General features: G+C 42.9%; 2 protein-coding genes and 1 pseudogene across 3 annotated transcripts in view; 2 read left to right on the top strand and 1 right to left on the bottom strand.

Annotated features, from left to right (window-relative positions):
* The window catches only part of LOC308548801 (Fc receptor-like protein 1), a 13,941-nt gene extending 7,908 nt beyond the window's left edge, over positions 1 to 6,033 (top strand). Inside the window, exons 5-11 of the mRNA XM_081120874.1 lie at positions 1 to 161; positions 502 to 615; positions 1,674 to 1,701; positions 2,710 to 2,792; positions 3,019 to 3,090; positions 3,644 to 3,675; positions 4,890 to 6,033. The exon at positions 1 to 161 is cut by the window's left edge and continues 118 nt beyond it. Of these exons, the coding sequence (XP_080977000.1) occupies positions 1 to 161; positions 502 to 615; positions 1,674 to 1,701; positions 2,710 to 2,792; positions 3,019 to 3,090; positions 3,644 to 3,675; positions 4,890 to 4,961 (562 nt within the window). The 3' untranslated portion in view covers positions 4,962 to 6,033. The remainder of the gene's footprint in view (positions 162 to 501; positions 616 to 1,673; positions 1,702 to 2,709; positions 2,793 to 3,018; positions 3,091 to 3,643; positions 3,676 to 4,889) is intronic.
* A 23,170-nt stretch (positions 6,034 to 29,203) lies between these two features.
* LOC308549379 (Fc receptor-like protein 2) lies at positions 29,204 to 38,388 on the top strand (the record flags this gene model as incomplete). The annotated part of the gene is made up of 7 exons (XM_081121912.1): positions 29,204 to 29,252; positions 30,257 to 30,277; positions 32,699 to 32,965; positions 33,197 to 33,478; positions 34,336 to 34,623; positions 35,033 to 35,311; positions 38,060 to 38,388. Exons 1-7 carry the CDS (start codon positions 29,222 to 29,224, stop codon positions 38,386 to 38,388), a joined length of 1,497 nt encoding a protein of 498 aa, XP_080978038.1. The 5' UTR covers positions 29,204 to 29,221.
* A 26,228-nt stretch (positions 38,389 to 64,616) lies between these two features.
* LOC308549378 (myb-related protein B pseudogene) overlaps positions 64,617 to 72,089 on the bottom strand; it is a 7,761-nt pseudogene continuing 288 nt past the window's right edge. Inside the window, exons 1-2 of the transcript in view lie at positions 70,461 to 72,089; positions 64,617 to 64,795 (exon numbers count right to left, since the gene is read on the bottom strand). The exon at positions 70,461 to 72,089 is cut by the window's right edge and continues 288 nt beyond it. The product of the transcript in view is annotated as a myb-related protein B pseudogene (transcript). The remainder of the gene's footprint in view (positions 64,796 to 70,460) is intronic.

The following is a 72,089-nucleotide window of genomic DNA, read 5'->3' as shown; positions in this document are numbered from 1 at the left end:
TTATCATGAGGATGTCACTCTGGGGAACAGCTCAGCCCCCTTCGGAGGAGGAGCATCCTTCAACCTCTCTTTGACCAAAGAACATTTTGGAAACTATTCCTGTGAAGCCAGCAATGGCCCGGGGGCCCAGCGCAGCGAAGTGCTGCTACTCAACATCACAGGTATGGCTCAGGCCGTGGAACGGTCCTGGTCGGTGTCTCTTTCTCAGCAGCCTGGGAGAGTTTCACTGACCACAGTGCTTTCGCTGCTGTGTTACCAAAGATGGGGTTTCAGCGGGTGGTGCTGTCCTGGGAGATGTATCTGAGGGGTATGGGAGGACATAATGACTGGGCGCATCTCTTTCTTTCATCATTGTGAAAAGCTGCAAGTCTCTAGATAAGTAAGTCTCACTATCCCCTGCCCCTGCGGAGAAGACCTTGGCCTCAGGGCACACTCGAGACGTCTGCTCTCCCAATTGAAGCCCTTCTCCTTGGCAGCTCATGCCCAGGTTTCTCTCCTCAGTGCCTACAGAGGACAGAAAGGAACTTCTTTCAGGAACCTTTGAGGTGCTGCTTGGCAGCCTTGTTCTCACCATTGTGGTCCTATTATTTTGCTGTTGGCGCAAGAGAAACACAGGTTAGTATTTATAGAGATTGGCATGTTGTTACTGTGACCTTTGTTTTCACTGAAATAGGCTACATTTGAGACACGGATACGATAAAGAATGAATATACACTGCGAGTCAGCTGCCTGTAGACCTGCTTACAATGGCCAGTTTGGAATGACACCCATGAAAGTGGTACAATGCCGTTAGTAAAGTTCTCTGTCCCCTTTATTACTAGTCGAAATCCAGCTGATATCTAGCGCTTCTGTGATTTAATTGTTATACAAAGATGTAACTCTATTTAGATAACTAATCAGCTACTGGATGAGAAATACAGTGAGCAGTTCCGGCTGTACTGACCATCTCCCAGCTAAAGCCAATGCATCAATTCTTATGCAGCTTAGATTAAAATCACACTCCCCCCACCCCGAAATGCTTGTCCACACAACCACACATTCTACTCATTGCTGGATCTCTTCCACTTTTTAGCTTAAATGTCATTTTTTCCCAAGAGGTTTCACCTGGCCACACAGCCTACAGTTCTCTTCTATTATTATTCATCAGAACAGCCTTATTTAGTTTCACACTTTATCACCATTGGTAATTAAATATTTATTTGTATGTTTAATCTTGGTGTCTTGCTCTCCATTGATCGAACTGGAGATGGGGCAAGAGAAGACAAATCGAGATTCTCATTTAAATTACAAGCCTCTTCTGCACCTTTGGGTGCCTCACCTCTACGACGTGGTTGTGGCAGTGCCTGCTCCTGCGGGATCCTGTCATGATAAAATTAGGTGATGTGGCTGTCAGATCAGAAGCAGAAAGTACAATAGGTGTGAAGGTTTGAGCTCAAGTCTTAGCTTTGGTATTTACTGCCATTGGGAAGCTTAATTAATTCTTCTAGACCTGAGTCTCTTCGTCTGCAAAATGAAGGGTCTGCCTGAATGACTGCAGGATGTCCTTCGGGCATACAGTGGCATCTTGTGACAGGCATACTGGCACGGAAAACAGTCCCCGCTAGAGCGCTACATGAAAAAACTGATGAAAAGAGGCCTCCATTGATGTGTATGCTCATGTGTTTGACTTTCAGGAGGACGTCCAGCCAGGGATCCACCCAGGTGAGGCCTCTGCTTTCCCCGTCTGTGCTGACTGTAGAAAAATACCTTTTATAAAGATTAAATTGTCCTCTCTCAAGAGCTTTTTCACATTTTTATTATATCCCAAACTCCCACTACACAGTTCTCTCGCTGATAACTTTGAATATTCATTTGCTATTCTTCTTCTTTTATATATTAACAAATTAATTTAAATCCTCTCATCATTCTTCCTAATGTGCCTCTTTCACTAAATCTCTAGAATAAGAAAGTTACATTATTTTGACCCATCTTCTGCATTCATTCAATAAATTAACCGGTATCTGAGGGTCTGTAAGTCATTCTATTGAGTGCTGAAGGCCTGAAACTATAAAAGTTTTGAGTCCTGAAGCATTGTAGAATAGTTAATATAAATACACATTTCTGTAACACAGGCCAGAGAGTAATAAACATGCTAAAATTTTTCATGATAAAGTTCTTTAGGAGTTTAGAAGAGGAAAAGATTTTTGAATGCTTTCATCTAGGGATATCAATATTTAATTGATATATTTTTATAGTGTGTTATTGTTTATGCCAACAATAAAAAAGAGTCACCTTCCCCCAAATCAGAGTAGCACTCTTTCCGTGGTACATGCAAACGCCAAGACAATCACCTTATTTTCTTTGCTCCAGACACTTGTTCTGCCTCGCAACACTTTTTCCAGCTGGAGTGAGTCACTGTTTCTTCATTCTGTATTTACTGAGCCCCTGTGATGTGAGTGGTGCTGTTCCGGGTGTGGGCAGCACTTCGGTGAGCCAGTCAGATAAGGACCTGGCGCTTGGGGAATTTGTACCCTAGTGATGCTCTGCAGTGCCTCACTCAGCCCGTGCACTGGGCTGGGGCCTCTGCCATACAGCGTGACTCCCCCAGAAATTGCTGTTCCACTTCGGACTCTTTCTAACAGGCTTCTCTCCCTCAGTGTCTGACCCATTACCCGGACGGCGATGTCCGGGCGCTGCGCAGATGGATAGCTTGTGTCTCTGTGTTTGCAGGAGCCCGCCCAGCCCTGTGCACCGAGAAGCCACATACCTGAACTCAACAGCCCCTGGGCAGCCGCAGCCCATATATGAAAACGGTGAGGTCCCCAAGCGACCTGCCCTGGGCCAAAGCAGGCAAAGCGAGCTGGGGAGGCAACGGGGCAACGCCTGCTGGTGGCACCTGACCCTGCTGTGCTCCCGCCAACCCTGCAAAGAGATGAGCTGTCTGTCTGTCTTCGTGGCTCTGTGGGCGGGATGTATGGAGCCACTTAAATGGCAGGAAGGAGGGACTGTGTCGCGATGCCTCTTTTGCTTCTCTTTCAGTGAATGTTGTGAGTGGAAATGAGGTTTATTCTTTGGTGTACTATATGCAACAGGAACGGCAAGCGGCAGCAGGTAAGTGCATTTTTCTCTGTTTTGTCTCCCCTGGAACCAAGAAATGGTTGTGTGCGGCAGTGTTCCTTCGTGACGTTGCTTCTGCCGTGAAGCCGGCTGTGAGCGTTGTGCCTGCCTGAGCGCTGGCTTCGGTCTGGAACCTGCCTGGGGAGCCTGAGGCTACCCTGGCCTCACGGTGGAGCGTGTGTCTCACTCGCGGTCAGGTGGAAGCGCTGGGGGTGGCTTCTGCCTGTTCTCTTTGACTAACCCTGTGGACTCCCTAGGACGCCCCGACACAGTTGCTACTGTCGTCCCATCTAGTACATGGTGGGCCCAGAACTGCCGAGAGGTGTAAATGCCAGGAGGGGCCTACCTATCCGGCCACCCCAGGCGGCTCTGTTTTCTCTGCATAATAAGGGAAGTGTATTTGTGAAAGGCAGAAAGTGAGACAAAAATATTAATAGAAATGAACCCATGGGCAACAGACGAGAGGAAGAAGCCTTTATGAAAATTTATTTAGTGGAAGACTTTAAGTGTAAGTGGAATCTCACAGCATGTACCCTTTTCTCCACAGGGGAGTCCCTGACGACACAGGCCGAGAGCAACGTGAGTTGGAATCCCTATTGTCCTTCCTCCTGCTCTTACTTCTCGGGTCTGGTTCTTGTACTTTTAAAATTATGGCCACTAAGGAAAAACAAAAGATCCCGTGCTCCATCTCCTCATTTGTCTCCCCACACAGTGGGGATACAAACACTTAGCTATAACAACAAAGTGTCGCTGTATAAGGAAATTCGCGAGGCTTGTGCATACATACATTAGCCATGGACATATGGACGATTTGGGACTAAACTGTAGTGTATACCCAGTCTAAAAATTATACTTAAAAATCTTTACACTGAAATAATGTTGAGCCATACACACATAAGGTTAACCAAACAACACAGAAATAGAAATTAATAAGCTAAACAGTGATGTTTGTAATTAAAAATAAGTAATTTCTAAACTTTGAACAATACATGACATTACTGATGATACGAAAATGCTTTCATAAAATGCAGAAATCTCAAGTCCTCATGTGAGCAACAGCAGGTGCTTTGCAATTTTGTTAAGTGTGGTGCGACAGTCAAATGTCTCAGGACAAAATTCAAGTCCTTGGTAAAATCCAGTGACATGCTAAATGCTAGTATTCTTTTTTTTTTTTTTTTTTAATTCTCACCCCAGGATATTTTTTTCATTGTTTTTTAGAGAGAGTGGGGGGGAGGGTGGAGAGAGAAAGAGAGAGAGAGAGAGAGAGAGAGAGAGAGACATCAATATGAGAGAGACATCGATTGGTTGCCTCCTGCCCTGACTGGGGCCAGGGATTAAGCCTGCAACTGAGGTTTGGGCCCTTGGCTGGAATCGAACCCAGGACCCTTCAGTCTACTACCTGACGCTCTAACCACTGAGCCAAACTGGCTAGGGCAAAATGCTAACATTCTTTAAAAAAATGACAGCCCATGGAACTGCCTAACAATGGCCCATAAGAACGAGAGAAGGCCTTGTATGTTTGGGTCAGTTTGCAGGCCAGCAGAGCCCCTCTGTTAGCCCACCGGTGAAGTGCATACATACCACCCACACAGCCATGAAGACAGGGTCAGGTCTGAAACGCAGGCCCTTTGAAAATGATGCCCTAGGGCCACAATCTTCCAATAACCTCCAATTCATGTGCTGCATGGCGAGCCATGATGGGAAGCGTTCGTGCTGATTGGAAAGGGAAACGGTGGGAAGCGTGTTCTACTTGTCTTCCCCGCTCCACCCTATCCTTGTGCTTTTGCTTCTAGGCCTTCTCAGACATCTATTCTGGAGTGAAAAAAGCAAGAGTTACAGACTCAGACTATGAAGATGCTATCTGAAGTTATGGAAGATTCTGCTTTTATAAACCATCAGTGACCCCACGCCTCAGAACCAGTAGGTTCTTCAGAGATCCTGGGGGTCAGCTTTCCAGATACTCATCCAGGTGCTTTCCTCCCTGAGACTGTTCTACAGCTACTGTGAAGCAGAGTTGGCTCGGCCCCAAAGAGACCGCCCAAGAGAACCAACATGATTGCAGGAGCAGGAAGGACTTTGTACCAGAACCTGATTCCCGCTGGTTCTTTTAAGCACAGGTCAAATTGTGCTCTAACTTCTTTTTCTAAGAGGAAACAGAACAGGATAAAAAAATACGTAGGACTCTGGGGTAGTGGGACAGTGACGTTCAGAGTGCACAAAACCGGTTTAGTGATTCTGCGGGACTGCTCCACGCAGAGAGCTGTGTCTATCATTTTGTTCAAGTGCTTTTTCTGCTCAGACGGTACTGAACTCCAGCCCTGCCACTTAATTAAGCATCCTGTTTCTCCATAAAATATGTGACTCATAACATTTGAAGTCACTGTTACCCAATTAGAATTAAAACAATGTTACATAAGACATTACTGCAGTTATACTCAATTTTAGCATATTTTTATGCACAGGCCAATCTGGATTTATAATGAGATATAATTGTGTCACCACATCCAATATTCTGCATTTGTTGCAGCCCCTAGAAGCTTTATGAATATAATTTTTTAATTCAGAAACGTTTTGAACACATGTGATAATATGGTTTGGAGTTTGTATTTTAATTTCAAATCAACCATTTGCTAATGCATAAATTAAAAGAGTTTGAAGCATAAAAGGTAAAATATTGAAGTCTTCCCTATGATTTAACACAAGTGGTGCCCATTGTTAAAAACTAAGCATTGTTAAAATCACAGCTCTGCAGGGATTTTTTCAATTTTTGTATAAACACTTATACATATTTGTAAATATAGAAATATTTAGAAATATACCTATTTAACAAAGTATCATGAAATATTTTTTAAAGTTGAAAATGCTACCATTTATTCCTTTAGACAAATATATCAATGTACAAGTATGATCAATATAAAAAATAAAATTATATGATAAACTCAGAAACAGCCTCTGATTCTGAATCTGTCAGTGTTCTTACAAGATGTCATCTTACCTATCTCTCTGAAATTAAGGGAAACTGCCTTATTTTCTTCTTTGTTGATCAAAATTTAGAGCTTCCTGTTCAGTGATGTTTTAACCAGTTTCACATACTTGTCGTTTTTTTATTTTCTGCAACCTTTTTTGATATATATATTTATTGCCATTTTATTGTTCATATTTTTCATCTTTCTTCTTCTTTTTAAAAATTTATCTTTATTGCCGAAAGTACTACCGATGTCTTCTTTTTTCTCCATTGGCCCCTTCTACCCTACACCCACCACCCCACCCCAGGCATTCACCACACTATTGTCTGTGTCCATGGGTCATGCAAACATGCATATAAGTTCTTTGGTTAGTCTCTTCCCACCCACGCACCCACCCACACCTTTCTTCTGAGATTCTTCAGTTTGTTCCATTCTTCTATGTCTCTGGATCTATCTTGTTCATCAGTTTATTTTGTTCATTAGATTCCACATATGAATGAGGTCATGTGATACTTGTCTTTCTCTGGCTTATTTCACTTAGCATAATTCTCTCCAGGTCCCTCCATGTTGTCTCCAAGGGTAAGAGATACTTATTTTTCACAGCTGCATAGTATTCCGTGGTGTAAATGTCCCACAGCTTTTTTATCCACTCATCTACTGATGGGCACTTGGGCTGTTTCCAAATCTTAGCTATTGTAAATAGTGCTACTATGAACATAGGGGTGCATATATCCTTTCTGATAGGCCTTTTGGGTTTCTTAGTATATATTCCTAGAAGTGGGATCACTAGGTCAAATGGTAGCTCCATTTTTAATTTTTTGAGGAACCTCCATACTGTTTTCCATAGTGGCTGCACCAGTCTGCATTCCACCAGCAGTGTACCAGGGCTCCCCTTTCCCCACACCCTCGCCAGCACAAGTTGTTTCTTGATTTGTTGATGGAGCCATTCTGACCAGTGTGAAGTGACACCTCATTGTTGTTTTAATTTGTCTCTCTCTGATGACTAGTGACCTTGAGCTTTTTCTCATATGTCTCTTGCCCATCTGTATGTCTTCTTTGAATAAGTGTCTGTTTAGGTCTTTTGCCCATTTTTTTTTTTTTTAATATATCTTTATTGATTTTAGAGAGAGGAAATGAGAGGGAGAGAGAGAAATAGAAACATCAATGATGAGAGAGTCATTGATCGGCTGCAGCCCGCAACCCGGGCATGTGCCCTGACTGGGAATTGAACCCTGATCGCCTGGATCCTAGGTTGATGCTCAACTGCTGAGCCACACCCTGCTGGGCTTTTTGCCCATTTTTTAATTGGATTTTTTGCTTTCCTTTTGTTCAGTTTTATGAATTCCTAATATATTTTGATTGGCAAATATGTTCTCCCATACAGTGGGCTCTCTTTCCATATTGTTGGGAGCTCGTTTGTAGATAACTAATTGCCTTTTTTGCTACCTTTAAGATACTCTCTTTGTATTTAACCTTTGTCATTGTAATTATGATGTGCTTTGGTGTGAGCTTCTTTGGGTTTATATTGTTTGGTACTCTCTGTGCTTCCCGAACTTTTGTGACTTTTTCTTTTTCTAGGTCAGTATTTCTTCAAACAGGTTGTCTAGCCATTGCTCACTTTCTTCTCCTTCTGTGACTTATATGACGTGGATGTTGTTAAATTTTATGTTCTTCCTACACTCCCTTAAACTATCCTCCTCTTTTTTATTATTTATTTTTATTTATTTAATATTTATTTATTTCTTCTATATTTTATTTTATTTTTTTCCATCACCATTTATCCCCTCTATACCCTCATCCATATCCAACCCCCCGTCCCCTGCAATCACCATACTGTTTTATGTGTCCATGAGTTTTTTCTCTCTCTTTTTTTCTTTTATGCTCAATCCTTCTACTTCAGAAAGGTATAAATTTATGTGAGTCTCAATGAGCAACCATATTGTGATATTGCAATGCATTTATTGTGAAATTAACATTCATACCAGTTTAAAGATTTTTCTAGACAGATGGAATATAAAAATAAATAGTTTTGAAAGTGATGTAGCTAACTCTGCTTCAGAGTGTTCATTTATATATGATAAAACTGAAGAAAATGAAAATGAACTTTAATTTTTAAAAAATATCAGTAAAACAAAATAATCATTATCAATCAAAATTGTAGTCCCTGAATAAAAGTTGGTCCCAAAGTTTATCTCAAAGTTATCAAATAATAAATATACTTAATTGAAAATGAGAGCCAGAGGAAATTATTTGGAGTTGTTACACAAAATTATTTCTCAGTAGTCCTTGGGTTGTGCATATATGCATATAAATTCTTTGGTTAATCTCTCCCCCTCCACTCACCCTCCCTCCTCCATCCCTCTGATATTTCTCAGTATGATCTATGCTTCTATGTCATTGAATCTATTCTGTTCATCAGTTTATTAAGTTCGTTAGATTCCACATATAAGTTAGATCATGTGATGTTTGTCTTTCTCTGCCTTATTGAAATGGCTTATTTCATTTAGCATAATATTCTCCAGGTCCATTCATACTGTCCCAAAGGGTACGAGCTCCTTTGTCTTTAGAGCTGCATAGTATTCCATGGTGTGAATGTCCCACAGCTTTTTTTATCTACTCATCTACTGATGGGCACTTGGGCTCTTTCCAGATCTTAGCTATTGTAAATTGTGCTGCTGTGAACATAGGGGTGCATATATTCTTTCTGATTAGTGTTTCAGGATTCTTAGGATATATTCCTAGAAGTGAGATCACTGGGTCAAAAGGTAGCTCCATTTTTAATTTTTTGAGGAACTTCCATACTGTTTTCTATTGTGGCTGCACCAGTCTGCATTCCACCAGCAGTGTACCAGGTTCCCCTTTCTCCACACCCTCGCCAGCACGTGTCATTTGTTGACTTGTTGATGGAGCCATTCTGACAGGTGTGAAGTGATACCTCATTGTGGTTTTAATTTGCATCTCTCTGATGATTAGCAACCTTGAGCATTTTCTCATATGTCTCTTGGACATCTGTATGTCCTCTTTGGAGAAATGTCTATTCAAGTCCTTTGCCCATTTCTTAATTGGGTTGTTTGTCTTCCTCTTGCTGAGTAGTATGAATTCTTTGTACACTTTGGAAATTAGCCCCTTATCAGATACATCCTTGGCAAATATGTTTTCCCAAACTGTGGTGTTCCTTTGTATTTTGAGGCTGTTTTCTTTTGCTGTGCAAAAGCTTTAGCTTGATGTAGTCCCATATGTTTATTTTTCCTTTTGTTTCTCTTGCCCTAGGGGATGTATCCATGAAAATTCTACTATGTGGGATGTTTATGACTTTACTGCCTATGTTTTCTTCCAGGATTTTTATAGTTTCATGACTTATGTTTAAGTCTTTTATCCCTGACTGGGAATCAAACCTCAATCTCCTGGATCCTAGGTCAATGCTCAAGTGCTGAGCCATGCCTACTGGGCTCTCTTGTTATTTATTTTGAGGCTGTTTCTTTGTCTCCCTATTTTGGCAGGCTCTTTGTGCTTGTTTCTATTTATTAAGTAGATCTTCTAGGACTCCCAGCCCTGATGGGTTAGCTTCTGTAGTGGGTATCTTGTGGGACCTGGTGGTGTAGACTCCTTGATCTTCTGAGCTGGGTGCCCTAGGAAGGTCCCTTCTATGTGTTATGTGGGCTCTACTATTGTGATTGGTTCTTGATTACTGTTGTACCATTTTTGGGTGGTCTTGGCCTTGAGCTGGCTGACTATAAGTCTCTACCCCTAGTACATCGTGGCAACTATTATCCAGGTGCTGGGAAAACAAAATAAGTCCAAACCAACCAACCAGAAACCCTTCCCCACACACACTAAAAACTAATAAGAACAAAAAACACCACCACCACCAACAAAAAGAGAATAGGAAAGAGAGAAGAGAAGGAAAGAAGAATACTATCATGTGAGACCAACAGAATTAGAACACAAAGAAGTGAAAGAGGAGAACGTGAAAGAAAAGAAGATGGAGAAAAGAAAAAATAAGAATCAATGAGAAGAAAAAATACATGAAATAATAATAGTAATCTTAAAAGGTAATAATAATAAATAAAATAATATATGCGATAAGGGAAAAATGAAAAATACATAAATAAATAAGTAAAAATTAAAACAGCAAAGAGAAAGAAAAAAGAGAGATAAATAAGGGATATAAGAGGAAAAAGAAGAAAAAAATGAAATATAAAAAAATAAAGAAAAAAGATACGTACAAAGTAATAATAAAGAATTAGAAAGAAAAAGAAAAAGAAAAAAAAGCTGAGTTTGCCTCCGCAGATTTCGGCACCTACTGTGTTCACCCCTTGGGTCTGCTATTGTGGTGCCCGCTGGATTTTGCTCTGATGCTGCCCATGACTGGCCCCTTGGTGTGCTGTTCACAGGCCTCCTGGTAGGTTCTCTGGTGGAATCGACGTCAGTTGCTGTCCCTGCCTGCATTTTTTGGCCACCAGTCTGATGCTGGGTAGGGCACAGCCCCAAACAGTCCAGTGGGCATAGCTTCTGAAGCCCAGAGACTGGGTCTGCCTCAGGCATGCCTCTTGAATGTCCCTGCTTCTACTTGCGTTTCCTTCCCCCGTGGATCTACACTCTGGGGGGGTATCCAGGACCTGGCCTGGGGGCGTTTAATAAGACTCACTTTGCTGGTGGTGCTTGTAATCTGTAGGAGTGGGGTGGGAAATTCCTCTCCTTCCCAGGGCTGGGGAGGAAACATTTTGTCTTGTTTGAGTTGACCTTTGATTTCACATGGGCCTAGATTGGCATGATAAAATGCTACATTAGGGATTTTCCCATACAAATGGTTGGGATTTTTTAAAAACTAGAGAGGGTGGTTTCCCAAGCAGCTGCAACTTGCTGACATGTCTCCATTTTCTCTCCCTGGTAGCAGAAGTTGGTCATAAATATCAGTTTACATTTTTTAACTTTGCTTTGGTATCTCTACTATTGAGGGGTGGCTCAGGACTTCAACACCCAATATTCCAAAATGGCCTCACCTTTCTGGGAAACATCTACATAATAGCTGGTTCTGAAACTTGTGTTCATATCTGTTACCTTACCTTGTTATCCTCAGTTCTGGAGAGAGAGAGAAATTCTTAGTGCAAGGGGCATATAAATGTTGAGAATTTAGAATAGTGCTATCGAAGTGACTCTGTTACAGTCACTGACTGCATCATGGCTCTCCCATATTTACTTTAGGCTAAAGATTAGACTTAGAATACAGCTAAGAGGAGATGTTTATCATGGCCAAATGTACCATGAATCTCCAGCTAATTTTTCACAGACTCGGTAGTCATTGTGACCCCACTTCAAAAGGGGAAAAAAAAGGAATATTTTGAAAATCTATGTCAGCATCAGTTACCTGGGTTGCATAGAGAATAGGAAACTATTGTAGGGAATGTACCAGTGGAAACTGGACAAATCCCAGAGAAAGTCTGCCACCTGAAGTATTGCTAGAGATACTGGGAAAGATTACATTTCCTCTCAAAGTTCTCAAGAGTATGAGAGGAGTTTTATTTCAAATTTAATTAAAGCTGTTTTCTGAAGCTCACAATTCCTCTGCTCCAGTAGGCATAATAGACCTTTAAAACAAGGCCTGCTATTGAGGGAAGTTAGTTATCACCTTTGTGACTCTTCCATTCTCCTGGCACGATCCTCCATACTGGGCACATGGAGAAAAGACAGGTGGATGTTCACAAAATTTCTCAGAGGTTTGCAAGATTTTTTAAAGTTTGAGAAGTCCTGCCCATGCTATCTCAGAATCTTTATCCCCTAGTATACATGTAGTTTCATAAGTTCCCTTTCTCTTTGTTCTTCTAAACCACTAGGTATTGTTCTATATGATACAAAGTTATTAGATGTCTATGTCAGTTGCCATTGCCTGTCTAGCCTCTCATTGCCTGAAAGGCTACAGAGAAGAGCTTTTCTATTTTTCAGGTCATGCTTTCTCTAAAAGCATATCAGTTCCTATCACTGACATCTCCTGTTCTTTTTGTTTTCGGTGAGGTTTTGCCCACCCAAGCTGGAAAGCTCCAAACTGAGAGAGATGGGACTTCTATAGAGAAAAGGATGCATGTGGAGCTGGAGAATGTTGGAAGAATCCATTTTTTTGCAGGTTAATAGATGCTCCAAACTCTCTTTTCACCAGATGTATTCCCTCTCCATAAAAGATAAAGGATGCTCTGGAGAATAGGAACTATGGCATCTCTGACATCTTCTAGGTTCTATTTTCTTTTGCTTGGATAATAAACTGGCAAAATACACCAGGCGTCTTCTCATGGCTTAAAATTCTAATGTAATTAACAAAGAGAAGAATCAATTTTTATCATCTACTAAAAAAGTTATATTCCTCAAAAATCTGATGTTTAAAAAAATATTTTTTATCTCTAAGATTGGGAATAAGACAAAAATGCCTGATCTCACAGCTATTATTCAACATAGTACTGGGAATCTTAGCCATAGCAATTAAGCAAGAAAAAAAAATAATAAGAGGAATCCAAATTGGGAATAAAAAAGGAAAATTGTTACTTATTTCAGATGACATGATTCTATACATAAAAAACTTTAAAGACTCCATCTAAAGATTATTAAAAAAATAATAGTACAGTAATATTATAGGATACAAAAGCAATGTGCAAGACTCTATCGTATTTTTATATACTAACAATAAAATATCAGAAAAAGAAATTAAAAAATTCAATTTACAATTGAAAAAAAAAAGAGAACAAATGCCTAGAAAACTTAACAAAGAAAGTGAAGTACCTATACTCTGAAAACTATAAGACACTGTTGAAAGAAATTTAAGTAGGCACAAAGAAATGGAAAGATATTTCATAGTCATGGATTGGAAGAATCAACATAGTTAAATAAGCATATAACTTAAAGCAATATACAGATGTAATGCAATCTTCATAAAAATCCCAAAGGCATTTTTAAAAGAAATAGAACAAAAAAATGATCAGATTTATATAGAACCACAAAAGACCCTGAATGGCCAAAGTAACCCTCAGAAAAAACAACAACAAAGCCAAAGGTATCACATTCTCTGACTTCAAAATATACTACAAAGCTGCAATAATCAAAGCAGAATGGCAGAGAAACAAGATAGGGGTGTAGGTAACAGCTGTACCTGCGGCCTCCCGCAACCACATCAAAATTACAACTAAAATACAGAACCACCATCACTCAGAACCTCCTGAAATCTGGCTGAACAGAAGCCCTACAACCAGGGAACTGAGGAAGCACCGAGACCGGTAGGAGGGGCGAAGACACGGGCGGATCGGGGCTGAATCCTGGAGACTTGGTCACAGCCCCACACCTGGTGCCGCAGTTGAAACCTGGGAGGAATAGCTCGGTGGTGGAGGTTTCCCAGAGGAATGAGGAGTCCCAGCCCCACATCAGGCCCCTAGCCCAGGGCTCCAGGGTTAGGAAGAGAAGTCCCACAGCTTCGGGCGGTGAAAACCAGCGGGGACTGTAGCTGAGGGTCACGGAGGGCGCGGGAGCCCCAGGCTTTCCTCTTAAAGGGCCCCCACATGGACTCACTCGGATCCCCTCCCTCTGAGCCCCAGCGCTGGGCAGCAGCTTGAAAAGACCTGGGACACTTGGGGAGGAACTAACCTGCCTGTAATCAGGGTGAGAGCTGGCAGAGGCCATTGCTCCTTAGGTGAGCCTTCCGCCCACACAGTCGGCAGGCAGATGCCTTATTTGAATCTCCAGCACCTGATTCACACCTTTGGCCCTGCCCCGTGATTCCCGGAGGCCCCGCCCCTCCCTACTTGCAGGATTATCCCAGCCATTTCCAGTGGCTTTTCTATGCACGTGGCCTCTTGAGCCTTATGCTTCGGATGCTTCTAAAATCTCTCAAACAAGCAGCAGCGGGCCCCATTACAGCTTGATAAGTGGCCCCAGGCCTGGCACTAGCGGCAGCCTGTATTGGTTCATAGCTTGGCCTCTCCTGGATGCCTCCAAACCCTGCACAAGTAGCAAACAACTACAGTTTGCTGTGTAACTCATGCTGGGTGGCCCTGGGCAAGGCACTGGCAGAGGCTGACTTTGCACCTCCAGGAGGTCCCAGAGTCAGTGCACCTGGTGGTCAGATTAGACCTCGCTGGATTACAACCCTACAACATCCACAAGTGACACACTCAAGGGGCGCACTTGCTGAACGCCAAAGCTCCACTGAAGAAAATCCTGCTCCATAGGGGTGTCTCCAGCCAGGCAGCTCTTTGGTTATAGTTGCAGCTGGTCCTCACAGCTGATTGGCCTGGGGGTCAATTCCTCCCAGTCATGCCAACAACAACCACAGCTCAACTACAACAGGACAGTGCACACAGCCCACACAGGGGAGCACCTAGAAGGCCCAGCTCAGGTGACTGGGGAGGCTGAGCCATTGGACCCTACAGGACACCTACTACACAAAACCACTCTACAAATTCCAGGAGACATAGAAGCTCTACCTAATACACAGAAGTAAACACCAGGAAGCAGCCAAAATATGGAGGTAAAGAAACATGTCACAAAAGAAAGAACAGAAGAAGTCTCTAGAGGAGGAACTAAATGAAATAGATCCAAGCAAGCTAACAGATACGGAGTTCAGAATTTTGGTTATAAGGATGCTCAAGGATATTAGTAAGACTATTGCAAAAACAAATGAGACCATCAATGACCTAATAAAGTACCAATTTGAAATGAAGGCTACATAACCGAAATGAAGAATAATTTACAGGGAATCAATAGTAGAGTGGAGGTTGCTGAGAATCAAACCAGCAATTTGGAACATGAGGAAACAAAAAACACCCAACCAGAAGAGCAAAAAGAAAAAAGAATCCAGAAATATGAAGATAGTGTAAGGAGTCTCTGGGACAACTTCAAGTGGCCCAACATTTATATTATTGGGGTGCCAGAAGGAAAAGAAAGAGACCAAGAAGTTGAAAACCTATTTGAAAAACTAATGATAGAAAACTTCCTCTACCTGGGGAAAGAAATAGACTTACAAGTCCAGGAAGCACAGAGGGTCCCAAACAAGAGGAACCCAAAGGGGCCCACAGCAAGACACATCATAATTAAAATGCCAAAGGTTAAAGACAAAGAGAGAATCTTAAAAGCAGCAGCAGGAAAGCAGTTTGTTACCTACAAGGGAGCACCCATACGACTGTCAGCTGATTTCTCAACAGAAACTTTGCAGGCCAGAAGGGAGCGGCAAGAAATATTCAAAGTGATGAAAAACAAGAACCTACAACCAAGATTACTCTACCCAGCAAAGCTATCATTTAGAATTGAAGGTCAGATAAAGAGCTTCTCAGACAAGGAAAAGCTAAAGGAGCTCATCACCACCAGACCAGTACTACATGAAATGTTGAAGGGTCTTCTCTAAGAAGAAGCTAATGAACAAAAGAACCTGACAAATGAAATAGATCCAGAGCCATTGACGCATGTAACAGATGATCATATTTCAGAGGAAAGAGGGAAAGGGGGTGGAGGGTGGGAAGAAATTAACCAAAGAAGTTATATGCATATGTGCATAACCCATGGACACAGGCAATAGTGGGGTGAAGGCCTGGGGAGGGGGTGGGAATGAGGTGGAGGGGGTCAATTGGGGGGGGATGGGACACCTGTAATACTTTCAACAATAAAGATAGATTAAAAAAAACAAAAAAGAACTCATGCCGATCTGCGTTGCTTAGAGGTTGAGTATCAATCTTTGATCCAGGAGATTGGGGTTCGATTCCTGGTCAGGGCACATGCTTGGGTTCTGGGCTGGATCCCAAACAGGGGGTGTGTAGGAGGCAGGTGATCAATGACTCTCTCATCATTGATGTTTCTCTCTCTCTCTCTCTCCCCTCCCTTTCCCTTCCTCTCTGTGAAATCAATAAATAAAATATTTTAAAAAAAGAACCCATATAAATTAACACCAGGAAGACAAACAATCCAATTTAAAAATGGGTGAAAGACCTAAATAGACACTTCTCCAAAGTGGACATACAGATGGCTAAGAGACATTTGAAAAAGTGCTCAAAGTCACTATCATCAGAGAGATGCAAATTAAAACAACAGTGAGGTATTATCTCACACCTGCCAGAATGGCTACCATCAACAAATCCATAAATGACAAGTGCTGGTGTGGAAAAAAGGGAACCTTGGAGCATTGTTAGTGGGAATGCAGACTGGTGCAACCAGTGTGGAAAATAGTATGGAGGTTCCTCAAGAAATTAAATATGGAACTGCCATTTGACCCAGTGATTCCACTTCTGAGAATATATCCTAAGAATCCCAAAACACCCATCAGAAAGAATATATGCACTGCTGTGTTCATAGCAGTGGTATTTGCAATAGCTAAGGTCTGGAAACAGCCCAAGTGCCCATCAGTAGATGAGTGGATAAAAAAGCTGTGAGACATTTAAACCATGGAATACTATTCAGCTGTAAAAAAGAGAAGGATTTCTTAACATTTGCAACAGCACGGTGGAACCTGGAGAGTATTATGCTGACTGAAATAAGCCAGTCAGAGAAAGACAAATATCACATGATCTCACTTATAAGAGGAATCTAGTGAACATAAACTGATGAACAAAATAGGTCCAGAGGCATAGAGGCATGGAACAGACTGACAGACCTCAGAGGGAAGGGGTGAGGGGAAACCTGAAGAGATTAACCAAAGAACTTTTATACATAAATGCATAAACGGTGGACACAGACCATAGTGTGGTGAAGGCTGGGGGTGGGGTGGGCTGGAAGGAGGGAGATAAAGGGGAGAGAAATTGGGGGACATCTGTCATACTGTCAAAAATAAAATAAAATACAATTTTAAAAGAACCATATAATTTCACTCATATGTGGTATAAAAACAGAAAGAAACAACAAAGTAAATAAGCTCACAGACACAGACAACAAAGTGCTGGTTGCCAGAGAGGAAGCAGGGTGGGGAGTGGATGAAAAGGGTAAAGGGGTCAAATGTATGGTTACAGAGGGAGACCAGACTTTGGGTGATGTGCACAAAATGCAATAAACATAGGATTTGTTATAAAATTGACACTTGAAATGCATAATGTTATTAACTGTGTCACACAAATAAATTTAACTTTAAAAAAGATAAATGAAGTCCTGGCAGGTGTGGCTCAGTGATTAGAGTGCCGGCCCAAGCACCGAAGGGTCTCGGGTTGGATTCTCAGTTAAAGGCACGTGCCTGGGTTGCAGGTTCGATCCCCAACCCTGGTCGGGGTGTATGTGAAAGGCAATTAATTGATGTGTCTCTCTAACATCGATGGCTCTCTCTCTCTTCTCTGTCTCTCTCTTCTTCCCCCTTCCTCCCTCCTTCCCTCCCACTCTCTCTAAAAAGTCAATGGACACAGACAATAGTGTGGGGAAGGCCTGGGGAGGGGAGTGGGTGCGGGGTGGAAGGGGTCAATGGGGGAAAAAGGGGACATCTGTAATATTTTGAACAATAAAATAATAATAATAATAATATAAAAAATAAAAATCAATGGAAAAAATATCCCCAGGTAAGGATTAACAACAACAAAAATAAAATGCATATGGCTGCATGTACATGTAATTTCCTTGGTGCCCTTTTTTCTCTCACACACTCCATAAGGCAGGCCTCGCTTCTGTGCCCTCTGATGCTGCTCCCTGCAGCCCCTCCTCTGCACCGTCCCCGAACATGGACAAATCAGCAGGGAAGGCCAGCACCTGTAGCCTAGACGGGCTCTGGGCCTCAACGCTCATGCACACATCTGTATTCCAGGGCTAGTCTGACTCAGAGAGAAGGGGCTGTGAAATCATGAAGGTCTGTGGCCTAAGCTAAAAAGAGCTACCTTTTGGAATTTGGACCTGCAATTGTGGTAGAGGAGGCTGTCAGGAAGACATGACTGCCAGTTGACCCGAGCGAGAACTGGGCCTGGGGAATTAGCGTCTCCTTCCCTGTGACTGGAATGCATGTTCCTTTACCATTCCCACACTGAGGGACATTTTTAAGGACACAGCCTTCAGAGATCGATGTGTTGTTGAGAGCATTAGACTGCATATGTGACTGAACCTAGTTAAGGCCTGTATATAAACTTTTGAGATTTGGCTGGCTGGTGTGGAAAACTCCTTGAGCTGCAGCCACCCAAGACAACTCTTGTAAGTAAGTTCTCTTGCTTGTTAAAACTGCTGGGTACCATGCCCTGTCCGGGAGGCTCAGTTGATTCGAAAGTGGACCCGTACCCCAAAAGGTTGTAGGTTTGATCCCTGGGCAGGGAGTGTATGGGAGGCTCTTTCACATTGATGTTTCTCTCTCTCTCATCAATAAAAACAAATCCTCGGGCGAGGATTTTTTTAAAAAACAAAACAGCACACACACACAAAAAACCACTGCCACATACCAAACTGGCATGGTGTGCCTCTCTTTGGTTTCTCCTTGCCACTCATGTACGGGGTCCGGGTTGGAAGCAACCAGTTGGTGGTACAGAAGTGTTTATGTGCCTTCTTTATTCTTTGTCAGTGCTCTTCCCCGGTATGGCTGAGTGAGAGTGACCAGGCGTTCTGTTTTGCCTGACCTAAATATATTTTTAATCTCACTTGAGCACCGCACACATTGATGGCATCAGTGCAGATGGACAGATTACGACACGAGGAAAGGCTTTTGCTGGGAAGAAGCTAGCTTCTGATTCGGATATAACATGTTTTGCCCTGTTGACTGTACTAGTTCCTCTCCATCGGAGCCAGCACCACCTGGGGGGCTAAGTCCTACAGGCTGCATCAGCCGGCTTCTCTGGCTTACACTTGGTGTCCACCAACAGAAAGAAGTGAACAGAGATCAGATGGAGGGAAGAGAGAGGTCAAGATATTTTCGTCAATGCTCTCAGCTTGACCTGACCTCTGGCAACAGCTGCACGCTTCCAGTCACATCTCTCCCTGGGAACTTCTCCAGTACTCCAATTCTCACTAAGTTAGAAAACATTTTTATAGAATTTATTGGAGTGGTATTTGTTAATAAAATTATACAGGTTTCAAGTGTGTAATTCCATAACACATCATCTGTATATTGTATTGTGTGTTCACCAGCCAGGTCAAGACTTCTTCTGTTACCATTTATTCCTCCCTGTACCCTCCTCTACCTCCCCCACCTCCTTTCTCTCAGGTACTCACCATAACATTGTCTGTGTTTATGGGGGATTTTTTGGCTTGATTCCTTCATCTTTTTTACCCAGCCCCCCTAACCCTTCCCCTCTGACTGTTCTCTGTATCCATGGGTCTGTTTCTATTTTGTTTGTTTATTTTGTTCATTAGATTCCACATATAAGTGAAATCATATGGTATTTGTCTTTCTCTGACTGGCTTATTTCACTTAGCATAATAGTCTCCAGGTCCAGCTATGCTGTTGCAAAGGTAAGATTTCCTTCTTTTTTATGGCCCAGTTGTATCACACTGTGAAAGTATACCACTGCTTTTTAAATCCACTCATCTATTGATGGGCTCTTGGGCTACTTCCAAATCTTGACGACTGTAAATAACACTGCGATGAAAATAGAGGTGTATATATTCTTTTTTAAAAATTTAGTGTTTCAGGTTTCCTTGAATATATTCCTGGAAGTGGAATTGCTGGGTCATATGGCAGTTCCATTTTTCATTTTTTTGAGGGAACTCCACACTGTTTTCCACAGTGGCTTCACCAATCTGCATTCCTACCAACAGTGCTCCAGGGTTTCATTTTCTCCACAAGCTCAGCAACATTTGTTGTTTGTTGATGTATTAATAATACCATTCTGACAAATATAAGGTGATATCTCATAGTGGTTTTAATCTGCATTTCTCTGATGATTAATAGTGTTGAGCATTTTTTCATATGTCTGTTGGCCATCTCTATGCCCTCTTAGGAGAAGTATATTTTCATGTCCTTTGCCTGGTTTTAATTGGATTATGGTTTTTGCTGTTGAGTTGTGTGAGTTCTTTATGAGTTTTGGATATTAACCTCTTATCAAATGTATCATTGGAGAATATTTTCCCCCATTCAGTGAGCTGTCTTTTCATTTTGTTGATGGTTTCCTTTGCTGTGCAAAAACTTTTAGCTTGATGTAGTCCCTTTTGTTTATCATTTCTCTTGTTTCCCTTGCCTGAGGAGTTATATCAGAAAAAATATTGCTAGGAGAAATATCCAAGATTTTACTGCCTATGTTTTCTTCTAGAATTTTTACTGTTTTGAATCTTACATTTAAGTCTTTAATCCATTTTGAGTTTATTCTTTTTTTAAAATCCCCACCTGAGGATAATTTTTCCATTGCTTTTCAGAGAGTGGAAGAAAGGGAGGAGGGGAGAGAGAGAGAGGGAGAGACCACTGAGCCAAACTGGCTAGGGCCTGTTTATTCTTGTGTATGGTGCAGATTGGTTGCCTCCCATAAGCACCTCAGCAGAGGCTGGGGATTGAACCTGCAACCAAGGTACTTGCTCTGGGCTGGAATTGAACCCTGGACTCTTCAGTCCGTGGCTGATGCCCTAACCACTGAGCCAAACTGGCTAGGGCCTGTTTATTCTTGTGTATGGTGCAGGTAGGTGGTCTAGTTTCATTTTTTTTTGCATGTATCTGTCCAATTTTCCCAATACCATTTACTGAATAGACTGTCTTTACCTTACTATACGCTTTTCAACATTTGTCAAGTATTAATTGACCATAAAGGTGTGCGTTACTGAGCAATTTGTTCCGTTCTATTGATCTATATGTCTGTTCTTATGCTGGGTGGAAGGGGGCAAGGGGCTAAAAATGGAGGACATCTGTAATACTTTCAACAATAAAGATAAATAAAAATAAATTAAAACCATCCGATCTTGTGTGTCACTTAAGGCCATTATTTCCTTGTTGGTTTTCTGTCTGGAGGTTCCTCCATTGATGTCAATGTAGTGTTAAAATCCCCTACTCTGATTGTCTCACTCTCAATATCTTCTTTTATGTACATCAATATGTGCTTTATATAGATAGGTGCTTCTATGTTGGGTGTATAAATATTTATAAGGGTTATATCCGCTTGTTGGATTGCTCTCTTTATCATTATGTAGTGTCCTTTTTTTGTCTCTTTATAACCTTTGTTTTAAGGTTTATGTTGTCAGATTTAATATTGCTACCCTAATTTTTTTCCATTTCAATGCACGAAATATATTTTTCCACCCCTTTATTTTTATTCTGTGTTTATCTTTTTTTCTAAGGCGGGTCTCTTATAGACAGCATATATATGGGACTTGTTTTCTTTTGATTGGAACATTTAAGTCACTTACATTTAAAGTGATTTTTTTTCTTTAATAAGTACAGAAGCATTTATTAGAGGGAAAACACACATAATTTTAATTACATACAACCAAAGGTAACTGAAAACATTGGAAGATTAAACGCAGCTCTGAGTTACAGGAAACATCCAGACTAAGCCTGAAACGAAGTAAGTGCTGTTTCTACGTGGAAGGACCGCCTCAGACGGGGACTGCCCACTGTGGCAGAAGAACAAACTGTTATGCGGCTCCTTGGCACTGCGCCACTGTAGCTGTCACAGTGGGAGCTGAATCACAGTCAGCAGTAATAGCAACAGGCCAAGATGGTTACTAGTCAAATTAGACCTAATACAAATACTACCTAGAGAAGGGTCCCCGCCCTTTACAAAACAGTCTCAACCATGGCAGTCTACACCTGTTGCCACCATGTGATGGACACCTATGGGTTTGCAGGAAAACCCAACCTAGGCGGGATCTTTGCTGTTGAATTCTGCACAACTGTAAAGCTTACACCTGACATCAATGAAGTGACGGGGTCACTGGTGGTCTTCAGGATATTCTTGGCTGGCGGGGCAAAGACTGAGGAAAACAATCTAAAAGCAAAAGTACACAAGAGCTCTATGCTTCTGTCTGTCTCCTTTACACAAGTGGCTTCAAAGCCAGTCTAATCCTATTTCACTTCTGCACTCAAGTTTCATGTAAGTTAGGCCTTGGTGATTTCTAACCCCGAACCAAAAAGGCCATAGATTGTGGAAAGTATTCTCTTCTTAATGCAAACTCCATAGTCCAAATCCCAGCCAAAAGCAAAGATAAAAAGCAAAGGACAATACATAAAACAATTCACATGGACTCTACTCTACAATGACCTTTGTGTATGTACATATACATGGTAAATACTTATTGAATAAAATAATACTGAGTATCAAGTGTAATAGAAAAATTAAAGACATCTACTGACAAGGAAATGAAGTAAGGCTCTTCAGGCCAATGAAAAGGCACTTTTGTGTTAAGATGATATATGTGGGTGAGGCATTCAATACTTGCCACAGGAGGCCAGCAGGAAAAAAATGAACAAATATCCAAGTATCATTTTTCAATGTGCCTTTTCATACAGAACTACAAAATTCCTTAAGTTAAACCTGCCTGGCCAGCATGGCTCAGTGACTGAGCATCAACCTATGATCCAGGAGGTCACGGTTAGGTTCCCGGTCAGGGAACATGCCCGGGTTCCGAGCTCAATCCCTGGCAGGGGGTGTGCAGGAGACTGACGATCAATTACTCTCTCATCACTGATGTTTCTCTCTCTTCCTTCCTCTCTCTGAAATCAACAAAGACAGATTTAAAAAAAAGTAAAACCTACTTGTATATTAGTAACCCACTGCCATTCACCCATGGATGTAATAAACTTCAATACTGAAACACAAAATGTTTATTAACTAACTAAAAGGAAAAAAATACCTATAAACATGGAAACTCTTGTTAAAGAGTACCTACAGAATTATATTACTTCAGTGTTTATCTGCATAAGTAAGTGGAACACCATATGAAAGAGAATCACTTTAAGAATGAGTCAGTGATAATGACCATATACATCTAACATTTATAGCATTTCTTTCATGTTGTGAAATTTGGGGAGTATGTGAATTAATTTGCACCAGGCTTTCATGTACTAGTTACAGTAATATGATTTCCTTCCAGTGCAGTTTTCAAGCTACTCTGAAAGCATGTTAACATTTAAAAGGTTGTCTTCATTGTTAGTTATACAGTTTCTATCTACCAGTGTATATTCTCACAGGGTACGTAAGGCTATCAGGCGAAATGAAGGTTTTCCTATATTCTTTACGTTCAATAGAATTCTCTCCACTTTTAGCTTTTTTCATGGCATTTCCAAGGAAAAAGGACAGCTAAAGGCTTTTCTGTATTCTCTACATTTATACACAATCTCTCCATGTCATTCTTACATGTCCATGAAAGGCTCTCCCACATTCTTTATATCCATAGACTTTCTCTTAGGCATGAGTTCTTTCAAGATTTTATAAAGAACTGAGATGAATGAAGACCCTTCTACAATCTTTACATTGACAGGGCTTCTCTTCAGTGTGAGTTCTTTCATTCTCTGAACTGGGAGAAATTAATGCTTTCTAACACTCTTTACATTTCTAGGGTCCATCTCCAATCTGGATTATCATATGTGATTGCACAGCTGAGACAAATGAAGTTTCTCCCACACTCTTTACATTAACAGGGTTTATCTCTACAATGTTTTTTCACATGTCTACGGAAACTACTTGAGAAACTGAAGGTTTTACCACATTCCTTGCATTTGTAGGACTTTTCTCCACTGTGTGTTCTTGCATGTGCTCTAAAGTACATGGGAGAACTAAAAGCTTTTCCACATTGCTTACATTGATATGGTTTCTCTCCACTCTGAGTGTTTTTGTGAATCTGAAAGTATTTTGGGCAACTAAAGGCTTTCCCACATTGCTTACATTCATAGGGTTTTCCCCCAGTATGACATCTTTCATGATATTTAAGGGAAGAGGGATAAATGAAAGATTTCCCACATTCCTTACATTCATGAGGCTTCTTTCCACCATGAGTTCTTTTATGATTTCCAAGATATCTGAGACAACGGAAGGCTTTCCCGCATTCCTTACATTCACAGGGTTTCTCTCCAGTATGTGTTCTTTCATGAGTTCTAAGGGAAGAGGGAAAACGGAAGGCTTTCCCACATTCCTTACACTCATGAGGCTTCTTTACATCATGAGTTCTTTTATGATTTCTAAGATATCTGCAACAACCGAAGGCTTTACCACATTCCTTATATTCATAGGGCTTTTCTCCACTGTGCAGCGATTCATGGCTTCGAAAGCTTTTTCGACAGCTGAAAACTTTCCCACACTCCTTACATTCAAAAGTGTGCTTGATCATGTGTCTTTGAAACATGGTGAGAGAACTCAAGGCTTTCCCACACTTCTTACACTCACACAGATTCTCTTGACTATGAGTTCTTGCATGTCTATATAAGATACTTAAATAACTTAAGGCTTTACCACATTTTGCATGTTCATAAAATTTTTTTCCAATATGAATACTTGTATGATTTCCAAGGGACCCTGAGGAGCTAGTTTTACCACATTCCTTAGATTCATAGGATTTATCATGCGTTCTTCCATGTTTATATACGTTACTTAGATAACTGAAGGCTTTATCACATTTTGTACATTCATAAGGCTTTTCTCCCTTGTGCTTCCTTTCATGTATTTGAATATATTGGCCATACTTGAAAGCTTTCCCACATTCCTTACATTTATAAGGTTCTCTTCATATTCCTGACACTGGCTTAGTTGGGGTCCAGTGTGAGAGCTCATGTGGTTATTAAAGGATAAATAATGCATGAAGACTTGTCTACACAACCTGGATTCAGGCAGTTTTACTTCAGTAGGAGTTTTCTTCTTCTCATTATGATTTGGAATCTGGCGGAAGGTTTCTCTACAAAGACTACCATCCTTCCTTTTACAGAGCCTTTCTACCATATGACTGCTAAGATTCACTCCATAATATTCATAGTAATCTTCACTGTCATGGTCATCACATTTTTCTTCCAAAACACATATTATTGATGCCAGGTTCCAGAAAGTTTCCTGCATCACATCTCTGTAGAGTTTCTTCTGGGTTGGATCCAGGAAAGCCCACTCCTCCATGGTGAACTCCACATTAACATCCTCAAAGGCCACTGAGTCCATTTCTAGGCTTCCTGGGTCTCCCTGAGTCCTCCTCCAACTCCCACAACCCATTCAGATCACAGCTGGACACATGAGGGCAGAGCAATGTGGGACTTTAAGGCCAAGGGAGTGCTATCCCAGGGGAGTTGGAGTGAAAGGCCCTTCCGCAAAGTTGCAGAGCATAGCCACATCCACCTGCCCCCACACAGTCTAAAGTGATTATTGATAGGTACATATTTATTGACATTTCGTTCTTCATAACTATGTTCCTTTTTTTTCTTTTCTTTTTCTTAAAGAAGACCCTTTAATATTACTAGTAATGCTGATTTGGTGGTAATGAACTACTCTAGCTTTTTCTTGTCTTGGAATCTCTTTATTTATTCTTGAATATTAAATATCTTTGCTGTCTAAAGTAGTCTTGGTTGTAAGTCCTTTCTAGCCTGAAATGTTCTGCTGAGAAATCACCAGCCAGTCTTATGGGAGCTCCCTTGTAGGTAACTAATTATTTTTCTCTTTCTGCTTTTAAGATTCTCTCTTTTAATTGTGATGTTTTTGGTGTGGGCCTCTTTGGATTCATCTTGTTTGGGACTCTCTGTACTTCCTGGACTTGTGTGTCTTTTTCCTTCACCAGGTTAGGGGAGTTTTCAGTCATTATTCCTTCAAAGAGTTTCTTGATCCCTCGCTTTCTCTCTTCTCCTTCTGATACTCCTGTGATATGGACATTGCTATGCTTCATATTGTCCCAAAGGTCCCTTAAACTATCCTCGGTTAAATTTGTGTGTGTGTGTGCTTGATTTGGTGTTTTCTGCTACCTTGTCTTCCAAATCATTGATTCAAACCTCTGCTTCATTCAACTTACTGATTATGCCTTCTAGTATATTGTTCATTTTAAATATTGCATTTTCATTTCTAACTAGTTCTTTTTTATTGTTTTATGTTGTTTCTCATACTGTGAAGGTCTAAGTTCTTTGATTTTTCTCACTAAGTTCTTTGAGTATCATTATAATCATTTTTTGTACTTTATAACTGTTAAATTGTTTGCAACTATTTCATTTATCTCTTTGGAGATTTCTCCTGTTATTTCATTTGGGGCATGTTTATTTGTCTCCTCATTTTGCTTCCTCTTTGTCTTTGTTTCTATGTACTAGGCAGATCTTCTATGTCTCCTAATCTTGGTAGGATGGCTTTATGTAGTGGATGTCCTGTAGGACCCTGTGGTACAGTCTCCTTGATAACCTGAGCTAAGTTCTCCAGGAATGTCCCTTGTGTGTGTTATCTGAGCCCTTCTGTTGTAAGCAAGTCTTTGTTTTGATTGGCCCATTTTTGCATGGGTTCAGCCCTCAGGCTGTCTGACTCCGAGGATCTACCCAGACCACAGTGTACAAGCTGCTGTGCAGGTGCTGACCACAAGAAGCATAATTTTTCTTAGTACAGTCTGGTGCCTACTGAGATCTCCCTTTGGACATGTAGCTTGTGAAGCTAATTGGATCCTGTTCTTATGTTGTCCGTAGTTAGCCAATGGGTGTTTTTGTTCTGGGGCCTCTTGAAACAGACTCTGGTGCAGGTCAATGTCAGATGCAGCCTGTGACTGGCAGTGGGCAACATTTTTGGAGCCACAAAGTGATCCACAATTTGTGGCTGCCTTTGCTGAGCCTGGGTGTGCATGGTAAGGACCAAGTTTCATACCAAGGCCAGCGTCCATCAGCACCAAGCCCAGGAGCAGGTCAGAAAAAGGCCCAAGGCACCTCGAGATCTGCCTCTGCTTGCGTCTGCCTGCCAACTGACTACTAGGCTCAGTCACTCAAACAGCCTCTGATGGTACTCTAGTTGCATGAGGTAGGTTCTCATTAGTCACTATGTAGGAGAGAGTGGTGTTCACCAGATTGATACAGGTTCAATGTCATTGCCAGTGCTGGGTCTTGGGCCACTTAGCAAAAGTCCCAATGTATACCAAGTTTACTTGCCACCTGCCGGGTGTCTGCAGAACTTTGTGGTGAGGCAGGGTCTCAGGGAGTCATTGAGGTGTGGCCAGCAGAGTTTATCAGGCCCAAACCAAGATTTGGCAGTGTGAAGGGAAAACTTTTCACCAGTCAGGCAAGCAAGAAAAAAATGGCCCCCATCCCAGAGCCACACAATTCAGTCTGTCCTAGATTCTGCCAGGAGCCAGAGCTCAACAGGGGACTGCCAAGAGTTGGGTGGGTGAAGCTAGTGGCTCTCCCATGAGGGAAATATATTGATCAGGCTTGGGGGAAGTTGGAAGGAATATCCCCTACCCCAGAGCCACTCAACTCAGTTTATCCAGATTTTGTGCTGACCTCCTGGGGAACTTGGGTTTGGTAGGGCAGGACCACCAATAGTTGAGTGGGTGGAGACTGCAGGAGCTCTGTGGTTTGCAGGTCTCCTGTGATTGGGAGGTGCCAGTCAGGTTCACAAGAAAGTTGAGGGAATGGTCCCCACTCCTAAGTCACCCAACTCAGTCACTGACACACCCTGAGTCTTCCTGAACCCCTACACCTTAAGCCAAGCAGCTAAGCCCTCAGCTGGGTGTGAGCTGTGCAGGGTGGGATGACAGGGAGTCCAGAGTGTGGGGCTATTGCATTCCCCCAGGCTGATGTCATAAGGAAGGGAGTGCTCCACCCCAAAAATGTGGCACCAGTGGTGTGGGAGAGGGAGTTAGTACAGGGATCCTGGTGACTGTCTCTTCAGCTCTCTCCCCAAAGCCACAAACCCAGGATTTCTTCACCCAACTCTAGTCCACTCTTCACTCCTTTTGCCAGGACCCATGGTGAGTGGTTGTGTATGAGATTTTGTGTGTTGACCCCTTAAGAGGGCACCTGTGTCTCTCGCAGGGTCTCATCTCTCCCTGGCTGACAGAATCCCACTGATTTTCACAGCCATATGTGATGTAGGTGCCTCATGCTGGCTCTAGTGTTTTAGGCTGGGAAGTTCAGTGTGGGGCTAAGACTCCCCACTCCTCAAGTGGAAACTTTGTGGGTGAGCTATCTCTCCAGAATCTCAGCCGCCACCCGTGGGATGGGTCCAGCTCTTTTCCCATCTCTGCCCTTCCTATCAGTCTCGATGTGGCTTCTTCTCTAAATCCTTAGTTATAGGACTTCTGTTCAGCTAGTCTTCAGTTGATTATTTAGGTTGATTGCTCTACATTTAGTTGTAACTCCAGTGTGGCCTGGGAAGAGGTAAGTGTAACTTCCACCTACTCCACCTTGACCTTGGATTCACCCCTCACTGGGTTTTCTAATCCTTTCTCCCCTTCCTTCTTCAGCACTGGGGAGAAAGCTTCACAGCTTCCCTTAGTTTGTTACTTTAACCTTGTTCACATCTTTGTAAGGAACTCTTTTTATTAAAGTCGCATCAGAGCCCTGATGTAAGGGCTCTCTTCCTAAATTTATTCTTAAACTTTGAAGTATTAGAAGACATGTCTTACCTCTCATGTGTGTGTTAAGGCCCTGCAGACCACTGAAAAGTGGTTTGGACCTAATGCCTCAAAGCTGACACCATAGATTATTTTTATTACTTCTTCTGTTCTGCATATATCTGTCTAGAATGGGATAGAGGGCAGGAATGACTTGGGTGGGAGAGAATTTGTATCTTCCTGAGTCCCTGGACCACATATAATGCCATTTAATATAATCCTACTCCCACCATCATTTCTAACAAATTTGGGTTTGTCTCTTCATGTGGTCTGGGTGGATTTCCACAGAGCAGCATCCATGCAGTGTTGGCACAGTGCCACAATATTAGGAATTGCAGAGCAAAGCATTTATCCCAAGTGGTAAAGGGGGTTTCCCTGTGAAAGAGAACAGCAAGTGATTTAAATTTTACCAGTTCCAGAACTCAATCAATGTTTTCTGCAAAGTCAAAACAAGTAAGAAAGTTTCTCTGAAGGGACCTTACCTATAGGATAAAGACACCTTACATTTTCAGGCGCATTTCTGACCAATATGCACATATCTGAACAATTCTATGAAAAACATTTACTTTCTCAGCATCTGTGAGACTGGGGGTAAGGAGAATGCTGGTTGGCAAACAGAACTTTTCTACTTCCTGGTTTCTATTCTTATAAAATCGCTGATGAACCACAGTGCCCAAACCCAGCTTCACATTCTGTGGGGACAGACTCTGCTCCAGGACCTGGGCTGCACCTGACTGTCACTGGGACAACTTCTCACCTCCAACCTCATGCTGCTGTGGCTACTGCTTCTGGTCCTCGGTAGGTAGAATGCTAGAGCAAGACTTGGGTGGAAGCAGAGCAGAACCTCCTGTGCTTGGGCATTTCAGAACTTCTTTTAGAGCACAGGTCTCTCAGCTGGGATGAGTAGGAATGGACTTCAGCTTCTAACTCAGGACCAACAAGTATTATGCAAGTGGCTACTGAGCAGAGCAAGGTTCCCAGGAAAACCAAAAGACTATGAATCTCTTTTCCAAATACTGATGCCTCTTTCCTTGGTTTAACATTTATTAATGCTTTGATCTCTGGGAAAATCATGGAAACTCTTTAAAGGATATCAAAGAAGTTTTCTGTTAGGGTAAACTCTATTTCTAGCCCATTTAAATGTTACACTGCTTCAACTCCACTTCCACTCCAAGATACCTTATTTTTATCTGAACTCTTACTTTCCTAGACTTAAATTTTAGAGAGGCTTTCAAGTCCTGCTAATTGTGGCTTTTGCTGATAAATATGACTCTAGTCTATGGATGCAAACATGGTACTAGACCTAGAATAGGGAAAGAGGGAGAAACAGTGTTCATGATGCATGAGAGGACAGCTCCACTGTCTTCCTGGCCTTTCTTGGCTTCTGTGTTGCCTCGAGGCAGGCAATATGTCTCAAACAAAATAATCCATCTTTAAAAGTTTAAAAAGATAAGGTGGGAGAGGAATAAATAAATCTGAGAACTTGCCTACAAAATAGCCAATATATGGTACGGGGGATGAACTATGTTTATAAATTGTTCTGGCCTCACAAAATGAACACTGGGTTCCACGGGAGTGTTGTTGTGAGTGATGGGAGGAGAAGGGGGAAATGAAGGGAAAGAGTAATAAAGGGAATGAGGGAGGAAGGATAGGAGGGAATAAAAAGTTGGGGTAGAGGGGAGAAGATATAGAAGAAAAGAAGGGTAAAGAGAATTGTTGGGAAAGTACTTCGGAGTCACAACTTTTTCTCAAAGTGTGAAATCCTGGCCCAGTGCTAATCTCTCTGACTCTCTCCCTCACAGGCCCTGTCGGCATCTGGTCAGGTGAGTTCTTTCCTCTGCTCTTTAGGTCTCCGGGGACCAAACATACTCTCCCAGGCAAGGGAGCTACTGCCTGGCCCAGCCTCTTAGCTGAGGGCTGCAGGGATCAGGTGCAGAACTGGGGTGGAAGAGTGAGGGGCAGGGCCTCACCCCGTGCTTGCCATGGTATAAATGCTCCAACGTCACATGCTTCTCTGCTTTGCTCCCTGCCTGCTTGATGTACAGAAGGCCCTACACTGACCCTCTCAAGGCAATAAGTCATTTTCTCTTTACTATTAAGCCCGGGGACAGGAAATAAGTTAACTGTGAAGGGAAAGCAAACCATGCAGTGTACTCTTGGGAACACACTCTCCTGGCTCTGGCCAAAGGAAGTCAAAAGCTCCCACCAGGAGCAATGGAGGCGGTGATGGAAAACATATTTCCTATAAGAGAGAGGTAGGCAGAGGAACAAAGAGATGCTCTGCATTAAACAAGAATATCCCCTGACATTTCACTGGGATTGCAAATACCCCTGCATAGCTTATTTTTCTTTCGTCTTCTTATTCTTATTAAAGTCATAATGTAATAAAATAAAGAGGAAAACTTGGTTTTATATTACAATGGAAAGTTACATTTTCTTCTTTAATCATTTATTTGAGAAAGTATTTATCTTATCACAGGGAGGAGATGTATTACTTACATATCTGTTACTCTTAGATCTGACCATATAAATTGCATTCTATCTGATGTAATTTTAAGCAAGTATGTTATTAATACATCATAGGGTCTCAGGATCAGCCTCATAGAATCCAGTAAACTTCCTGAAATTATGGCAAAATGTGTGTATATGTACATTTGTACCTTCCTCTAGGGAACAGGTAAAATGTCAAAGTTAAAGGCCACTTACTGAGATGTAGTACAATCAAATTTGTGTTCCAGGCTCAGTATAATCAGGAGTCATTACTTTTTACCTGTCCCTAGCCCTGTCATTATTACCAAATTGGCCACATAAATCTTACTTCTCAAATATTTATTTAATCAAATTGATTTTATCTCCACACTCTTCACTGAAAACCTTGCCCAGTATCAACCCAGAGAGAGAAAATTTGGGGCCCCCACCATTTGCCCAATCCTCCTACTTTCAAAGTGGCAAAAAGGTATAGAACAGCTGTCTCTGAAGTTGTTTGATCACTTTGCTCTATCAAGGACAAAATATTTAGCTTGTACCTCCAACATATTATATTGATAATTATACTGAAATATTTTAAAATATATACAAAAGCAAAACATTGAAAAGATGAGCAATGTTTGGTATACTACAGAAGTCCTAAGGTTTTCTCTCCACCTCCTGTGTACTCCACTTGGGAGACTGGGTCTAACTGTCACGAGAAGATGGTCTCTGTTCTGAGACAAGGCCCTGAGTGGGCTCTTCTTCTCTCTACCGTAAACTCCTGGCTAGAGGAGTGAACTGGGCAGACAGCCTAAACAAACACTCTCATGCTTTGTCTCCTTCTCCATTTGGTTCCTCCATGTCTGACACTGACTTTCTTTGCACTAAAGGGGTATGACCTAAGGTTCAGGCCTGGGAGTAGGTTTTTTATTAGAACAAACACTTTCCCTGAAATTTAGCCCAGTGTATTACAATTCCAAATTGATACTCGAACCTGCATCTCTAGCTCAGTTACCATCTAAATTTCCCCTCAAACACCCCGGGTGCAGGGCTGGGTCACACAGCAGTACGATGGCTGGCTCTTCTTACCACCGCAGAACTTTTAAAGAACAGGTTACCAGCTCCTCTCCATCCTCCAGTGTTTTTTTTCCTGCTGGGCCAGATCCAACACACCAAGCTGCTCATCAGCTTTCTGATGACCACTATCTTACAAGGGGAGGCAATGACCTAAACAAGCAGATTCCCAGAAGCCTCTGAAGAAAAGCCTTCTAGTAGAACATTCTAAATATTTAACTGTAGATCCCTGGGCTGATGTCTCAGTGGCCCAGATTGTTTCATCTAGGGAGAACGACAAAGGGAAGGTCTTTGAATTGTACTGCTGGGCTGAGTCTCTAAGGAATGAGAGATGCAGAGAAAGTTAATCATGGACATCACAGGGGCATGAGGGAAACTTGAATGGATATAAGGAGATGTAAGTGGAATTGTTTTAAATCTATATTTAGTCCAGAAAATTGTTGGCACCTAAAAAAATGAATCAAAACGTTTGTAACAGACATGAAAACAGCTGAATGTGTAGAAGACAAAAGATGTCACTAAGTGAAATAGAGTTCACCTTTGTTGAGCAGAGAAGGCAGAAGGCCAGTAGCTTCCAAGGAATCTGTGGCTGGCCAGCTTCTTCTGTTTGTGTATGTACTAGCTTTCCCCTTATGAACAGATGTGAGAGTGCTGGCACAGGGTGGGCAGCATTGATACAAGTATTTTTGGATCTTTTGCAGACTGGCTATCCATCGATATGCCACGCTATGCCTATGAAGGAGACCGGGTGGTTGTGAGGTGCTCTGGAAAAGACAATGGTAAAATAAAGAGACTGATGTACTACAAGGATGGGTCTCGGATAGCCACTTACTCTAGCAGCTCAAGCTATACCATTTCAGTTGCAAGACCCAGTGACAGTGGCTCCTATTATTGTAAGGTAGATAAGAAATGGTTCTTATTTATAGACGAGACAGAAGAATCAAGATCTCTACGGCTCACTGTCCAAGGTGAGGCTCTCACTATTCAAGTGGAAAAGACTGGGGAAAAGTGGGGCCTATGTGGGAGGACCAGGGTAAAGAGCAGAGGAGACCACCCAGGGCAGCAGAAATTTGGGGTGGCTGTCTGTCTTTGAGTCTGGGGCTGTGTGTCCTGCTCATTGGGGCTGAGAAGACAAGCACTTCTCAACAGAAACTCCATACCTCACTGACTGGGGCTCTCTGTTTAATTCTTCCCTGCAGAGCTGTTTCCAGCACCTAGTCTGACAGTCACACCCTCGCTGCCCACTGAGGGGAACTCAGTGACCCTGTCTTGTGATACCCGACTCCCTTCAGATAGGTCCAGGACCCAGCTTCGGTATTCCTTCTTCAGGGATGGCCACACTGTAAGGTCAGGCTGGAGCTCATCAGAGTTTTTGATCTCAGCATTATGGAAAGAAGACTCGGGATATTACTGGTGTGAGGCAATGACAGCAAGTCGCAGTGTCTCCAAGCGGAGTAGTCGATCCTCTGTACAAGTGCAGAGTGAGTACCAGTGGCTGGGCTGCTTGACAAGCTGCTGTGCTTAGCTCTAGAAGGACCCCTCTCAGACTCAGAAATACCTGAAGAAGAAAAGACTAATAGAAATTTACCAAGTGCAAAGCATTGCTCAGAGCAGTTTTATATTTAGTGCTCCCAGAAACCCTGTGAAGTACTGAAGTGTGAATAATATCTGTAAAGTACGCACTATTATTATCCCCATTTTACACTCGAGGAAACTGAAAGCACAGAGCTGTTAAGTGACCTGCCCGAGGTAACCCAGCACGAATGCAGCACAGTTGGAATTTGAACCTGGGCACTCTGGTGCCAGGATATACCCTTTTATCCACCTTGGTACACTTCCTATCTCAACCATGCCCGTGGAGAGTGGTATCATAAAAGCTACCGATTGTTGAATATCTGCAGTGCAGGAGCTGCTTTATATATGTATATAGTTCTATCTTTATGAAAACTCTGTGAAGTTGGTATGATTATCCATACTTTATTGTTAAGAAAACTGAGGATCAGAGAGATGAACTGACCTACCAAGATCATGGGCAGAGCTGGGTGAGGACTCCACAGCCTGTGCTTTGCCCAAGTGCATCAGGAGATCAGAAGGGAGCAAGATCACTTGGGGCTGTGGTCATTACAGAAGACTCATAAGTGTGTAGAAAGTGAGAGGTGAATTTTTAGAACATTAAGTTGCAGGGTGCTTTTGCTTAATGGCCCTCAGCATGCTCCTTCCCCACTAAAAACACTCCTCTGCATAAACACTGCTTCCAGTAATTCCACCAGCCATAAAGCTCAGCAGGTGGTGCTGGCCTGCACACCAGGCCCTCGCTTGTCATCTTGTGGTCACACAGGAATCCCTGCGTCTGGAGTGCTCCTGGAGACCCAGCCCCCAGGGGGGCAGGCATTTGAAGGAAAGGTGCTGGTGTTGGTCTGCTCTGTGGCTGCAGGCACAGGGGAAATCACATTCTCCTGGCACAGAGAGGACACGGGGGACAGTCTGGGAAGAAAAAGTCAGCGCTCCCAGAGATCAGAGCTGGAGATCCTTGTTGTCGGGGAGAGCCACGCTGGGGGATACTACTGCACAGCTGAAAATAACCATGGCCTCATCCAGAGTGAGGCAGTGAACGTCACTGTGAAAAGTAAGTAGCGCCCCTAGTTAGCCAGCCATTTCCAGCTGGAGCCAGGCTCCTCGTGTTGCAGGAAGGATGACCCAAGAGTGGCAAGGAGCGGGCCACGCAGAGGCTGTGAACGCGGCAGGTTGTCGCTGCGGTGCCGGTGGGGCGGGGGCGGCCCCGTGAGCGGAGGAGCTAAGGCAGGAGGGCGGGGGGCAAGGCCGCTCTCATGGCCTGGCCGAGGCCTTTCCGGGCTGCTCACCAGAGGCCGTCAAAGCTCTTCTGGAACCGTCTCTGCGGCATTGCACTGGGGGGGGTGACAGCGGGGAGGCTCCATGGGCTGGAGAGGACGCGGGGCGCGGGGCTGGGGGCAGCGGGGGCTGCAAGTCTGCACCCGCAGAGGGAGCCCGCTGATGGACTCCACTGCTTCTGTCAGTTGCAGTGTCACACCCGGTCCTCACCATCAGTGCTCCCGGCGCCCAGGCCTTTATTGGGGACATGGTGGGGCTTCATTGTGAAGACAAGAGCGCATCTCCCCCTGTTCTGTACTCACTTTATCATGAAAATGTGCTCCTGGGAAACATCTCAGTGCCTCATGGAGGAGGTGCGTCCTTCAACCTCTCTCTGACTGCGAAGCATTCTGGGAACTACTCCTGTGAAGCCAACAATGGTCTGGTGCCCCAACGCAGTGAGGTGGTGGCACTCAACGTCACAGGTAGGACATGTCCAATGTCCTCTTGCAGAGGACCAGCGGCAATTATGTCAAGCCATGGCCTGCGTGTCCTGGAATTTCCCTACCCTCGGGGAGCCGGTGTTCAGCTAGAGTCCATCTGCTCTCCTAGGCTTTCTTTGCTGTTGGTCCCAACAGCAGCACCACTGGCCCATCACTCCCCTCCCCGTTTCCCTCTTACTCTACATCATCAGCTATGTGTGAAATAGATACTATTTGTAGGGCACTTCCCTGGGGCAAGTCAGCACTGAAAGTGAGGTAGGGGAGGCACGGGTGTGTCCCTGAGGGACAGGGAGATGCCACTGAGGAAAACAGGGCAAGGTCCTTGCACACTCAGAGCTCACAGTGGGAGAGGAAGTGCAACTAGGCTTCGTAAATACTTAAGGAAAAAGTAGAAAGACCAGGAACAAACCAGGTTCTGGAGATCAAAACTTTACTAGGATTGTCTCATTTAATCTCCATAACAGCTCTCATTTTACTAATAAATAAAATTCAGACTAAGTCACTTTCTGAGGTCGCACAGCTAGCAGGTCACACGCAAAAATGGAACTTTAGGCCAGGGCTGCCGGAGTCAAGGAACTTTGCTCTTTGCTACTATTTTAATATATCATGGTAGTTATAAGATTTTCCTTAAATTTATTACTGTGAAGTTACAGGGAATGATAATTGAATTCCTTCTGTAAACTCTTCTCAGTCATCATGTCATCATAGGTAGTAGGACGTACAACTCGCTAAGATTTTCCTTCAAAATGTTGCATCATTATTTATGTGTTTCCTCCTTGAGCTATACTCAGCTAGTTTTGGTTTCAAGGATAGGTTAGCCTCATAGGGATGATTTCAGAAGCTTCCATGTTTCTTCCATGCTTTGCAGCAGTTTAAAACAATATTTGAGTTGTCTACTAGTTAACAGTATTTGGAACTAGGCCAAACAACTTTCTGAGCCTGGTGGATTTTTACCTTCATTATCAAATATTTTTTTCTCAGTCTTTTCAAATTTTTGACCTTTTAAAAAAATAATTTGGATGCTTTTGCTCAAAACTTGGGGCATTTTATCTAGATTTTCAAATATATCATATATTGTTGACCATAGTATTATGATCTAATTTTAAATAGCTTTCATATTTGTGATTTATACTCTCTTCACATTTCTAATTTGTGTGATCTCTTAGAATTTATTAATAAGATTTGCCAGAGGTTTGTCTATTTCATTGCCCTTTTTAAACAGCCAGGGTTAGTGTTAGTGTTAAAATCTATTTGGTTTTTGATTTCCTTATTCATTTATTTTTCTTTTATCTTCATCAAAACTTTCCTCCTTTTGTTTTAAATTTATTTTATGTTATTCTTTCTTTAATTTCTTAAGCACATATAAAAATTTTCATCTTTACTTGTTTTCTAGTAAATGCATTTAAAACTAAGTACCACTTTTAACTTATTCTATAAGTTTTGATGTACAGTATAATATTTTCATTCATTTTATTTCAAAAGTATGTGTAAAATGCCTTTAATTTCTTTTATAACTTAAGACTTACAATTTCTTATGAATAGATTTAATTTTGATTCTTTATTTTACTAATTTATTATAGATTTTTCATTTCACTTGTGGTTAAACTTTATCAAAGGATATGGCCTGCATAATTTTTACTACTGGAAACTTACTGAAAATTTCTTTATGACCTAATACACTGTCAGCATTTTTATAAATGCTACACATGTAATTTGAGAAGAATGTGACTTTTCTGCTTAAGATATACCAAGCTCGGTATTTATTTTTCTATTAAAATAAGGTAGTTGCTTGATTTATTATGTCTCTACAGAGCCTTACATTTGTTTGATCTTTTCAATTGATTTTTTTTTTGAGAATCATATTTGTATTACTACCTATAATTATTCTAAGTTTACATTTTTGCAGGGGTTTTGCCGTGAACTTTGTAATTGACTGTGTAAGATAGATCATTTTGGTCACAAATGACAGAAATTCAATACACACTGGCTTGGGTCAAAATATAAGTGCAATTGGTAAGAAGGGTCAGAAATGGACATGGCTTAGTGTGTAACTGGGTCCAAGGGTTCTGTCTCTGCTCCCCTCTTCAATCTGACTTTCTCCATTAGCTTAATTCTCAGGCTGACCACTGACGACAGCTCTAGGCTTACACCTCTCCTTGGTGCTAGAAATCTTAGAGAAAAGTCTTTAAAAATATGATTCCATTTTAAAACAAACACACCAGGTAGAGATTAGAGATGAACAAACCTGTGTAATGTGTTCGCCCTCTACCCTCTCTCTGCAAAGAAAACGAACTTGTGACTGGTGAAGTCACCCACAGGGTCAGTGCAGTTTTCAAAGAAAAATGAGGAACTCAATTGACCTAAGGTCTCTCCCTATTCTGGGTCTCAGCCTCCAACTCTAGGAAAGAACTAGTTCTGTACTTCTGCTTTCCCAAGATCTTTTTGAGCTCATGAGAATCAAACCATAAATCTGTCTGTCTCCACATTCCTTTATTATCAGAAAGCAAAGGCTCCTTCCCCAGGTGTCTTTGAGTGGGGGACTTTGGTGGGATTGGGTGATTCTAAGATGATAATGGAGTGGGATGGAGCCAAAACTTTGTGATTCCCTACTTCAGCAAGCCCCTCAACTCCATACCACACACCATAACCACCATCAAACACTCTCTCTTAACCTTGGGATCTACCATAAGAGTACATTTCTGAGTGCTCTCTGGCCCCTTCTGTTTTCAGAATTCCCATTCAAAACCCGCTTGGTGAATGGTCCTCACCGCTGTGAAGGGCGAGTGGAGGTGAAACAGGATGGTCGCTGGGGCACTGTATGCGATGATGGCTGGGGCATGAAGGAGGTGGCCGTGGTGTGCCGGGAGCTGGGCTGTGGAGAAGCCAAGCATACCCCTGCAGGCCTGTTATATCCACCAGTGGCAGAAGAGCACCAACCTGTGTTTATTCAGGTAGCCCTGTGCAATGGGACAGAGGACGCATTGGCTGAATGTGAGCAGATTGAAGCCTTTGACTGTGAGCACGAGGAGGATGCAGGTGCAGTGTGTGAAGGTGGGTGACGGCAGGGCCTGGGGAATGGAAACGGGCCCCAGCTCCGAGGCCCTCCTCAATGCTGCCACCTCCAGTTCACCTTACTCCTCCTCGTTGCCCCTTCCTCCATCAGCAACACTTGCCATTCGACATTAGAATGTGTCAGGACAACACCACTAGTTCATACTAGGTTAGTCCGTGGTCATAAAGAGCCATACTGTACATTCTGTTGGGAGCCCATACCTGCCATCTCACAGACAAAACATTGATATTTCAATGGCCGTGAGTTGGGGCATAACGCCAGGAAAATAGTTAAGAAACTATAGAATTATACAATTTTAGTGATTTTAATCCAAGTCACACTGCACACCAACCTTGAGAAAAAATAACAAAACTAGAGGCATCATGTTACCTGATATCAAACAATACTGCAAGGATATAGGAATCAAAACAGCACGCTACTGGCATAAAAATAGAATCACAGATCAATAAAAAAAACTGAGAGCCCAGAAATAAACCCATGCCTATATGGCCAATTAATCTATAACAAATGAGGCAAGAATATACAATTGGGTAAAGAGAGTCTCTTCAATAAAAAATTTTTAAAAATTGGACAGATACATGCAAAAAAATAAAACCAGACCACCTTCTTACACCACAAACAAGAATAAACTTAAAATAGATTAAAGATTTAAATGTAATACTCAAAACCACAAAATTCAAAGAAAATATAAGCAATAAACTCTGACACTGCTCTTGGTAATATTTTTTAAAAATATATTTTCTTAGGCAAGGTAAATAAAAAATTTAAACAAATGAGACTATGCCAAACTAAAGACTTTTTCACAGCAAAAACCCCCATCATTACGTATATGTAATGGAATATTATTCAGTTATATAGCATATGATTTCACTTATATGTGGAATCTAAAACACAATAAGCAAACGAAACAGAAACAAATTCACAGATACAGAGAACAAACCAATGGTTACCAAATGGGAGGGGATTGGGTGACTGAGTGAAAAAGGTGAAGGAATTAAGAAGTACAAATTGGCAGTTGCAAAATAGTCATGGAGATGTAGAGTACAACATAGAAAATAGAGTCGATAGTACTGTAATAACTATGTAGGGTGCCATAGACTTATTGGGGGATTACTTCGTAAGTTTTATAAATGTCTAATCACTATGCTGTATACTTGAAACTAATATAATATCAAATGTCAACTATAATTTTAAAATAAAACATGTTTTAAAAATCCAGGTCACCCTGCTTAATTGTTCTATAATTCCATCAGCTCTTGTGAGTTCTCTTTCCTAAAAAAAAAAAAATCTACTCTCAATATAAATCCAAAAATAAGAGCAATGCTGGGTGAGGAAAATCCAAATGCTTTTTTCCTCCTTAAATGCTAATGGGATAGGGGGTAGAAGGTGGGAAACATGATGAAAGACTCTAGGTCTATCAAGGAAACCCGGCCACAAACTGTAGAAACAGAGCTCCCTGAAGATGCAGGTAAAATAAAGAAATCCCACTGCATATCCCCAAACCTCCAAAGACCTTGTGACAGGCTGGAAGTCAGTGAGACTGCTTCCTCAGCCTTGGACCCAAGCTCAACTGGAGCACCCTAATGCCATGGGCCAGGAGTATAAAAACAACCTTTGAGAGGTCAATGATGAGAAAAGTCTTTTGAACTACTGGGTCAATGACCATTTTTAGGAACAGGTAAGGACCTGTGGCTTACTCAGGGTAATGAAATCAGCACTGGGCACAGGAAGGGATCCAGGATTTGGAGTCAGTTGTGCATAGCTTGAGGTTTGCCTCCTCCAAGTTATCAGCCATATAAACAGCAAACCTCTGAAACTCATTAGCTTTGTCAGAAAAGTATTATCAGGGATAATACTTGGCCCAACTTCCTCACAGATTTGAAAAAATTATATACCCATCACTCATAAAGATCTTTTGTGAAGCCTTGGCCTGTGTGGCTCAGTGGATTTGAGCATCAGTCCACCCATCAAAGGTCTCTGGTTTGATTCCCGATCAGGACACATACCTAGGTTGCAGGTTCAATCCCTGTTCAGGGCACGTACAAGAGGCAATAAATGCTTCTATCTCACATCAACGTTTCTCCCCCCCCCCCTCCTTTCCTCTCTCTCTGAAATCAATGAAAAACATGTCCTCAGGTGAGGATTTAAAACAAAAAAAAAATCTTTAAAAATTTTCTGAAGAGAAAAGCCTGGAAAGAACTACTCAGAGCCTACTCCAGATTTCAGATTTAGGAGGGTCTCCATGAGACAAGAGGGTCTGGGCCCGGTATTGGCCTTCTGCCTTATTCTGGGCCTTACTTCTCTGGCAGAGACCTCATGAATTTGTTTGGACAATCCCTTCTTGGGTTGTCTCCACTTTTTCACCCTTTCCCTTTTCTCTACATCATTATTGCCTTGCTCTTTTTGAGGGTTCCGAAATTGAAAATCAGCAGACCTCAGATCTTCTCCTTTTTGGCCTCATAGGCCTGGTTGGCTTGACTGCACCAGATGGGTGTTAGTGTTTCACCTGTGAATTTCTAATCCCTTCAGCAGGACTTTAAACTGATTTTCTGAGGCAAAGCTTTGACTTTGCCTGCATTTTGGGCAAAACTGAACTCCCAAAGAAGCTGAGCTGGTAAAATTTTTCTTCTCAAAACTTTGTCACCTGCCCCAGTTTTTCCAGTCTCTTCAGAACTGGCTGGGTGTCCCAGGATTGTCTCCTTGAGCAGATGTAGCAGCTTCTGAGATGGAACAAGCAAGAAATAAATGAGATGGGCTCCCAAACTGGGAGAAATGTAAGCATATACAACAGAAAAATATAGATATTTAATTTTATGTGTAAATAACTTGAGGAGAAATTAGCTTTTAAAAATTTATTTTAAAAACATTTTCTTAAATTATAATATAAAATATATTAGAAAAAGAATGGTATACAGATTCCAAGGTGGTGATGAATTGAGTGGAAGCTACACTGACACTCTCCCAGGACCAAACTGGAATTACAACTAAAATATAGAAAACCACCCTGAATAATCAACTGAAGGCTAGCTGGAGAGCACTCTCATAACCAAGGACATAAAGTGGAGACTGCATAGAGACTGGTAGGAAGTACAGGGGTGTGAGAGAGCTGGCTAAGCTCCCACACGCAGCAGCTGAAGTTCTGGAGAAGTTCCCACTGAGAACTCTGGGGCCTAAACCCCAAGCTGGGCTTCTCAGCCAAGAGCACCAGAACTGAGAAAGGTGCCAAAATAATATCTGGCTGTGAAAAGTAGCAGGGATTCTGTCTGCCAGGGAGAGAGAGCTGGTAAAGTAGGCACCCCCTTAAAAGGCAGGCACACAAAATTTCATGTGCTGCCACTCACCTTGGGTTCTGGTGGAGAGAGGGCAGAGTGGACTAAAGCTGTGTGAAGAGAACCAAGGGATGCTGGCTCTGAGGATACAGCTCAGAGGGAAGCCATCTGGATTCTTGTACTGAGTCATTCCCCCATATGACAGAGGACATCTTTCTCAGGCACACATTTACCTCCAAGCAGCTTTTGCCTGGGGGGGGAGGAGCAATTGTCCCACCCACTGGAAAACCTCTCATCCCACCCTGTGGAGAGAGACTGAGAATAACAATCAGCCTCTGGGTGCTTTGAGTCTTTGCCTGATTTGCTTCTGAACTCAGGGTTTGGAAAAGCAGACCTTGGTGCATACCTTGGTCCTTTCCAAATGCACCCAGTCTCAGCAGAGGGAGCCACTGGCTGTGGAGTGCAGAAAGCTTCAAGTAGGGTACTCAAGGCCAGTCACAAACAGTGTCTGACATTGGCCTGCACCAGAGACCCTCCAAAAAGACTGAGAGTCCTAGCAGATCTACCTAATACATAAAAACAAACCCAAACAGGCAGCCAAAATGGGCCGACAAAAAACAAGCCCCAAATGAAAGAAGAGAATTCTCCAGAACAAGAACTAAATGAAACGGAGATAAGCAATTTATCAGATATAGAGTTCAGAATACTGACTTAAGGATGCTCAACAGCATGATAAAAGATATAGAAACTATGAAGGAAATTAAGAATGGCATAGTAGAAATAAAAAAATACATTGGAAGGAATAAATAGCAGATTAGTGGAAGCTGAGGATCAGATCAGAGAATTAGAAGAGAAGATAGAAAAAAACACTCAATCAGAGAACCAAAAAGAAAAAACTCAACAATTAAAAAACAGTGGGACAATATGAAAGGCAACAATATTCACATCATAGGAATGCCAGAAGATGTAGAAAGTAAGCAAGGGTTAGAGAACCTGTTTGAAGAAATAATGACAGAAAACTTTCCTAATCTGGTGAAGGAAAAAGTCACACAAGTTCAGGTAGCACAAAGAGTCTCAAGCAAGAAAAACCCAAAGAGGCCCATGAACATACACATTATAATTAAAATCCCAAAAATTCAAGACAAAGAGAGAATCTTAAAGGCAGCAAGAGAAAAACAATCTGTTACTTACAAAGGAGCTTCCATAAGGCTGTCAGCTGATTTCTAATCAGAAGCTCTACAGGCCAGAAGGGAATGGCATGAAGTATTCAAGGTAATGCAAAGGAAGGATCTGACACCAAGACTACTCTATCCAGCAAGGCTATCATTCAAAATAGATGGTGAAATAAAGAGCTTCCCAGACAAAAAAAGGCTAAAGGAGTTGATCACCACCAAACCAGCATTGCAGGAAATTTTAAAAGTACTGCTCTAATAAGAAGAATTAGAGAGAAATAGAAACATAGGCATATAGAAATAAAATGGCAATAGATAACTATCTATCAATGATAACCTTAAATATAAATGGATTAAATGCTCCATTCAAAAGACATAGGGTAGCTGAATGGATAAGAAAACAAGACCTAAATATATGCTGTCTACAAGAGACCCACCTCAGAACCAAAGGCTCACACAGGCTGGAAAACAAACAAAACAATTTCTGGAGGACTTTAAAGGAGAGATCGACATAGTAGAAAACTTTAAAACCCCACTGACTTCACTGGATAGATCTTCCAGACAAAATATCATGGAAAGAGTGACTCTAAATGACACACTAGATCAGACGGATTTAATTGACATACAGAACATTTCACCCCAAAGCTGCAGAATATACATTATTCTCAAGTGCACATGGGACATTCTCAAAGATAAACCACATGGTAGGACACAAAACAAATCTCTACAAGTTCAAGGAGATTGAAATCTATATCAATCATCTTCTCAGACATTTACACCATGGAATACTATGCAGCTGTTAAAAAGAAGGATCCCTTACCCTATGTGATAGCATGGTGGGACCTGGAGAGTATTATGCTAAGTGAAATAAGCTAGTCAGAGAAAGACAAGTATCACATTATTTTACTCGTATGTGGAATCTAATGAACAAAATAAACTGATGAACAAAATAGATCCAGAGACAAAATAGATCCAGAAGCATGGAAGAGACTGATGAATCTCAGAGGGAAGGCGGGGGTGGGGGAGTGGGTGGGGAGAGATTAACCTTAGAACTAATATGCATCTATGCATAACCCCTGGACACAGACAGTAGGGTGGTGAAGGCCTGGGGAGGAGGGGTGCAGGGTGGAGGGATCAATGAGGGAAAAAGGGGGACATTTGTAATACTTTCAACAATAAAGATAAGTTAAAACATTTAAAAAATAGTATACAAAATACGAAATAAAAATCAGTCAAAATTCTAATACTCACAAGTAACTGTTGTTAATATTCTGATACTTAAAAAAAATATGAATTTATAACTATTTTGAATGATTGCACACTTTTGAGATTACTGCACTGTAAACTACATATCATTTTATACCGCGTTTTGAATTTAAGAACACGACGCCGACAGGCGTTTTCACAGGCACGGAAGCCTCCCCCCTGCCGCGCGTGTCTTTCAGCGGGAACCGCCCTCTGAGAAGGAGGGTCCCGGCTCCAAGGCCCCCGGGAGCCGAGTCCCTGGGCTCTGTTCGGCCGCAGACCCGCGGCAGGGAGGAAGCCGGCCCTACACGCCCCGAAAACTTAGTAACGTTTCAGTCCCAGAAAACATTTGGACTCCGTGACCCAAGGAAGCTGTGAGACAATAAATGTGTGTCAATTTCAGCTGTTAAACAAAACAAAACGCGCCTTTGAAATGTCAGCGTCACGACAGGCTGAGGATGCCCGTTTGTATCTCCCCTTAAATGTGCAAGTTGAACAAACGTAACTTATCGAGGCTCCTCCGCGGGACACGACAGTGCCCAGAGCTGCGGGCCCCGCGCCTGAAGGTGGGTGTGGAAGCCGCGGGGGAGCAGGATGGGGGACGCGCTGCGCCGCGGGCACCACTGTGGCCCCGGCTGCGCGGCAGGGACGGGGCGGGACCCTCCCCCTGGGCCCCGCGGGGTGGCAGGGCAGAAGCGCCCCTGCCCCGGAGCTGCTCGCTGCCCCCCACGGCAGCGACCCCCGCGGCAGGCCTGGGGGTGTAAGCAGCACAGCGGCGCGGCGGCCGCGACTGAGGGGGCGCCCCCAGGCTCCTGACCCCCTCTCCTCAGACCCGCCGGGCGGAGGCCCTGAAACAGCGCCTGGGGCCGCGGACGGGAGCAACCAGGAGGCGCGCCTGGCAGTTGCAAGCCCAGTGCCTCACAACCCGCCACAACAGCGCGCTGCCCTGTCACCCAGGTGACCCAAACACAGAAGCTGCTGCACCCCACTCAGGTCCCCACCTGGCATTTTCCCTAACGGGAGGGACGGGGCCCGCTGCAGACCTTGGAAGGGCAGCCAGAGCAGCTAAGGGAACACAAAATCTGTGCTAGAGCACCACCTCCTGCAGAAGTAAAAAACCTCTACTGACCCGCCTGCTGAATTGCTAGGAGCAAAACAATGTCATAAAAATGTACTACCTCAAATGGGTGGGCAGAAATAAAAAATTATCAGCTTCCGCGAATATCCAAGGTAAGATGGTAGCATAGAAATAAAGTAAAAAGTCTCCAGAAACCAAACTCAAAAACACGAAAAAGTGATTTGTTTTTGTTGTTAATTTATTGGAGTGATATTGGTTAATGAAATTATAAAAGTTTCAGGTGTACATTTCTACAGTGCATCATCTGTACATTGTATTGTGTTTACCACCCCAAGTCAAGTCTCCTTGCATCACCATTTACCCCCCCCCCTTTACCTTCTTCTCCTCCCTCCTCAGGCCCTTCCACTCTGGCAATCACCATGCTGTTGTGTGTGTCCATGAGTCTTTCTTCTTTTTCTTTGCTTAAACCCTTCACCCTTCTCACCCAGACCCAAACCCCTCCCTTCTGACAGCTGTCAGTCTGTTCTCTGTGTCCAGGACTCTGTCTCCACTTTGTTAGTTTATTTTGTTCAGTAGAGATCTGGCTGGTGTGGTTCAGTTTGTTGGAGCATCCGCTCACACACAGGAAGGTCACAAGTTTGATTCCTGGCCAGGGCACATGCCTAGGTTGTGGGCCGATCTGGGCATGTATGGGAGGCAACCAATCAATGTACCTCTTTCACATCTCTCTCTCTCCTCCCCCCCTCGTGTCTCACTTCCTCCATTTCTAAAATTAAAAAAAATTAAAAAGAGAATAGCATATTTTGTTCATTAGAAGTGAAATCACATAGTACTTGTCTTTCTCTGACTGGTTTATTTCACTTAGCGTAGTACTCTCCAGGTCCATCCATGCTGATGCAAAAGGTAAGATTTCCTTCTTCTTTACAAATCAGTAGTATTCCATTGTGCAAATGTCTACTAATAGGCTGCTTCCAAATCTTGGCTATTGTAAATAATGCTGTGTTGAACACAGGGCTGGGTGTATTCTTTTAAGTTAGTGTTTCAGGTTTTTTGGGATACATTCCCAGAAGTGGAATGGCTGGATCATAAGGCAGATCCATTTCAAATTTTATTTTTATTTACAATATTTTATTTCCCAGGAACCAAGCACAAAGATACTGTCATTTTATGTAAATCATGTTATTTAATCCCTACCCCCCAAATCTGTTAAGATTAGGTATTATTTATTACTCCCATTTTGCAGGCACAATGTCAAGGGTTAGAGACTTGCCCATGACAAGGGACAGGTCTGAGGATTTAAAGTCAAGGTGATGCCAAAGGCCACATCTTTAACCACTATACTATGTTGCCCAGAACTAATGTATGCCCCCATAAAATCATTTTCCACCCAACATGCATCATGAAATTCCACTTTAACAGCTGTGCGTGTGCAAATAGAATATTCCTCCTCTTCTCCACTGGCTGATCAATGTCTAGACTTTAAAACTCATGGCAGGGAAAGAAAACTAGACTGGAGCAGCTCCACCAACAGCAAGGCCTGCGTGTTACTTTGTGGGTTTTTTATTGTTGTTTTTTTAAAATTTATCTTTATTGTTGAAAGTATTACAGATGTTCCCCTTTCCCCCTCATTGATCCCCTCCGCCCTGCACCTGGCCTTCACCACACTGTTGTTTGTGTCTGTGGGTTATGCACACATGCATGTAAGTTCTTTGATTAGTCTCTCCCCACCCACTCCCCAACCCTGTCTTCCCTCTGAGATTCATCGGTCTCTTCCATGCTTTTGGATCTGTTTTGTCTCTGGATCTGTTTTGTTCATCAGTTTATTTTGTTCATTATATTTCACACATGAGTAAGATCATGTGGTACTTGTCTCTCTGACTGGCTTATTTCCGTTAGCATTATACTCTCCATTTCCGTCCATGCTGTCCCAAAGAGTAAGAGTTCCTTCTTTTTTACAGCTGCATAGTATCCCATGGTATAAATGTAACACAGCTTTTTTAAATCCTCACCTGAGGATATTTTTTCCCATTATTTTTCAGAAAGAGTGGAAGAGGGAGAGAGATAGAAACATTGATGTGAGAGAGACACATTTATTGGTTGCTTCCCGCTTGAGCACCAGCAGGGTACCGGGATTGAGCCTGCAACCCACCTACATGGCCTTGGCTGGTATCAAACCCCAGACCCTTCAGTCCTCTGGCCAATGCTCTAACCACTGAGGCACCTGCTAAGGCTGTCCCACAGCTTTTTTATCCACTCATCTACTGATGGGCACTTGGGCTGTTTCCAGATCTTAACTATTGTAAATTGCACTGCTATGAACATAGGGGAGCATATATTCTTTCTGATTGGTGTTTCAGGCTTCTTAGGATATATTCTTAGAAGTGAGATCACTGGCTCAAATGGCAGTTTCATATTTAATTTTTTGAGGAACCTCCGTACTGTTTTCCATAGTAGCTGCACAAATCTATATTCCCACCAGCAGTGTACTAGGGCTCCCCTTTCTCCACACCTACACCATCACTTGTCCTTTGTTGATTTGTTGATGGTGCCATTCTGGCTGGGGTGAGATGATACCTCATTGTTGTTTTAATTTGGATCTCTGATGATTAGTGATGTTGAGCATTTTTTATGTCTCTTGGCCATCTGTATGTCCTCTTTGGAGAAGTGTCTATTTAGGTCCTTTGCCCATTTTTTAATTGGATTGTTTGTCTTCCTTTTGTTAAATTGCCCTGCTGGGCATGGCTCAGCAGTTGAGCGTAAAGCTAGGATCCAGGCGATCGGGGTTCGATTCCCAGTCAGGGCACATGCTTGGGTTGTGGGCTCGATCCCCAGTCGGGGGAGTGCAGGAGGCAGCCGATCAATGACTCTCTCATCATTGATGTTTCTTGCTCTCTCCTCTTTCCCTTCCTCTCTCTGAAATCAATAAAGATATATTAAAAAAAATAAAAATAAGAATAAATTGTATGAGTTCTTTATATATTTTGGATATAAAACCCTTATCAAATGTGTCATTGGCAAATATATTTTCCATACAGTGGGTTCCCTTTTCATTTTGTTGGTTTCTTTTGCTGTGCAGAAGCTTTTTATTTTGATGTAGTCCCATTTGTTTCTTTTCTGCTTTGTTTCTCTTGACCCAGGACATATATCTGCAAACAGTGCTACAGAAGATGAATGAGATTTTGCTGCCTACGGTTTCTTCTAGGATTTTTATGGTTTCGTGACTTAAATTTAAGTCTTTTATCCATTTTTAGTTTGTTCTTGTGTCTGGAATAAGTTGGTGATCTAGTTTAATTTTTTTGCATGTACCTGTCTGATTTTTTCAACACCATTTATTGAAGAGACTCTTTACTCCATTGTATGTTCTTGCCTCCTTTGTCAAATGTTGATTGAACGTAATGGCTTGGGTTGATTTCTTGGTTCTCTGTTCTATTCCACTGATCTATATGTCTGTTCTTGTGCCAGTACCAGGTTGTTTTGATTACAGTGGCTTTGTAGTATAACTTGATATCTGGTCTTGTGATCCCTCCAACTTTGTTCTTCTTTCTCCAGATTGCTGCAGCTATGTGGAGCCTTTTTAGTCCCATACAAATTTTTGGAGTATTTGTTCTAGACCTGTGAAATATACCATTGGTATTTTAATAAAGATTGCATTGAATCTATAGACTGCTTTGGTAATATGAATATTTTAATGATGCTAATTCTTCCAATCCATGAACATGGTATATTCTTCCACTTATTTATATCTTCCTCTATCTTTTTTTGCAATGTACTGTAGTTTTCCAAGTACAGGTCTTTTACCTCCTTCATTAAGTTTATTCTTAAGTATCTTAATTTTTTTCTTGCCATGGTAAGTGGGATTGTTTTTTAGTTTCTCTCTCTGAAAGTTCATTGTTGGTGTATAAGAATGCCGTGGATTTCTGGGTGTTAATTTTGTATCCTGCTACATTGCTGAATTCATTTATTAAATCTGGTAGTTTTTTGGTGGAGTCTTTAGGGTTTTCTATATACAAAATCATGTCATCTGTGAATAATGACAGTTTTACTTTCTCTTTTCCAATTTGGATGCCTTTTATGTTTTCTTCTCTGATCACTGTGGCTAGAACTTCCAGTGCTATGTTGAAGAAGAGTGGTGAAAGTGGACATCCTGTCTTGTTCCTGTTCTTATGAGAAATGCTTTTAATTTTTGTCCATTGAGTATGATGTTGGCTGTAGTTTTGTCATATATGGCCTTTATTATGTTGAGGTATGATCCCTCTATTCCCACTTTGCTGAGAGTTTTTATCAAAAATGGGTGTTGGATTTTGTCTAATGCTTTTCCTGCATCTATTGATATGATCATGTGATTTTTGCCTTTCAATTTGTTTATGTGATGTACCACATTTATTAATTTATGAATATTGTACCAGCCTTGCATCCCTGGAATAAATTCCACTTGGTCATGTTGTATACTCTTTTTAATATATTGCTGGATCCGATCTGCTAATATTTTGTTGAGGATTTTAGCATCTATGTTCATCAGAGATATTGGCCTATAATTTTCTTTCTTTGTAGTGTCTTTATCTGGTTTTGGAATTAGAATAATGTTGGCCTCATAAAAAGAGCTTGGAAGTGTTCCTTCCTCTTGAATTTTTTGGAATAGTTTGAGGAGGATAGGTATTATCTCCTCTTTGAATGCTTGGTAAAACTTCCCAGTGAGGCCATCTGGGCCAGGCCTTTTGTTTACTGGGAGTTTTTCTATTACTGCTTCAATTTCATCAGCTGTTATTGGCCCATTCAAGCTCTCTGATTCTTTCCTACTCAACTTTGGAAGATTATATTTTCCTAGAAATTTGTCCATTTCTTCCACATTGTCCAGCTTGTTGGTATATAGTTTTTCATAGTATTTTCTTACAATCCTTTGTATTTCTGTGGTCTCAGTTGTTACTTCACCTTTTTCATTCCTGATTTTGTTTATTTGGGTCCTCTCTCTTTGTTTCTCAATGAGTTTGGCTAAAGGTTCATTAATCTGTTTTGACTTTTCAAAGAACCAGCTCTTGGTTTCATTGATGTTTTGTATTGTTTTTATAGTCTCTATGTCTTTTATTTCCTCTCTGATCTTTTTATTTCCTTCCTTCTACTAACTCAGGGCTTCTCTTATTGTTCTCTTTTTAATTCTTTTAGTTGTATGGTTAGTTAGTTAATTAAAAGTTTTTCTTGTTTTTTGAGGTAGGCCTACAGTGCTATGAACTTTTCTCTCAGGACTGCTTTCACTGTGTCCCAAGACTTGGGGTTGCTGTGTGTTCTTTTTCACTTGTTTCCAGAACGCTTTTTATTTCCTTGTTGATCTCACTGGTAACCCATTCATTGTTTAATAACATGTTACTTAGCCTCCATGTGTTTAAGTATTTTTGAGTATTTTTATTGTTGTTGATTTCTAATTTCATGCCATTGTGATCCGAGAATATGCTTGATATAATTCAATCTTCTTGAACTTGTAGAGACTTGTTTTGTGTCCTAACGTGTGGTTTATCTTTGAGAATGTCCCATGTGCACTTGAGAAGAATGTATATTCTGCAGCTTTGGGGTGAGAAGCCCAGCTTGGGGTTTAGGTCCCAAGTTCTCAGTGGGAACCCCCACAGGTGATATATCCCTCCAGAACTTTAGCTGCTGCCTGTGGGAGCGCAGCCAGCCAGACACTTCCTACCAGTCTCTATGGGGTCTCCACTCTAGATCAGAATGTTTTTTCTGTATTTTAGTTGTAATTCCAGTTTGGTCCTGGGAGAGTGTCAGTGTAGCTTCCACTGCCATCTTAGAATTTCATACTTATTTTGGATTACTGGTTATGTTAAAAATATAACTGAGGAATAGCCAGGTGGAAGAGATGCATAGGGCAAGGTATGGGGAAAGAGTGCAGAAAGCTTGCATGTCCTCTCAGAGTGTGCCACTCTCCCTAAATCTCCATGTGTTTACCAACCTCTGAACCCTTTTTTCTTATTAGCTAATCTCCCATTCTCACTTCCCATCTCAGTGAATATCATGTTTTTCTTGCTGTCACAGGAGCCCACCCAGCCTGAGATGACTCCCAGGGCCCCACCTATGCCAATACTCCTGCTTCAGTGGAACTGCAGCCAGTGTGTGGCAATGATAATAGTTTTCTTTGGCTAAAGTTTTAGAACTTGACCCAAGCAGAAAGAAAGTGGTAGTGAAGCCACCCGTGGGTGAGGATTAGAGAGTTCTTGCCATTCCACACCCAGCTGAGGTTCTAAGGACAAGAATAATGACAAGTAATATTAATGTCATTTATTTTAATTATTTAACTTTCATAAAAATTTTAAATGTTATTTTTAAAAAAGGAATCAAAGACAGTAGGAGGGATGGAGAGAGAGAGAGAGAGAGAGAGAGAGAGAGAGAGAGATACAAACCAGAGACTTGGGTACTGTTCATCCCAGGAGACAGCTATTAATTAACTTTCTTATGGAAAGATTGCTAGACTTAACGTGCTCAAAACCATTGCCTTGGATGTGTCTCTGGTTCTTGTGCAATAGGATTCTGAGTAAGGGTCCAATGAGAGTGGCTGAGGAAAATGTTAAGATGAAAATGTGTCGCAGTCAGGGGAAGGTGACTTTACTGCTTATACTTCATTGAGTAAAGGAATGGTACATTTTATTCCCTGGAATTTCCAAAGGTGCTGATGGTGGTGGGAAAAGCTGCAAAAGCGTGTGTGAGCAGGGTGAATTACACTTCTCAGGGTAGGTCTGGAGGGGTGTGTGTGTGTGTGTGTGTTCACCAAGGGATAACCCCACAGTAGGCAGATGCCTAGAAGGGCAGATAAGTGTACAAAAGAGCCCAGTAGACTCAGGGAGAAGGGGAGTTTGTGGGAAGGAAAGAGGAGGGGAAACAGTTTGTTCTGGACCCAACCCCCTGGCAGAGGAGAGAGAGACAAAAGCTTCTTAGGGTGTCTAAAGAGGACTCTACTAGAAGAACATATGTCTCCTGGTTGAACATTTGAAATGCTTTCAATTGCACTTTTCTAACAGACTGTTATTTCTTTCAGTGTGATTCGGTTTAGAGATTGGCTCAAAAGGAGATATTCTGCTCACATTTCTTTTCTGGCTACCTCTTCCTTTGTGACCTAAGGATTTACACTTTGGGCTAAGGGTCCTTCATGGAGTCCCATGACTGTGCCAGCTGTCCTGAGCTGTGAAGACCTACCTCAGAGACTGATTTACAAGGTACAATTAAGTCAATCTGAGTTTTAGTTACGTGCACAACTCTTCCTGGGCTGCCTGCCATTATACAAGGATGGCCAACATGCTTCAGGGTAAACAGACACGTATTGAGCACCTGCTGGATGCCAGGCACTGGATGCTCCATGCCATGTGTCCCATTTGGGCCTCAAATCAATGAACCATGGCCTGGATTCAGGGCCTACCACCTGCCACTCTAGCAGAATTCTTACTAAAAAGAAAAGTTAACTAAGTAAACATCATTCAAGGGTCCTTTCCAGGAACCCATGTGTCCTGATTCTAGCCTTTCTCTGCCTCTGGCTACAAAAGTGATTCCTGAAAAAGGGTTCTAAGGGAACAGACCTGATTTTATGATGTTTTGCCTACTCAAAACCAATGAATTAATGCAAAACAATATAAGACCGATGTTCATGTAACATTTTCTATAATGGAGGAAGACCTGGAAGCAGTTAAATGGTCACCAACAGGAAACTGATTAAATATATTACCACACATCAATACAATGAAATATTAAACAGTTTCTAAAGGTTTATGGTGCTTGGGGTAAAAAGGTCTATCCCACTGCTTAAATGAAGCCAGACACGTTTACGTTCCCCAGCCTTTCTTAAGATGCCCAATAACAATAAGGAAATGCAAAGCCTTACAGAAGAAGAGAGAGGAGAAGGAGGAGGAGGGGGAGAGGAAGAACTTTGCTATACTCAGCAGTTCTAAAAGTCCTGGCTGGTGTGGCTCGTTGGATGAGCATCATCTCATGCACTGGAAGGTCACTGGTTCAATTCCTTGTCAAGGCATTTGTGGGTCTGATCCCCAGTCAGGGTGCACATGGGAGGCAATTGATCAATGTTTTTCTCTTACATGGATATTTCTCTCTCCCTCCCTCTCCCTTCCTCTCTTTCTAAAAAATCAATAAAAACATATAAAAAATAAAATAAAGGTTTTTTTAAAAGTAAAAAAAATGAATGTCTTATTTTATGATTTTTATGAACTGGCCTTGCACACAAGAGAGAAAAAAGAGAAATGTGTGAAAAAAAAGTAAAATGCACTTTTAAAAAGTAGCTCTGCATGTAATGACGAAGAGATAAGTCCAAGATGTAGTATTTTGCTTAGCAAGAAAAGCAAATGGTAGAACAATATGTGTAGATTAATCCCCCTTGTTTGATAAAATTACATCTGTGGACTGTCTAAATTACAGTTCAAGCCCCAAAGCTGAAAACAGTAGATAATAAAGACCCTACATTCTAAAGGGACGTGCCAAACACAATTTACCAAAATTGTGGAAAGAGGGCAAAAACTGTCCCTTAGCCGTCACCCAGTTGCTTACCCCCACCCTCTAGAAGAGAAGACTAACACCTTCAAGGAAAGGTTAGGTTACTCATATGAGTAGGGGCCTGTGATGCTTTTCTCCTTCCTCTCCCCGAGAGGATAATTAACAAAGCCTGGAGATACGTACTGGAAAGGGAGACTGGCTACTCAGTTCCCAGCTGAACACTCGGTGAACTGTAGCAACTCTCGCATAGGCTTTACCTAAGTGCACCGCAGACCTTGGTGAGTTCTGGGCCGCCGACTGCTGCCTCCTTACTGTTGGCTGGAGCTGGCATGTTGGAGCAAAGAGAGGCCGTGCGTGGCCGGACAGCTGCTCTTCTGCCGTTCAGTGCAGCAAGGGTGTTTCCTACGAGTCCTTAAGCCTGGAGGATGCTATAGAAAGTAGCCCTACTGGAGCTACTTTGATTAGATCCTACCCAAGGAGGCTGCCTGCTGCGGTGAAAGGCCTCCCCTGGTAAGCGGCTATGGAATTTACCTGTAGGGGCAGGATTCTAACGAGAGTCACACGACATCAGCCAGCAGGAAACTGAGCAGAGCTGAGGCCTCCCATGACGACCTCCTGAGGGCTGGCTGCCATACCGCGGGATGTGAGGTCAACCACATCAGCCAAGAGAGAACAAAAAAGAGCAGCCAGTAAATAAAAAGAACTGTTTCCATCTTCCTCTATCCCTAGGACAAGGAAGAGCTAGGAAAATGAATGACCCCTTTTCCACTGCAGGTTTCTGAGCCATAATTCAAGCCTATGACTGGGGAATGGGACAAGCTTTGAACTGGATGTGACATCTGAGTTTTAAATTGAACTGGACTAGACTATTTTTTCAATACCTGGACATAACCAGAAAGCTGTTCTGTCTGCTCAAGCCAGTCTTCAGAAGCAAGTCAGAGAGAGATTATATAACATGAAGGATAGTGGTAACAGGTAAGAGAAAAATGAAGCAGTTTCTGGTTTCAAATTCAGCCCATTTAATAAACCAATATACATATGTGTGTATATAGATGTGTGTATATATGTATATACATGTGTCTATATGTATGTATGTGTATATATATAACTATTCTTATAGCCACAAAAGAGCTCTTGAGAGACACAAAACAAAGTAAAAATGGATATCTCTGCAACTAGAAGAGATTAATGGAGCAAGACATTGACTTTTCAGTTTTTACTTATTCTATGTTATTTAAATGTTTCATAACAAGATTATATTACTTTTATAATTTAAAAAGTTTATTTTGTAAAAATGTGGGTGTGATAACTGACATGTGAAGCCCAGAGTCCCGCAAGTTTTAGAAGGAGAAGGGTGTGTTCAGTGATGTGCTGGCAAACCAGGGGCTGCAAGAAAAAACAATGTCCTGATTTGTAGTGTTTGACAAATTCCATGTGTAAACACTCTAACTATAGTTTATTTCACACTGCTAATGGTTTAATGACTGGCTCACCAAATTCCCGGATATATAACAGTTTAACAAGTGGCTCACCAAATCCCTAGTATGTAGCAATCAACTTACTCTGGCTCCAGCACACCAGGAAAGCACCAGGTGGGAGGCAGTGGCCAATGTCCTTTCCCTGGCAGTTCATTTTCAGACTCTGTTAACTCCCAGCTGATTGGCAGGCCGGCCTGTGTCTAGGTGTGACGCAGAGTTGCCAGTTTCAAGAGCAAAATATCAGGGCATTCCAGGCTTCTGACCCCAACAAGGTGCCCGCCTGAGCCAAGTGGAAGCTTCTAGGCAAGCTAGGAGGGCATTAGCAGGAAGAGTGTGTGTCAGAAGAGCAGAGGAGCAGTGCAGAACCAACTCTCAGCCGGCAACGACCTTTTGCAGCTGTAGGGCTCCTCCAGAGCAAGGATGAGAAAAATGTTGGAAAGTCACAAAGCTGAGTATTCTACTCCAGCATGCCACTGCCTAATAACGATAGTAAAAGTCACTATAATAGTGGTAATTTATAAAACGCTCACTCTGTGTTATGTGTTCACTATGTGCTAAAACACTCTATAGGGAGCCCCTCATTTATTCCTCATAGCAACCATACAAGATGAGCACTCTTATTATTTCCACTTTAGGGAGAGGAAACCAAGACTTAAATATGTGAAACAACTTGCCAAAGGTCCTCAAGGCAGTTACTTATAAAACCGAGATTCAAACTGGTGTTTTATTCCAAAGGAGAGCTAAATTTTTTCACAGCTGCACTAAGTCTCATCTCACAGTGAGGCTGAGTCCCACAGTAAACCGGAACCCACTAGGATGTGCTGAAACCTGACCCTAAATGTCCAGGTTTAGTTGTCACCTCTCTGTCTTCACTCGGGAAAGGAGTGTTTGATCCGGCTGCATCTGCTTCTTGAAGGAGAGTAGAGTAAAGGCGCTTTCTCACAGAGCCATGCGAGCTGTGGGCACAGCATTTTCTCTCTCCTAGTCTCAGGCTGTCACTTATAAAAGTAATTAACTCAAATGATCTCTGAGAGTGACAGACCTGTATGTTGACAGACCCATTTTCTCTATCAATGGGATAGCCAGGAGACATGAGTATCTTCCTAATGTAATACTCATTCCACAAATATGTGTTACTGTATGCCAGGCACTATCCTGAAAGATGTTGAGAATATAGTCTTTTCTTACAAAAACCTGAGGTCCTCAAAAATCAGGAAAGGGAGATGCAGTGGCAGAGCACTTCCACATGAACGCCGAGTGCCCGCGGTCTGCCAGGCGCTGCACGACGCCTGGGGAAACCACTCAGAATTTACAACAAGAAAGCTAAGGCCTCTGGAGTCAGAGCGACCCTGTTGCACTCACGTCTCTGCTATTGTTTGACCCTGTTTCCTTGTCTTTACGTCAGGGATAGTAACATATTTGTTCCCCAGGATAAAAATGAGATGGCCTATGGAAAGAGCTTAGCGCAGTCTCAGGCTCAAGTAGGCCCTCAATAAGTGATAGCTATGCTTATTATAAAGAAAAGAAAGTGATAATTTGTTGAGATCCCACAGGCACAGTTCAGGAATGGGAAGAACCCAAATGGCTACTTCGATAGAGTAAGAAGTGCCTGAGCTCCTGGGAAGAGGCACAGCAGTGTCACTCATCAGGACTCAGCAACATCTATACGCTGCACAGGTCTTGGCACTTGGAGGGCCCTCTAGGGAGAAGGAGGGGAAAAGAGAATATCCCCTGATGTTCCAGCTATGAACAGCTGGGCAGTCTCCCCCTAGGTAGACTTCTGAGCTCCGAGACTAACAAAGCCAGGCAAATACTGCCGTCTTCAAGGCCCACGTCGCTGATCAGCACTTCTAACCTTAGGGCCCTTAGCGTCACCATGTCCATGGTCTTCATATCATACCCACCTCTGTCTAACCTCCAAGGGGAAGGCCTGAGGCTCTTTCCTCCCCCTGTATCACGTTGCTGGCACCTCATCCCTGCTCTCAGAAAAACAATACTAGGGATATATGTTAATCAGGGTGGCACACGAGATGAATTCTTCCTTACTGCCTCCCCCTTATGGAGGTCATCAAGCGTCTCTTGCAGTTAGAAGTGGCCAATGAGGAAGTCGAAGGAAACATCTGTTAGGCATTTTCTGGAAAAGAGTATGCTTTCCTGGTAAAAGTAGCATGAGCAGTTGGTGCCACTTTTTTCCTTTCTTTCTACCTTGAATAGTTGTGTAATATTTAAAGTTGCAGTATTTTCTTGTGACCTCAGGGTAACAGTCATAAAGATGAAAAGCTAAGATGCTAAGGATGACAAAGGAGCCTGGGTCCTCAATCATGCACTGAGATGACATATCAGCACAAAGACTGCCTGTTCCCAGAATGCTTGTCCATAAGCAATAAATGCTCTTATGTTGAAAGCCAGTGCTAGTTGGGTATTCCGTTTCTTGTGAAAGAAAGCATATCCAATGGGCAAAACCAGGTAGGCCAGTGATTAAAACCAAATCAAGTAGGCCAGTGATTAAGACCTAAGAAAGAAGGGAGTTTTCCCACAATAACACAGGTAGTGGCCAAGCCTAGACCATAATCCAGATTCCTGACTCTAAATTCAGGGCTCTTTTGTCATGTTGCAAATCCATGTTACTGTGTTGTCCTTCCCAGAAAACAAAATTACCTCCTCTTAGTTGAAAGCATGTGACTTCCTGAGCCTCATAATTAGGACCTGCTTCAGTCTCCTGTACAAGACATAGCTTCTGTGATGCTGATAAATTTAGGAGAACAGGGTGATGCCTGCATCTGTGAAGGTCACTAGAGCAAAGTCAGAGAGAGCAAGACCACCTCCCGGCTTCTGGAATACCTGGGGCAGGTGCAGAGGCTTTAGTCATCTGATGTTGTGCTCCTTGGTGGTGAGTGGCTACCAGAGAATCAGTGTTACTGTAAGTTAATAGTCACAAGAAATAAAGGGCAATAAATGAGCCCTCTACTTTTCATGGTTTCAGATTCAGCAAACACTTATTGAGGGATGACTGTAAGTTGAACACTGGGGCTAATGGTTTCACCCAGTTATTTCACTTAACTTTCAAAATAGTCCTATGAGATAAGTACAATTGCATTATTCCTACTTTATAGATGAAAATATTTCCCCAAAGGTTGGTAACTATAGAGTCAAAGTCCACTGATCTTTGTATTTTTCTCAGTGTTATTGCATCCCTTCTGTGTGACTGCCTGAGCACACCCCTCCCTTGTCCCTTGGCCCCTTGCACTCTCTCTATGGCCATTCCTCTTCTCTGGACACTTCTGTTGACTCACATTTGCCCATTTTCTTCTCTTGCCTTGAATCTTGGAGACACAGGAAAGCAGCAACCAGCTATAATGTGTCCTTCTTATTAAAATATACTAGAGTCTGGGTAACCTCACAGAGAGATGCTCAAGCTGGGGTTTCTGTGTAGAAGAAAAGCAGGGTGTCTCCTAAGCATGGATGTTAGTACTTCACACTTTTTGGGAGATGGGGCAGAACTTTCAGATATCACTGAACTGCATTTCACGCCCAGCAACCACACTATGACATGTAGTTTTATATTATTCATTCACACTCATCTGTGAGTTGATAAATCTCTTTGAGCCTCAGGTCACAATGTAAGAGTGTTTAACAGAAACCAGCCAACAAGATTTACCTCATTCTCTGGAAGAAAGGGACTATATCTTATTCCTAATGGCCTCTTCCTCCAGGCTTTCCAGAGATACCAGTTGCCCTCATCTTCTTAGGACACACGGGGAGGTCTCAAATTCTCCTGTTTGGTTCAGAGGCAAGAGGCATCATGCCCACAACCTTAGATCACCCAGCTTCCTGGCCTAAATTTAGAGGAGCTCTCTTGACACTCTGTGAGGACTTTAGCCCTTGGGAATCAGTCATCTTTTCCCCTTTGTAATCAGTTTTTCTCCTTGGACCCAAGAGGACAATTCTCTGTGTCTGCATTTATTTATTTATTTATTTATTTATTCATTCATTCATTCATTCATTCATTCATTCATTTTTGGCCAGGGACCTGTCATTTTAGTTGCCAGCTTGCAGGAGAGAGTAGGACTGGAATTAGAAAGCAGAAGTAGATGAGATCTGCTAGTAACAAATACAAAGGAATAAAGTTTCAGTTATACAAGATAAATAAGTTCTAGAAATCCGCTGTGCAACATAGTTCTTACAGTAAATATTACTGTATTTATACTTAATTTCTTTAATTGGGTAGATCTCATGTTAAGAGTTCTTACAATAAAAAATAAACAACAGCAACAAACACTGCCCTGAGAGCTGGAGTGGCTGGTGGCTCCGGTCAGCAGGTGACAGCACAGCACCACAAGACCGCGAGCCAGAGACATGAACTCCAAAGGCTATGGGAAGGAGACAAGAGGAGGAGCAGCAGAAATCGTGAGATGGGTTTCAAGAAGGGAGCGCAGAGGAGAGAAAGAAGCTGTGACCAGAACCCACAGCAGCAAGATGAGAAGAGACAGTATGTAGGTGCAAGGCCTCGGCTCAGAGCTCCATTCCCAGAATGGAGTCGTCAGGATTTGGTACGTTCTGTGGGATTCAGTCCTAATTTCAAGCCCTCACTCTGTCATGCACTATTTGGGTGACTTTAGGCAAGCCGTTTCATTCTCTAAGCCTTAGCTCCCTCGCCTGCAGTAGGAAGTTGTAATGGCCTCCTCAAGATGCCATACAGGCCACCACAGGCTGAGCGGCCTAAACAGCAGGCGTTTATTTCCCCACAGTCCTGGGGACTGAAAGTCCAAGATCGTTCAGAGCCAGTTTCTAGTGACACTTCTCTTCCTGGCTTTACAAACCGTGCCTTTTGTTTGTCCTCACATGTCCCCCGTGTACATGCGTGGAGTGAGGGGAAGGAGAAAAAGAGATCTCTGCTGTCTCTCCCTTTTCTTATAAGGATGTCAGCCCTACTGGATTAGGACCCACCCTTATAACATCATTTAACCATAATTACCTCCTAAGGGCCCTATTTTCAAATAAAGTCACAATGGGTGTTTGGGTTCCAATATATAGATTTTGGGGGGACACAATTCAATCCATAAACAGAAGCCAACAAGAATACCTACTTGAGCCTGGCCGGGCGTGGCTCAGCAACTGAGCATCCACCTAGGATCCAGGAGATCGTGGTTCCATTCCCGGTCAGGGCACATGCCTGGGTTGTGGGCTTGATCACCGGGTGGGGGTGTGCAGGAGGCAGCCGATCAATGCCGACTCTCTCATCATTGATGTTTCTCTCTCTCCCTCTCCCTTCCTGTCTCTGAAATCAATAAAGATATATTAAAAAAAAAAAAAAATACCTACTTGACATGGTTGTTACGGGAATCATAAAAATGAGTATACTAACAAGCCATATGACTCTCCATTCTGGGAAATGACCTCAGACCTGTTTAAAAGTCCTTAGGGCCCAGGGAGGAACAAGAACCCTGTGTTTAGGAACGACTGTCCTTCTTTTGTTTTCTATTTTTGTTTAATACTCACCCGAGGATATTTTTTTCCATTGATTTTAGAGATAGTGGAAGGGAGGGGACGGAGGAGAAAGAGAGAGAGAAACATCGATATGAGAGAGACACATCAATTGATTGCCTCCCACATGCACCCCAACCCGCAGGGAACCTGCAACCCAGGTACGTGCCCTTGACTGGGAATTGAACCTGTGACCTTTTTGCTGCGTGGGCCAAAGCGCTGATCGCTGAGCCATGCCGGCCAGGGCAGCATTGCCTGCACTTCTGTCCTTTCTTATCTCCCTATTTAACTCAGGCAGGAAAGAAAAAAACATGACTCAGGTAGTCTGGGAAAGCTTCATGCAGGAGGTGGGCTTTGAGCTAAAAACTGAATGACAAGTAGCATTTATATAAGAGAATAGAAGGGCAATGCAGGCAAGAGAAATGCTGTGAACAAATGCATGGGAAAGGACGAGACGTGTCTTTGATTGAGGGCCCCAATGGCTAGCACTGAAATAAGAAGGGAGTAATGAGTGATAAGACTGGGAAGGAACTGGGGACAGTTTTGGAGGATCTTGAACATCATTGGGGGCATTTGGATTTCCCCACAAGGCCGTGGAGAGCTACTAAGCTGAAAGTTGTCCCCACCCTGCCTGGTGCTAAGACCTACCATTTTTAGACCAGTCTCTACACACTTACTTCCTCCCTTTACTGTCTCCCCAAAGATTAGACCAGGGACTAAAAGCCTCTGTACCATATGTAACATCAATCTGACTTTGAGGAGAAGACCATTCCTGCTGGGGCCTGGACATATTTCTCTTGCGTTCAGAAGGCCCAGCCTGGATCTGAGTCGATGACTCTCAGCTTCCCCTCCCTTCGCTGGCCTTCACATTCCAGTACCCTGTCTGTGTACTCATGTGATATCATAACTCAGAACCATAAACCACTCCAGAGTGTATAATAAACGAATTATTTACCAATGATCCTGGCTAAATATTAGGAGGGATAAATGATTAAGCCCCAGATCTTTCAGAAAATTCCCATAAATAAGTAATTATGAACCATCTTAATGAGCTTTGTAAATTACTCATTCAATTCATGCCATTGCCAGATCACTCTTTGGTGTAAATTCCTCACACCTGCTGGTTTACTGCTGCAGCCTGGAGAGGATGGGATGAATTCTGCTAGCCAGCTGGGCAGAAGCCCCAGTTGCCAGGCCACATGCCACAATCCCCAGGAATGAGGTTCCTGGAAACAGCTTACCCTCCTTTGGGGTCAGAGGTGGACTGGCCTTCTTGGCCACCTGGAGATTTGTCCTGCACTGCAGGGTAGCTGTGGCACCCAGAGTCCTTTTCCTACATTCCCTCAGTGAGCAAGCGTTTAGCACCTCCTATGTCCCAGGCTCTGTGCTAAATGCTGGGAAGCCAAAAACAGAAGTATGAGCCATGTGAGCTCAGTCTAATACTGGAGAAAAAAATTGATATACAATATGATCAATGCCACTCTACAGTGCTATTTGAGCCCCTTGGGATAAATATCTAACTCAGCTGGAGAAACTGGGGAAGATATCAAAGTGTGAAGTTTAAGAATATTCGCTCTGCTAGAGTGGCCTGGCTCCAACTCAGTCAAAATGGGCTTGGTTGTGTTGCTGTGATAACGAACAGCCTGGGAATCTCAATGACTTACAACCACACAGACTCACTGAATTTCAGTTGAGGACTCTGCTCCTCTTCACCATGATCCTTTCCCCACGATCCTGGCTCCTAGAGCTGCTGGTCAATAGTGACACCTCCACTGCTTTTACATTGGCCAGAGAAAGTCATATAGCTGTGCTTGAGTTCCACTGAGGCAACCTGGAGAGAGAGAGAGAGAAAGAGAGAGAGATTTATGAACAGATCTAATGCTTAACCCAAGTGCAAATTCTCTTACTAACTGTGCAGCCATGGCAGATTACTAAACTTTATCTTTTAATTACTTCAGCTATGACATGAGGGTAATAATAATAACTATTATTTTTTGGCGGCCTAAACGAGACCATCTGTGTCATGCACTTAATACTGTGCCTGGCACATGCTGAGTGCTCAGTAGTTTGGTTAGCTGTTGTTACTACAGTTTTTATTATCAATAGTAGTAGTAATAGTAGTAATGATACCGCACACAAGGGGTCCAAGGCCACCTGTCACTACTTGAGCCAAATTAAGCAGAGACGGTTGAATCATATGTGAGCGTTTATTCCATTATTACTAGCAAATGCTCCCATTTTGCTGTCGGTCACCCTGGAAGTGCTGCTCTGACCACCCCTTGCCAGTTGGTTGACTACACAGCAGTGAGGAGAAGATAGCTGTGCGCAGCTGTGAGCTAAAAGTGTAACAGAGAAAGGGGAGGGAGGGTCTGTAGTCCAGCCTTCAGGAGCTCAAAGTCCAGTGACAAGGTGGCTAATCTATGATGTTACAAACAGCTCAGCCTGTTCCTGGGGACAAAGAATGGTCAGCGTTCCTGAGGGAAACTCCTGGAGGGGCTCAGGGTCCTGGCACAGCAACTAAATCAAAAAGTGTCCTGTCCTTGGTCTGTTCTCAAAATGTATTTCTTTTCTGAGTAACGGACCCACCGAGGCATCTTATCTTTTTACAGCCTTGTTTCAGCCTCCAGTTTTCCAGGTTCTGTAAGAAAACTTCTTATCTATAGTTAGTAAGGTAAATGATTATTAAACATCTGTGGCTCTATTCTTATTGTATGCCCTTCCCCCATCAGTAATACTAACAGTAGTATCCTAGAAGTAGACAGAAGAAGCTGAATATTGAAGAGTGGGTCACACCCACAAACACAAATGCAGAACATGTACAGCCACACTGACCCTCACAGGTGAGCGTGTTCCCGGATGACCTCATTCTCCCAATATCCACTCATCAACACACCGGCACCGCCTGCGGCTAGAAGCAGGTGGCTGTGGCAGAGAGCAGCAGGCTGAGCAGCTCTGCCTCCAACTTTTGTCTTCTCCGCACATGGGCTCAGTGTTTGCCTTGCACACTCACCCACTCCGGGCCTCGGGTACCTACATCAACTCATAACCACAGCGGCAATACCATCTGACACCTGAGAGCTGAGCAAGACAATTTCTTTTTTATATTTATTGATTTCAGAGAGAGGAAGGGAGAGGGAGAGAGAGAGATAGAAACATCAATGATGAGAGAATCATTGATCAGCTGCCTCCTGAACACTCCTGACTGGGGATCGAGCCCCCAACCTGGGCATGTGCCCTGACAGGGAATCGAACCTCGATCTCCTGGATCCTAGGTCGAGGCTCAACCGCTGAGCCACGCCCGGCTGGGCAACAATCTCTTGAATTCCCTTTCCATGCCCAGGCCTTTGATTTTCCTCTCCAGCTGCCATCACCCTCAAGCTTTGAAGCTCCCTTGGGTTTCCTCAGCCTTCCCAGAGGCCAGAGACACATCTGTTCCTGTGGTGCTCACATCAGCCCAAAATGTGTGCCGAGGGAACAGGAGGAAAATCATGCAAACTGGCTTGTTTTCTGTGTTTCAAGCTGATGTGTAGAGGCACAAATCCATTGTTAGGAGGAGAGCCCAGAACTGTTGTTGATCACTGAGGCTCTTTCATCAACTTTCATGGGACCCATGAGGCTTAATGAGCTGATTGTTGTTTAGATTATCAGGGGTATAATTCTAGGCCCACAGGTCATGGCCCTGCCTGCTCTGCCTGAGCAAGCCCGAGGCAGCTGGGAAGCTTTTATGTTCCACTCTAAAAAAGAAGATGGGATTTCCCATCTTTCATTGTCGAACTAACTCACACTTACTCACAGCTTGGCATGCTTTCAGCACTGCATGAGGAAACTTCATTCAGTTCATTCCACAGCCAGGGCTGAGCAAGAAGCTATACAGGGACGGGCGGGTATTCAAAGATATCTACTGTGAAGTTTGTGCCTTATGGAAATGTGCTATTAGGGGAAATAAGACACAGATGTTGTGAAATGATAATGTAAAGCAAAAGGTGCTAAATATGTCAAGGGTTGATAGAAGAACCACAGCTCTCTGAGGATGCATAGTAGATAAAGGAAAGGCTATGACATCCGAAGTTTTCCTTTCCACATTCCAGCCTTGTAGACACGGTCTTAGTCTTGGACATGGCAGGCACCGTAGGGACAATCAGGGTCTGAATATGAGGCAGCGGTGAACAGACAGCTACAAAGGGGAGAAGAGTGGGACAGGAGAGAAAATGAGAACAAGACTATGTGGCTCAGAGGTCCGTTTATGTGCCTCTCTCCTGTTTCCAGAAGCTGGGGATGTCTGGGCCTGGCGGGTCAGGGCATGAAGATGGGAAACTGACGAGCTTTTTGCTCCTCCGTGTAATAAGTCTCTTACTAAAAGAAAACCAGATATTTGTTGCATATCTACTACATGTCATGCGCAGGGTTAGACACTTTTATTCTATGGTTTAATTTACTTCTCACAGCAGCCCTTTGGATGTGCTTTTTAAACCTTACTTCCCAGGTGAACAAAATGAGGGTCCAGGAAGAAACTGATGCGCACTGGTTGTGCTGCCAGAATATACAGCCAGGCCTTCGGTCTTTCCCCCTTACAACCGACCATCCTCCCTAGGTGGCCATAACAAACTTATTTTAAAAATTTATTTGTTTTCCGATTACAGTTGACATACAATATTATATTAGTTTCAGGTGTACAGCATAGTGATTAGACATTAATACACCCTATGAAGCCGTCAGCCCGGTAAGTCTAGTACCCACCTGATACCATGCACAATTGTTAGAGTATTATTGACTATAATCCCTATGCTGTCCTTTAAATCCCTGTGACCATTTTGTAACTGCCAATTTGTACTTCTTAATCCCTTCACCTTTTTCACCCACTCCTTCAGCCCCCGCCCATTTGACAACCATCAGTTTGTTCTCTGTATCTATGAATTTGTTTGTTTTGCTTGTTCATTTCTTTTGTTTTTTAGATTTCACATATAAGTGAAATCGTATGGTATTTGTCTTTCTCTGTCTGACTTATTTCACTTAGCATAATGTCCTCTAGATCCATCCATGTTGCTGTAAATGGCAAGATTTCATTTTTTATGGCTGAGTAATATGCATTCATCATATATAGATGGACACTTAGGTTGCTTCTATATATTGCATAATCCTGCAATGAACATAGGAGTGTATAATCTTTTCAAATTAGTGTTTTGGATTTCTTTGTATAAATACCCAGAAGTGGAATTGCTGGGTCATAGTGAAACTCTTAAAACACATCAAGTCATATTGTTCCTTGACCTAAAGCCCTTCAATGGCTCCCTATCCCCAGATGAAGTCAAATCCTTAGTAGGACATACAAGTCCCCTATGTTTGGCTAACTATGTCTTCAACCTTATATCCCTTCAATCTCTGCCTCATTGTCTGCACCCAATAACTAGGAAGTCCAGCATTTATTGGGCATCTACACTTTGCCAGGTACTTACAAGCACTTCACATATATTAATATGTTCACCTCATGATTACCTTATAAGACAAATTCTATTATATCCCCAATTTATAGTTGAGAAAAACAATTCACAGAATGGTTTCATAATTTGTCCAAGGTCACAAATCTTGCGGAGCTGGGAGCCATGCCCAAGCAGTCCAGTTCTAGGACAGAAATGCTGAGCTCTTTGTGATTCCTACACACAAAAAGCTATTTCAGGCTTCCGTGACTTGACTTATATTCTTCTTTTTATCCAAAATACCATTCTCTTCTTTCTTCCCCTGAGTAGAAATCAAGATGTGATTTAGTGCTTACCTTTTCAAAGTATTTTTGTCCTAAATTAAGTTAGCGTTTTTACATTTTTCTAGAGTGTATTGCTATAGGACCCAGTGAAAATCTTTAGGTGAACATCTTTATGACTGCTGCTTATGTGTCTGTCCCCTCTCATAGGTTTCAAGCAACATGAGGACAGATCATACCATGTTTATCTTTATTTCTCCAATCTTAAAGAAAAAAGCTTGGCCCACTTCCCCTCCAGTTGACACTCATTCCTTTCCTTTTCTAATCATTGTCTATATTCACTGATCAAAAGAAGTACCCAGCTGAGCCCAGCACAAATAGCCAACCTACAGATTCGCAGGCTAAAGAAATGTTTGATTTTTTTTTTTTTAAAGCCTTTCCTTATATTCTTTCTTGAACCCACTTTAGCAAGGCCTCAACCCCCATCACTCTACCATGAAGGTTTATGTCAAGGTCGCTCAGGATTTCTTCATGTCAGTTCTCATCTTGACCTACCATCTCATCTGGGCCTTTGACACAGTTCACCACTCATTCCTCCTAGAAATTCTCCCTTCCCTTGGCTTCCAGGACACCACACCCACTTGTGTTTCTCTTAACTCTCCTTCAAAGTCTCCTTCGCTGGTTCCCTCTCATCTCCCTGACCTCAAAACATTGGAGCATCCCTAATTTCAATCTTTGGATCTTTTTCTTATCTATACTCATGTGTTAGGTGATTCCATCCAGTCTCGTAGCTTTAAATACCATCTGTATGCTAATGACTCACAAGTTTATATCTCCTGTTCACAACATTCTATACTGAATTCCAGGTTCCATTACCCACTATTTACCAGCTATCTTCACTTGGGTGTCTAATACACACCTCAACCTTAACATGTCCAAAAACACACTCCTAATCTTCCCTCATGTCCTCCAAGCTCACCTGCCAAGACCTGCTCCTTCTGGATTCTTTTCTCTCTCAATAAATGACAGGGTCTCATTCTTCCAGCCACTTAGGCCATAATCCTAAGAGTCATCCTCAACTTTGCTCTTGACAATACTCACACCTCACATCTAATCTTTCAATGAATCATATTCTACCTTCAAATAACCTCCAGAATCCACCACCTTCTCACCATTCTCACAATTCTCACCTTGGCCCAAGTCACTCTTATCTGATTACTGAGCAGTCTCCTCCTGATCTCTCTGCTTCTGGCTACTTCCCATGGCAGCCAAAATGTTCCCATGAAAATATGTCAGGCCTTATCATCATCATTCCTCTGCTAAAGCCTTCATTCAGCAGCACATCTTATTGATATTAAAAGCTCAGTGTCTACAATGATTGCTAAGGCCCCCATTTGCCTTTCTGACCTCTGACTTTCTGACCTTTCAGTGTTCTCCTCACCCTCTCTGCTCAGGTTATAGTCTCCTCTTTGCTGTTCCTTAGACACAGCAGAAATGTTCCCACCTTACAGCCTTTGTACTTTCTCTACTCTCTCTAGAATGCTTTCTTCAGATTGCTGCATTCCTAATTCCCTCACCTCCTTCAAATTTAAATATATATATATATCTTCATTGATTTCAGAGAAAAGAAGGGAGAAGGAGAGAGAGATAGAAACATCAATGATGAGAGCGTCATTGATCAGCTGTCTCCTGCACTCCCCCGAATGGGGATTCAGCCTGCAACCCAGGAACGTGCCCTGACCAGGAATTGAACCTTGATCTCCTGGATCATAGGTCGCTGCTAAACTGCTGAGCCATGCTGGCTGGGCCCTCCTTCAAATTTTTATTAGCATCACCTTTTTGGTGAATCTTTTCCGGACAAACCAATCCCCTCTCCTAACATTTCCTCTTCGTCTTTCTGTTTTAGTTATTTTCTTGGTAGTTATCGTTATCTAACATTATATATATTGTATTACTTGTTTATAATATTGTCTATTTCCCCTTCATAAAGGCAGAAATTGCTTTTGTCTGCTTTTATCGCTGTTGTTTCTCCAATGCCTAGTACAATACTTAGCACATAGTAGGGTTGAACGAATGAATAAATATGGGTTGAACAAATGAATGAATTTTGGTAACCCTAGCACCTAGACACTCAATAAGCATTTACTGAACTGAACAAATCCTCTAAAGTCCACTATATAGTGGTGTTTCAGCTAACTGCAAATTTTCAAAGCATCAGATGCCACTTCTTTCACATGTTAATACAGAAACATAGCCCCGAGCCAAAGAGCAATTACTTTTGTGTTCTCCCATGTAAGTGGATTGCCTGTCCCATCTATCAGAGACAGCAGGCATTGACTGGAATGTAGCTCACTAACAAATAGAAGAAAGAACTTGAAAACCAGTTACTTGATGAGCAGAGTTCTGGAAAAATGTTCTCTTCAGAAGGAGAGAGGCAGTTTCTTACCCACATGGGAGGAAATTTCTGGTTTATTGTGTTTTTCTCTGAAGTTATGGCTTTCCAGTTCTGCCAGAAGCCACCAAGGGAGCACTGCCTTTTAGAGTGGGGCTTCCAACTCTGAAAAATTAATTTTAAATAGAGACACATTACACCTCCCCACAGAGCATTTTAGTGGGAAAGTGCTACTTAGACACAGCTTGGCTGCCAAGTCTGCTCAGATTGGGTACTGTTGGTGGGTAGCTCTCTGTCCCACCAGCTCATCCCCACAGGCCCAGCCTAGCTCCCCACTACACCTCCCTTCCAGAATCTTTATACTCAGGCTTGACTTCTCTTTTGCTTCTCATCAGCCATTTAAAATTTCACAAATGTTTATTGAATGCCTGTTTTTTATCCTAGAACTGTGCTGGGTTCTAGGAAAGGGTATGGAGATAGAATGAGTGCCTCATCGTTTCATTCATTAGAATTGAAGAAGATATATTACAAGATCCCTCAAGGACCATATTCTTAATTAACTCACATTTACTGAGTGCAGGCACTGTGTCCAGGTCAGGAGACAAAATATACATTTATATTAAACATTGAATACTAAGAAAAAGCTTTAGATGCAAAGCAAGCAAAGTGGCCGTTTGCTGTGGTGGCAATAACATGTCGTCAGGATTCTTACAATCTGGGTTCGAGGACCCCCACTGCTGCCTCTGTGCTATAGGTAAGTTTCCTTGGTTTCTTCATCCATAAAATAGAAATAATATTAACTCTCCTCATTAATTCATTAAATAGTGAATGGGTCATTATTGAAGTTACTGTTGCTTCTAGTACATCTGCTGCTTTTACTAGGGTTCATTGTTTCTGGCAAGGAGAAACCAGTGTAAGCTCCCCAGGAAGGCTTCTTGGAGGAGATAGAACTTGGAGCCTGGGGTGCTGTGATCTACTCCTAACTATTTCTGTGTGCAGCCTGACCTTGAGCACCACAGCCAGTGAGCTCTCTACAGCACAAGTCTGTTGTTTTATACCCTTATTACAACACAGATCATTCCCATGATTCTAGACTTTTTTTTTTTTTTTAAGGAGAAAGGCAATTTTATTCTTTTTTTCTTTTTTAAAAAATATATCTTTATTGATTACAAAGAGATGAAAGGAGAGGGAGAGAGAGATAGAAACATCAATGATGAGAGAGTCACTGATCGAGCCCTCAGCCCAGGCATGTGCCCTGACCGGGAATCGAACCCCGATCGCCTGGATCCTAGGTCGACGCTCAACCGCTGAGCCACGCCTGGCTGGGCTTCTTCCAAGAAATTATACCAACAGAGCAAGGAAGAGGTGCCTGTTCTAACAAGGGTCTGTGGTGAAGCCAGGCCTGAACGGAGCTTGGAAGCAGCTCACGGGACTCCCTGTGGCCCTGAGAAGAGGACAGGGCAGGCCCAGGGGTGGAACTTTGTTCTGTTAGCACAAGAAACTGCCCCAGTTGCAGCTACACTCAGAGACAGGACAGTGGTGGCCTCGAGCAATCTGGAGAGGGGCTGGCAGCGGAAAGTTTCCTGCAGGTGGTCACCTGAGTGTGATTCTCAAATTCACAGACAAGCCTGGGTCCCCCAGCCCCCTGTAAACATGAGAATAGGCTTGTGGCTGCCAAGCTCCTCAGGACAAGGTGAGGATCTGAGACATGTGGATGGGCTTCAAGCGACCCAAGAGCTAGTCCCTGGTCACCTCCGCAGGCCACCATCTTCCAGGTGCCGGTCATGGGAGCAGGTGTTGGATGGTGGCTTCAGGGTTTCTGGGCAATCGGCAGCTTTTCGGGCTTGGCCTGCAGGAAGCCCTTGTGAGCTGGCTGCTGTCCTCTTCGATGCCTAGCAGGGCGAGGCTAGAGGAGCTTGGTGGAGCATGTGTTAGCAAGGACAGAGTCATGGGCAGTGTGGGAATTGTCAGCTTCCCGTTCTCGTACACAGTGACAAGGGAGAAGGACTTTTGGACTTTCTTGATGGGGCTCCACCACAGCCCAGCCTTCCTCTTCTGCTTCTCAAGCCTCCTTCCCTCTCCATGATTTGCTCCATGCCAGCCTCGGAGCACAGTACCTCATTCAAGTCCTCCTGCACGTGAAGGGTCCGGGACAGGGGCTTCAGGGCGATACTTCTCCAGGGTGTTCTTGAAAGGGGTCAGTGTGTGGGGAGTGTTGGCCATAAAGTACTTCGGATCTGCGGTTACAAATGCAGTGTGTTTCTGATGCAGGGGCACCTTATCTCCATGCAGGGGTGTGGTGGCCATCACCTTCTGGCTCACAACTGGGTGGATGTCAGTGAGGAGCTCTCCAGCTCCAGTGCGTCTTCTTTGTTCCAGAAGTTCAAAAACTGGGAGAGAAAAGCAGGGTCTTGATGGGTGTGCTCTTGGGCGTGAGGCTGTTGCAGGAGCCCAGGAAGGACAGGCTGGCACTGTTCTCTGAGACGGGGTACAGGGCAACATGCCTCTTCTTCTGCTTAAGCACAGAAGGTGATGTGCCAATGCCCAAGCCCCCCACTTCAGTGCTGGGGAAAATGGGGTCAGCTCGCCCTGGCCGCCCCAGCTCAGGTCCAAGATGGTGTGGTCATCCAGACGGTACTCAGTTGAGCTGCTGCTGTGGTGGCTGTCACTGTGCTGGCCTGCTGTCAGTGCTGTCTTCTGCTGACAGATCCTCAAGGAGGTCCAAATTACTCAGGTGACACAAAGCATGGGAGTCTGACTTCATCAAGTTCAGAGCTTCTGACCCCAGGGCAGAGATCAGAAGGTTTGCAGTCTCCACTGCCCACTTGTAGGATAGGCTGGTTTCTGGAAAGGAGCCTCCTGGTCTTCACGCTTGGGGATGCCATCTCAGGGGTCTGGTGTGCACACTCCATCCAGCTCTGCAGGGACAGCGTCCTGCTTCTTAGCAGGGTGGCTGCTGTGGCTCCTCCTCACTGCTGTCTTCTTCCTTCATGGCAGAAAGTGCCAGGGGCCAGTTGGTTACAAGGCTTCCCTGACCTTCTGAGGGGTGGACGCTCTTGTGGCTGTCCTTGTTCTCTAGCTCCAACAGCAAGTACAGGGGGACTTGGAATCTTTGGACTCACTCAGGAAGCCTCCCGTGTTTACCTACCTCTTGATGGTGGGGTTCCAGTGATTCTTCAGAGCACCGGCTGTCCTCCTTGGGAACATCTTGGCCATCTCAGCCCAACGGTTGCCTGGAACCTCGTGGGTCTCACAGATGATTCAGTGCTCCTCTGTCCAGCAGGACTTTTTCGCCTCTGGGTTGAGGTGGTTGTGCCAGTGCTCATGGCACTGCTTCCCCAGCTGGTCCTTCAGGTGCTTGGCAGTCAGTATCTACTGCTT

The sequence above is a fragment of the Miniopterus schreibersii genome (genome assembly GCF_964146895.1).
Source record: "Miniopterus schreibersii genome assembly, chromosome: 19".
NCBI classification, from domain to species: domain Eukaryota; kingdom Metazoa; phylum Chordata; class Mammalia; order Chiroptera; family Miniopteridae; genus Miniopterus; species Miniopterus schreibersii.
This window is presented reverse-complemented; position numbering and strand designations above follow the sequence as displayed.